Raw genomic sequence first — 71,864 nt, 5'->3', positions numbered from 1 at the left:
GACTTGTGTTCTTCCATATGATTTTCAAGGCTAGACTGTGATTGTTATATTGATATAGCAAAATATGTATTAGGATTTGACCAGATCTACAGAAGGTCTAGGTGAATATATATCCCAAGTCAGGTGGTGTTAAAAATTCTGTACTACACTACTTATAAACTGTACTACATTGATTCTCATAGAAATCCTGTGACACTCTAATAATAAATCCTGTGCTACACTAACCATAGTATTCTTTTGAGAAAAAAAACCCTTTAATTGTATCATTCTGATAAGGATACCCAAAAATAACCTGTCTGTCCCCCCAGTGTAGGGTGACAGAAGAATGTTGCAAATGCAATAAGAGAACCCAAGTCACTGATTTGCAGAGTTGGACTACTTCTTACCCTTCCATTTTTACAGATATAATCAAACAGTTCTCCTCCTGAAACATATTCCATCACCATGAAAATGTCAGTGGGTGTACTGATGACCTGGTACCTGATAAGAGAAGGTATCTATTAGTCTACACATTCAGTCAAACACTAGTTACATTTAGTTAAAACCGAAGTTGTACAAATAATCAGATAAAAAATATACTTTAAAATAGTTACCAATCTACAGCTACTGGAACGACAGTATTTTTCAGAAGCTTTCTCCTCTCTTTTCACTGTGTGATGCCACCATTGCCAAGACTAGTAGGAAATTTGTAATCCCCATCAGGAATATCAGTCCTTGTTCTTTCAGAGGTAGAAGTGATTTCTGTAAAACTATTTACAGTGCTGCCCCACCAACAGCTTGGTGTATTGAAAAAGGACTTCAAAAGGACTTTGCTAGTATTGCAATAATACATGCTTTTCAACATTAATATGCAAAAAAATTCACTTGCCATAAATAAAAAATTGTACTTTCAGACTAGGAAAAAATTCCTCTTAATAATAATGAATATTAGCATTTAGGAGTATTGATCTCTGGTTATTATATTTTTATCGTTCTATTTCAATTAAATTAAAAAAAAAACTAACTTTGAAGCTTTGAAATAACAAGTTTAGGGACAAACTCACAATTTAAGAGATTTTGATTTTTTTACCTAAATTTTTTTTAATTTGTTCCCTTTACAGCAAAAGAAAAAATTCTCCCCATAATTCCCTGAGAAAGAAACTGTCATCCGAAATCTGCTAAACTGTCTTCAGTTTAGCAACACCACAAGCACACATTGCTCTTTCATCCTGGTATGTCACTTGGTGCACTGACACTTTCTATTCTGTTCTGGCTATAGGTATGCCCTTTGAACTCATTCATAGATTAACTGGAAGCACCAGCAATTTTGCTGACAAATCAGCTCAACAGTCTTACGAAGACTAAACCACTGAAAAAGTGCATGAGTTGATCTCACACAATGTAATTTAGATTCAGTGTAACAGCTGTTGCTAAATTAAAGGGAGTGCATAGACATGGCATCTGCCAGTGGCAAGGGGGTCTTAAGACAAGATTCTACCAATAAAAAAACCCACATCATGACTAAGACAGTGGAAGTCACCCACACTTTGGAGGTGAAGGTTATCTTAATAGGAAATTAGAGTCAAAAGAAAATCAATGTTACTTATAATTTATTACCACAGATGAGACATGAGGGGTCTACTCTGGGACATAGTTAGTTGTACTCTGAAATCTACTGATGAACTATTGATCAACTAAGAGATGTAATCAGGCACATTTTAAATACCACATTTAGACAAAGGGTAGCCGCTATATTGAAGATTCCTGACATAGCAATCACATTTATCAAACTGTACCTCCTTAATTCTGAAAATCTTGCAGAGCACCACCTACACTGAAAAAACATGTATCACTGCCCAATACAGCACTAAAAACATTGAGAAAACACAATAAACTTACTACAGAAATTACCTCTACACTCTTGTTCTTAGTAACTCATTTTCTAAGCAGGAAAAAAAAGATCAAATATAAACAGAGAAAGAAAAATGAAGCAGGCAATAAACGCAGAGATAACTGCCACCAGAAATACCTGTCCAAACAATGTCTAAGCAAAGATCTAATGGAAGCTCTCCAGTGAAGATCAGCTTTGTGAAAACACATTACAGAGGGCACAGCTGCATATTTTGAAGCTGGTCACTTTTCTGATGAGATACTGTTTGTAGTATTGCCCTTTAAATGTACTTCAGATCAGTGAGAGCAAAAAGAGATTACTGCCCAAGTAAATTTGATTATAGTAAGCAAAACTTACAGCTTAATTATATGAGGATGCCTGAAGAGCTTGAGGTTCTGAATTTCCCTGCGGATTTTTCCTACAACATCAAGGCTGCGAATCTTCTGTCGATTCAGGATCTTCACGGCAACTTTATGCCCAGTTAACTCATGTTTTCCAACTGCAAGAAACAAGAAGTATTTAGTCAGGGCTCTCAATTGCTCAGTAAAGACATTGTTTCTCCTTTCTGAATGTAGCCAAGTTAAGACACTAGCATTCCACATACCCCCATTATCTTTTGGGGAGGCTGAAAACCGGATGGTATGGAATTTCTCCAGCCCTACTCCAATTTGTCCCACAATTCTACCATTAGAATATGTATATATGTAAGAAACATCTTAAACCTAAGCCACAGAAGTCTTGCAGCATGACATTTTTTGCAACATTGGTTTTAAAAAAAAAAAAAAAAAAAAAAAAAGCAAAGCATATCCCAAACACTGCCATCCTTGCTCATTAGAGAGAGCATTTTCTCTCCCTGTGTAAGTCACTTCAAGCTTTTGGCTTACATAGCAACCCAGTCAAACATGTTTTCCTGTATCTCTTCTACTTTATCTGAAAGGATCACTCTTACTGAGGAAATCACTCCTATCCCTCCCTCAAGAAGCCTGTTCCAGCAATTGCTCTGAATTACCAGTATAAGTACCTGATCAGTTTACTTATAAAACATAGCTGTCCTTGAAGCTGACAGCTCCACAGTCTGTGCAGTTAACACCAGAGTTTTAATCTATTTAAATAAGTGGCAAATGCTACCGGAAATGCACAAAAAATAGAATAGAAACTACAAAAAACAACGCAAACATGCAACCTAGTGCATTCCTAGAAGTGGAAAAGAAACTGAGGACAGTTTCACTGTTCTTTAAACAGAGGAACTAAAAGTGTAAACTATTTCACAGTCAGCTACCCTTCTTAAAGTCCTTACCTTTGCAAGTGCTTTTGGGGAGTAGTCACAAAAAAAGTTCATCAGAATATTTTTCTTAAACCCAAAATAGGATCACAGATGGAACACCAAGAAGCTACGTATCTCTTTTACTAGAAGGCTTCACTATCTGCCTGGCTGCTGCATGCAGTGATGATAACAATACCATTCCTTTGCCATTTCTGGCATTCCTACCTTCTGAAGATAAACCAGATCCTCGAGACACCCACAGGGTTCATCCTCATCCACATGAGCAGACATTTGTAACACAACTGTGCTGAACACAATACTCACTGATTTGGGTGCCTACCTTCACTCGAGAATTTAAATAAGCCCTGAGCTTCAACCTTTGTTAAAATATATCCATGGGAAACTATGATTAAACAGCAGTGACCCACAAAAATCTTTCTGTGTTCAACAGATAATCTGGATAGAATAAACAAACATCCATCAATCTGTAAATCTCATTCCAGCACAAAAGACCTTCCTCTTGCCTCTGTATCGAGCTAAAAACCAACGCAAGTGAAAAGAAGTTCTTAGCAGAGAGACGAAGATAACTATAAGCATCTGAATGATTATTCTTACAAGAAGACAGCCACCTGTAAAATGAAGCAGACTAAAATTCCTGAAGGGAACTGAACAGTGGATTACCCAAGACACCGAACCATCACAATGCTGCACTGATATATGTCTAGTACCTGAAAAAACAGAAGAGCTCTGACTAGGATGAAAAGACCTCCTCTCATTCAAAGGGGCCATTACCTAACAATGACCACAATAAACAGAGTGCTGGGCAGGCATATTTGCACTACTGAGGAATGCAGGACAAAGCTCACATCCATAGCAAGTTCTAGAGAGACCACAAAGCAGTGACAGGTGAGTGCCCAGAAATGCAAGAGACTTATTTGCTTTGAACCAGATCTACAATTAAAGTCATCACATTCCCTTTGCTTTCTACAAATGTGATTGAACTTTTAAAAGAACCAAACAAATTATATCACCTGTATTCAAACCCTTGGGAGTAAAGAATCATCATAAAAAATAAAAAAAATTCGAAAAGCAACTATTTTGATTGAAAAGTCTTTACCTATCCATAATGGGAACTGAAGTAATCCAGCAGTATTTGAAAAAAAAAAAAAAAAAACCACCAAGCTTTAATCAGTAAGTTAAAAAGTAACTTTTTTTCTGTTATCAAGAAACAGCTTCTTAGAAACCAAGCAAAAATCGGTTAAGACACATGAATCAGCATCCTCTTTTGCTGTACAGAGTACATTTAAGAAGGTGTTTAATACAGTAAATAACATATTTATTTGACCAAGTCTACAGCTTAGCATATAAATACACAGTTCTGATAAGCACTGGGTTATAAAATATCATTTTTAAGCCACTTTGTTTCATTTCTGATTTGCCAGTCTACCTTAAACTAGGATTAACTTAGCACTCAGGAAAACATTAGAAAGTAATTCATTAGCTACAATCTGTGTTCAGTATGCAAGACACATAAGAAAAGAGCTGTTCAAAACAAATTTTTCATTCAAAGTAATTAAACAGTAACATTTGCAGTTGACTGAAACAAATTCTAGCTGTCACAGCCTTCAACGCTCTGAGCCTCAAGCCTTAATTTTATTCACTGACTGGAAGAAAACAAGATTTTCTGTTTCTTCAACTCTACCAGCTTTGAATAAACTATTGTAATGAAAACATACTGTGGTTCAGTGCAGGTGCAGAAAGATCCCAAAAAGCGTATTCTCTTGCTTAAGACATTTCAAATTCAATCTCTATTTTTGCATTCCTTTACTTCAATTTGAAATTATAACAAACCTAGCCTTTTAAGATACAAGTTTCCTGGATACAGTTCAAGGTATCTGTTACCAGTAAAACAGCAGATACTAACTGGTAACAGGCTGCTGACACTTTTGAATTCAACATTAGGGCAGAAATGAAAGCGTCACCCTCGATGATAACATCATGTAGAAACGTAAGCAGCTAGTGTTATCTTTCTGAAAACTACTTTGCATTACAGCTTGACAGAAGTTTCACCTATAAAAGGGAATGCACCCTCATCTTCAACTAGCCACCAGCCCTTCAAAAAAAGTACTGCAAAAAAAAAGAAATTCGTTTAACAGACCTAGTACATCCCTATATTTATTTTCTGGTAATACCAACTGCCTTCAGGCTTCACTGTGGCTTTGCATAGCACCAAGATTTTCATGACAATGGCAGAATCTCAAAGCAGCAGCAACTTATTTTTAACTGTAGATGCAGAGGAACAGTCTCTAACCTTGTTCGACAGTTCTTCAATTGGAAAAAAACCTGATTATGAGGCCATGTAGCCAAATACAGCATTATCATGAAATACAGGTACCAGTCATTAAGTTTGTAGGAGGAAAAAAATCTGAAGAAGGCTATGTTGCATTTAATGAAACAATTCTGCAGGAGGTCAAAAAGCCAAGCCAAAGTGTTGGGGAAGATGAAACAGGAAAGCCTTATAAATATGATTGCCTGACAAAAGATTTTGGGAATATGAAAACTACAGGCAACATTGAAATGAAAGCCACTTTTGAAATACCAAGTCTTAGTTACTGAACAACTGGAAAACAATGGTATGGCCAACTGAAGATAATCCCCTCTTGATGGAACAATACCCTCTGCTTGCAGGCAGGTCCAAGGGTCAGAGCAGACCCTACTAGCTCAGCAGAAGGGGTCCAAAGAGTAGTTTTTAGAAGTTAAGATGTAACACTCTATGGTAATATAAGAACTCTTATAGGCTGTATGTAAATGCTATAGGATTTGTATCTTGTATTAGATTGGTTAATGACAATTAGAATATTCAGTACAGAAGATGATTTATTGTATTGTAACCAGGACTTCAGACATTCCTTTCCTTACTTCCATTCCACTCTTACTCTTGCTCTTACACTCTCTCTCTCTCTCCCGTTTACTCTCTTGCTCTCTTGGGCCTGCTCAGAGCTGAGTCTGGCAGCTCTGAGCAGTGCCCCTATACCCACGCCCCTTTGCAATAAACCGAGTGTGTCCCAAGACCTGCCTATAGAGATCTCTCGTCTCCGTCACCCTCCGTCTCCGTCCCGACCGAACCCGCCCATAACCTACACCAAAGCTCAGAGGAAAGAAGTCTTTAAGAGTATGAGCTAAACAAATGTAAAAATAAAACCCAAACAACAATAGCTCATGCTGTGCAAAGCCATATTGGTGCACAACATCAGATACCATACTGCACTGTTCATTTCCAGGTCTCCTACTGCTCCCTTGGCCCAGACCACCTGGTTTGCAGTCTATATAGACCAGTGTTGATTACCTAGATCTTGAGAGATGGAACAACTATTGTATATCTAGAGTCTTAAGTAATATCCCTCATATTCTCAGTATGGACCACTGAAAGACTGAGAACTCTTCCTTTTATGAAAGATAACTTTAAAACAAAAATACCTGGAAATAAAAGTTTGCATCTGGTTTCACAAGAAAACACCAGCAGTGTTTAAATAAAATTGACAAAAATAGGGATAGATGTTGTACACTGACTCATGCTGAAGTCTGAATATGAATCTGTCTCATACAATTGGTTAAGATTCAGTATTCTTCCACCTCAGCTTTTCACTTTGGTGGCATTTTAGCTTTGCCTAGATGCTGGCTAGGAACAGCCATCTCTGTGACTGCCCATGGGAGGCACAGTCAGATGAACCAAGTCCCTCAGAATTAATTCAGAGTGGCACAGCCAGGTGAACAGATAAACTGGACAGAATCACACCAGTGAGAACTACCAGCAGCTGAATTCATCTGACAGCTACAGGAGAAGACCTTTCACAATTACCAAGCACTGATTTTCCAGTTCAATTTTTTCAGGCTGCAACCACCACTGTTAAAATTAAACACTGAATATCAAGAAGCCATATGCCTGACCCCCCACATCACACAAGTTCAATGTAAATCCTAAATGAACTTTAAGAAGTGAACATATTTATTACAGTTTTTCACTTTACGTCAATTAATGAAACCACATCACCAGAGAAGGAAATGATGAAAACAGGAAAACAATTGCACATCTGGTATGAAATGAAGAAAATGTGTGCTTAAGAGGAAAACCAGTGCATCATAGATAAAATGTTCTTTATTAAGCACAGCTGAAGCAAGAAAAAAGTAACACAGTACAACATATGGGGACAAGAAAAGTAGTACTGCAACAGTGCTCTCCTAAATTTAGGATCATACTACAACATTGATGGTATGACAATCTTAAGTCTTCTGCAGCGTGCTGGGTAAAAGACCACTAAACAAACACATCTTTGACCCCTCCCCTCAACCAGGTAGTCCCTCCACGAGGAAAGAGAACCTAATGCCTGTCTGCTACATTACCTTTTTTTCTCTCTATTCAAGGAAGTTCTAAGTTCCCACAGAAAAGAATAGTACCCCAGCAGCCAGCTGCAGGGTCACTGCTCCCAAGTGACTGGGGCTGTCCCTTTATAAACTTGACTTGAAAAAGAGACTCGAAGAGCTCTGCTCTCAAAATATTTTTTACTGCTTTCCTAGAACAAAACATCATCTGATTTCCTACACATTAGAAATTTATTCAGAACATAAAAGAGCTTGTGCAGAGGACAGACAATAGATTATCTACACTGAAAAAAAAAAAAAAGCTGGGTTTTTTATACACCTATTAAGTTAACAAAAAAAAAAAAAAAAAAAAACAAAAAAACCAAAAAAAACCCCTGAAGAATACAGCCTGAGCCTAACTCTACTCATTTGAGAAAGGATGTTTTTGATTTGTTTGCCCCAATATTTGAAGTTCTCAAGAAAAACACGGCAGGAACGGTGTAAACTAATGTACAGTCCTTCCACCTGTGGTGAATGGCACCATGGGGAAGTTCAACTTCTATTTTATTTCTACTAGCTTTCAAATAAGCAGTACGGCATCCACAGCCCTACACTGTAAAGTTTTAAAAATCTGAATTGAAAAAAAGTTTTGCTAACCCCTGGTTAAGCAGATCAAGCATAAAGTTTTTTCCGTATCTGTACATCAGCTATGTTACCAATTAATCCAACAATCCCAGACTCATCTTTTTACGCTTATTTCTATTTGCAGAGAGAGAAATCTTGCCTTCCTTGCAAGGACATCGAGAGTTCGTACATGAGCATCAAAACGCAATATGAAACAGCTCGGGAGTTTAGACTCCCTACTTTCGCTACACGCCCAGTGCTGTTCTAAGCAAACGCAGCATTTAGCTTCCAGCGGTTATTTCCGCAAGCACAGACGAGGAAGCGTCTCTGCCCCAGCCACCGCTTCCCGCCGCGGGACCGCAAGTCCCACCCCGGCAACTCAGCCCAGGCAAGTCCCCGCTCCGAGAGGCGCTCCCGGACGGCCCGCCAAATGCCCCGCGGCCCTGCTCCCGCCGCTCACCCTTGACCTTCCCGAAGGTGCCGACACCCAGCGTGTCCCCCAGGATGTAATGCCCAATCTTCACCCGCCCGTGCTCGTGCTTCTGTTTATCCCCCACAGCCGCCATCTTGAGGCAAGGGCCGAGCCTGCGCATAGCGCCCGCCCGCGCCGCGCCCGAGCACCGGCAGGGAGGAGCAACCACAGAGCGCCCGCCCGCACCCGGAAGCGAACCGCCCGCTGACCGCCCTCCCGCCCGGCCCCAGGACGAACCACTGCGGCTCTCGGGGGAGGCCGGGCCGGCCCACAGGCGCCCGGGGGGGAGCGAGGCCTGCTGGGCTCCAGAGTGGGGTCGTGGCGGCGCGTACGGGGCTGCTTTCCTGGAGTGGCAGCGTTGCAGCGAGGCCGCCCTCATAAAATAGACCTCCGAAGTCTATATATTCCAATAAACTTGTAAATTAAATTTTTTTTTTCTCCTGAGTTCCTCCTCCCAAATTCAGACCCTATTACGGGAATACGAAGAAAAGAAGGAGTCTCTTAACTCCAGCTACCTTGACCACGTAACCTGCCCTCTGGCTTGTCTTGCCTGCCATTCACGCCACGCATTCACATTGCATTCAAGGCAGTAACCTGCCTTCCATTCCATGCATTGGATATTTTTTACATACCGAGGACCATACTTGTTCTATTGTTGACTATAACTGGATTAACTTTTTTAATTGCACTCCAACCTTGCATTGAAAGAAACCCATAAACCTGTAGAAAGAGTGACTATTGGATGGGTATTTTCAAAGGGAGAGATCATCAACTGAAAAGGAAGGTTACGGGCAACTCCCATGCCTTCCTTTCCCCACTACGCCAGACTAAGTGAATGATTCAACCTAAAACGGTTTCTCTTGCCTACCCTACACACAGCTCCTGAATGTGTTTGCAAATAGATAAATACATTAGACAGCAAGAAATGAAAATTTTACTCTAGGAATAATCCTAAATCTGATCCAGAGAGCCTTCAGTATTACTTATATTACAGTCATTAATTTAACAGTTGGAAAGCAGTCTATGGAAAAATTGTGTATTTTAAGAAATTCCTCTATGCTAGTTGCACAAAAAATTTCATAGGGAGGCAACCTTGAGGGGTGTTCCCAACTCGTGGCAGAAATCTTTATACACTCACTCTGGAAAGGGAAGGGATGTATCTGAAATGTGTCCAAACTGAGCCCTTGTAGTATATAAATCACACATAAAAAGTGATTGTCAGATGTTTCTAGGTGAGCTGTGTCAGCTCAGCAGCCTTTAGCTCAGCAGCTTTACTTAAGTTATTAGCACTGTCATTTGTGGGTTCCTTTCTCAGGAACTTCGCCACATCCTCACCAGTGCCAATTTCTGTCAGGAAACATTGTTCTTCACATCCTCAGGATGTTTTAACTTTGAATTGTTGAGTCAGGCTGGTCTCAGCATTCTTCAACACCAAAAGGCAGCATGACCCCCCTCCTCCATCCACCTCTGGTAACTTTTGCAAACAGGACCAAGTTTGAGCTGTTCTGCTCCACTTAGAGCACTCTGCTACACTGCATTAGTAACAGTACACTACATTACAATAGAATTGCACAAGTTTTGAAGTGTAACTATAAAAATTATTTGGCCTGGTGTTAGATCTTTGGCTCTAAAAATCTTGTACATCACAAGTAGGAAACACAAGTCAGAATATACAAACTAGCATAGCTCATGATCTGAGATTTAAGGGAAAAATATTTATTGTCAGGCTATCAAATTTCAGGGTGGGATTGGAGAGTAATCTAACATCAGGAAAAGAAAAAATGGCAAGGTCTCTTTGAAGCGATGCAAAAAGCATTACTTTAACGTTTTGGAAACATTAATTGCAGTATGAGGAGAAAATTATGTACTGAATATCACACTGCGAAAAAAATAATGGATTAGGCCATAGCTACCTGAAGAGGGAAAAATTGTATTTGGAATGTCTGTACAGCTCATAAGTATCTTGATATCAAATGATTAAAAGCTATTTTTGGCTTTAACTCAAGCTGTTGTCCTGATCATGACAACACAATGAGAAATCAAAAAGTTCTACAGGTCTACACTAGAAAATGGTATCATTTCATGAATTACTAAGTAATCTCTTAATCTGTTAGATACCAGAGTGTTATAAACAAAGCTTGGACTTTTTTTGGGTGGAATAAAAGTCTGCTTGTTTATTAAAAAGAAAACTAGGAGCAGAGACTCGAGGTAAGCCCAAATTCCACTTGACAACCCAGAAAAATAAACTGTGCAACGCACAGGGTGTTCCCTTGGACTCAGGTTCCTCAGGAAGACAGGGGGGCTGAGCCCCAGAACAGCTTTTATAGGCTCTTTTGATGCTGTGATTGGTGCAGCTCAGATCCTCCCTCTGATGGCTCGTTGCTCGGGTCCTCATTGGTACTCAGTTCCGTCAGTCTCTGGGGCGTTGAGTGATTGGTTGGCCCCTTGACCAATAATCCCCCGAAGTGTTTACATCATGATTATTAGGTTATCTTAAGAACATTCTAGAACATTCTCCTCCTTGCTGTAGACCCACTACTTTTCCCCTATTAGTGTCCCCATCTAGTGGGCACATAGCAACATTACACCCCTACAATCGCAGTAACAGTTCACTGATTAACTGCATACCCCCCACTCTTCTAACAAGCAACTTTTAACTTCTTCTCAACCAAAAAAAGAGAACTTTTTAACCATTTATTACAAGAGCATTTTAGAAAATGAAAATAAATGAGCTGTTAAAGTCAGATGGGAACTAGACTATAGAAGCTATTCATTACTTTTATATTTCCAGCCAAAACTGAGTATTACCAAAATAGTTGGTCCATTTGTATAGCAACTTTTATGCTTATATCACTGCATTCAGTTTTACTCAAAGCTCTTTGTCACACCTTGAGCATTAAGTTGCTTTAAAAAAAAAAAAAAGCATAGAACCTACAATAGGTAGTCTCCCAGGCTGAGTCAAATCAAGCATAATCTAGGCCAAGCCTTATAGTAAGAACACAATGGATTAATAGTTTAATATTTGATGCTTATGTACAAGACATATGAATCTACACATCTACTTGAACTTTATTCAGCATGAAAGGTAATGAGAAACACTTTACTAATCAGCAGCAATGCTTCCTCCCTCATCTTTTGCATGTAAGAGTCATTGTCAGGTTTTTGCGTGCTAGCTCAAGGACAGGCCGGAGGTCCAGCCGCACCCGACTGCCCTGCAGCAGGCACACACACACAGAAGCGCAGGCAGACGAGGGTGCGCTCCTCACCCAAGGGAGCCTTCCCTGAACAGGGTGTGAAGGCACGCAGGCAGAGACAAAAAACAAAAGAGAGAGGGGACTCTCCGTGTAATTTCTGCGCAGAAGGTTCATTGAAGGGACACAGTGGGGGGGAGGAGATGGAGAGCCAAGGATCTGAAAAGGGTCCAGGGATTTTATAGTGGGGATTGGAAAGGCGGGGGATAAGGGATACGGCAAATGGGATACTTGACAGGAGGCAGGGCTGTGTGCAAGGGAACCAATGGAAATAACACAAAGGAGGGATTTAGGGAAGGAACCAATGGGGCACAGAGGAACAAAGAACTTTCTAGAACTGATACATATTAAACTTGGAAAATGAATATACACAACCTCATACATAAAGCAAGAAGGGAAAAACATTAACCAATCAGGGGAAAACATGGAAACAGCAGAACAAAGGAATCATGGGTTTTCAGCATGACTGCAAAGTTACATGCTAAACTTGGGTAGCTGACTACCACAGCTGGTTGTCTGAGGTCTTCTCAGGAGACAGAGAAGCTGGAGTCAGCAGTACTGCCCCAAGTCATATTAGAAGATTGAGCATTTTTTTTTGGCCCGCAGTGCAACATGGAGTAATGTATTATATGGGGGTGGGGTGCAGGTTGTCCTGTTAGAGTAGCTGCAGGAACAAGACATAGCAGAGGAATAACTCCATGAGTCTTTTAAGCTGACTTGCTTTCTGATTACCTTTCCATTACATCATTTGTCTTGAAAAGCCCATGCACTACTTTAAAACCACTTTTTCTCTTTGTTTATTCACACTGGGCATGCCTCTACTTTTAAGACAGAATTTTAAAACAAAAAATGAACTCAAAGCTGACTTAAAGATTTCTATCAGTTATCTCCATAATCTTATTTTGAGACAGAAAATTGCTGTTAAATTCCCCTTGTAGAGTTTATTTCTTTAAAATGTAAATTTTTTCTATATTTTCAATAATTTATTCCCATATGTGGGAAGACTCGGGGCACCCTGGTGTAAATAGAGCTGCTGTTCTGTGGAAACACCCCCAGCCTGGTGTTACCTGGGGTGTTACAAGTGCCACCTGTGTGGAGCCCCAGCATGCATGCCCTTTGTGACACACAGGGAGCCAGTGCTGTGGTTCAGGGACACAGCAAGGCTTTCCTAACTCATCTGCCCAGACACTGCAATGCCATCAGGCCACTGTACAGTTCAGGACCAGCAAGGAGACCAGAAGTAGTAATGGATCTCATTATTAGACGGTATAAGAAAACAAAGGATTGAAGACAAAAGGAAAAACATTCTCAGGTTTACTAACAATATTAAAGGGGGAATGTTAATTTGGATTGTTTCTGCTAGCTGGCATTAAGACTTCCTTGGCATCATTGGTGCAATTTGCAAATAGGCACCCTCTTTTTGATTTCTCATTCTACATTACCGCTGAATGTACAGCATGTTTCTTCTGCAAGCACCAGGTACTATTTCCACTTTCCCTCTCCTCCCCCTAAAAACATATGTTTTGCCCAGCTCCAGGCTTGTATCTCTTCTGCTGTTTCTAGCTTCTAAGTTGAAGACACTGCAGAAATCACAGAATCACAGAATGGTTTGGGTTGGAAGGCACCTGTAAATACCCTCTAATCCAACCCACCCTGCAATCAGCCAGGACATCTTCAACTAGACCAGGCTGCTCAGAGCACAGTCCAATCTCTCCTGAAACACTCCCAGGGTTTGGACATCTTACAGCTTCTCTGGGCATCCTGTTCCATTATCTCAGCAGCCTCATTGTAAAAAATTTCTTCCTTTTACATAGCGTGCATCTACTCTCCTCCAGTTTAAAACCATTACCCTTTGTCCTATCACTGCAGGCCCTGCTAACAGGTCTGTCCCCATCTTTCTTCCAAGTCTCCTACAAGTATTGAATGGCTTCCTGGGAACCTTCTGTTTTCCAGGCTGGACAATCCCAACTCTCTGGGTTCATAGGAGAGGTGCTGCAGCCGTCTGATCTTCTTTGTGGCCCTTCTCAGGACATGGTCCAACAGAACCATGTCTTTCCTGTTCTGGGGATCCCAAAACTGGATGCAGTGCTTAGAGTGAAGTCTCTCTGTAGAGGGAAGAACAGAGGGCAGAATCACCTCCCTTGACCTGCTGGCCATGCTGCTCTGGATGCAGCCCTGGTTGGCTTTATGGTTTCCAGGCTGCAAGTGCACACTGCTGGTTCATGTCCAGCTTTTCAAGAACCATTACCTTCAGCCCTCTGTTGTAGAGCCTTTGTCAGTCCCTTCATCTCTCAGCTGGGATTTGCCTTGACCTAATGCAGGACCTTACACTTGACCTTGCCAAGCATATTTAAATTCACATGAACCCACTTGATCTTGTCCATGTCCTTCTGGATGGCATCCTGTCCCTTGAACATGTCAACTGCACCACTCAGGTGTCACCTGCAAATTCTCTGAGGGTGCACTCAATCCTACTACGTCACTGATGTCATGTTGATTGTGGGGGAAGTAACTCTTTGACCTTCCCTTTTATGGCTCACATGCCTACAGAAGCCCTTCTTCTTCTTTGCGTCCTTTGCCAGGTTCAGCTTTAGCCACATCTTGGCCTTCCCAGCCCTATCCTGTCACAACTGAGCAATGTCCCCATGCTCTTTCCAGGATACCACTTCCTGCTTCCCTGCCTGTGTATTTCCTTCTTGTCCTTCAGCTTGGCGAGCAGGTCTTGACTCAGCCATGTTGTTGCCTTTCCTTTCCTGGTTTCTTACAGACGGGAATTGAGAGCTCTTGCACTCTGTGGAATGCACATTTTAAGATCTGCCAGCTCTGTTCCATTCCCACTCTGAGGGCAGTGGGTCCCATTGACTAGCTCCTTCAATCTGAGAATTGCTGAACTCTGAGAGGTGTTCCTCCTAGAGGGAGATGCTCATGCAGCCTGCTGTTGCGAGGGGGAGCTCAAAGGGCCTCACTTAGGACCACTGTTTATAGGGTTGCAAGATGACTGACTTCAGTCCTCAGCCAGTATCCCTCGTGGCCGCAATCTAAGACAGTAATTACTGGAAATTTTCAAAAGTCCATAACCATAATATTGTCCCATTCAGGCTGTTCCAGGCAAGTAACGTTCCTAGGCTGTCAGGGGATGACTTCCTATCTCTGTCGCCCTCCTTGGTTAGGCAACAAAGGTCCTGGTATGGACAGTCTTTCCAATAAGTTCAAGGACTGTTTCAGTGGGGGAGAGGAGGCAGGGGGAGGTGTTTGGGGAGGTAATACCTCACCACCCAAGGATCATTTACCAAAGGCAATCAATCTTTCACCACCAGAGTCACTTCAACACCTCTCTGCCTTTAAGAAAAACTTTCCTCAGATACACTTCTGTCTAAAAAGTGAGACTTGTACACTGAATTATATGAAATGTAATTTCTCATATAATTTGGACTACATCTCATCTAACTGTGATGTATCTATCAGACTGAAGGAGGCAAAAATCACACATTACAGACTGGGTATGACAATACTTCTGTACACTTAAAGGGGCTGACCTAAACTGCCAGTGAGCATTATGCAGAGGTACAATTGATAACCCTTGAGTTAAAATGCTTAATCAAGATCTTAACAAAAGATTATGTACTTATCAACCACCAAGGCAGCTGTTGTCATTATTGAAAGCAGCCTAGCTTTCAATACTTAATAACACACTGCAAAGAACAGAAGCGCATCAAAATCTATTTCCTGTACAGTGCAAATATAACTGATACATGAATTACACAATCTTTTCTGAATAGGACTAAAAAACCACAAAAAACTGATTTCATGCCCCTCACAAAGAATTTAAAAACAACTGAAAATGCAATGGCTGTGAAAATTCTTGCCCATAATATTAATTCCTACTGCAGGTAAAATTCCTCCTGAAATAAAGGGTTTCAGTTACTCCAAGTCATTGAAAGTTTCAATCACTGTTACCACGGTGTGTTGCGTATTATACAAATGTTCATTTTTCAGGAGCAGAATTCATGATAAGCTAATAGGTAACAGCAGGAAGTGGCTGAGCACTTGCCCTTGTAGTGTTTTCTCATGTTTGCAGGCCAAACAGGCTGTCCAGAGCAAAATCCCACACTACAGAAAGATCACCTCAGACTTGGCAAGCAGAGGCCTTCACTCCCACCCATAGTCAGAATACCAGCCATACCACAGTCCAACTGTACCGTTGCTTAAAAAGCCCTTCCTTAGAATCCTGCTGACCTGTTTTTACAATGGTCTGGAGTTTATTCTCAAAGAATAAGGACACATTTATGATTGCTTCCTTCTACATCCAATTGTTTCCCAAACCACCAAAAAACACATTTCAGGGACACTCCTTAGCCCTGGAAATACATGGCCAGTAGTGTGCACAGTGTATTTTCAGAGCATCAGTACCACTTACATTCCAATGTTCTCAAATGGACCAGTTGAATCTAGTGAGTACAGTCTGTTACATACTAGAGAACAGCAGCGAATGACTTTTTAGTTTAGAAACAGCCCAAGTTGATACAATGAAGTATCCAAAAGCTCTAACTCCGCTTCATTTAAAATGTAAGAAAGTGCAGTTGGGTACTCCAATTTCACACCTGAAAATGTCTTCTGTGATTTTGCAAAAGGTGATACATTAACTGCTCATCATTCACAAAGCAGTATGGTGCTTCTGGAAGTTCATGACAAAACTAAAGAGCAGTAGGAACAGCCTCAGAAGCTTAAAGCATTTTGTCAGTTTCTAGTTTTGTCTCTGCAAGGCACTAAGTCTTCTAAACCCTCACAGTGATTACTGTGATTGCCCCAACTTTCATAGCATCATCTTATGATCACTTTCTTAAAAGTGTGTTTGAATGCCAGTAATGAACAAGGTAGGTACAAATTCATAAGGCATCAATCTGTAATTTTTATGTAACTTCAAGTGATTTACTACTGTCTGGTATTACACACCCAGCAGAGTTAACTCAGATCTGTGTCAGCTTTCCACACCAACCCCACCAGGCCACTCAGGCAATTTTGTCCCACCTACAGCGAGTCTCCAACCCCTCTGTACTTGCAGTACACATGCTCCAACCTTCAGACTTTCTTTTTGCCCAGGAAGCAATGACCCACACAGTAAGTAGTATCTTTGCAGGCTTTTCAGTAGCCCAGAGCAGTGAAAAATGAACAGTACTGGAAATCCCTCTTTCACTAACACCTTCCAAGACAGCTACTATCTTTAAAAAAAATTCTTGCTTTCTGTGCTAGGGCATACTGAGATTCAGAGGGACACAGGGCAAATCCATAGTACCAATATTCCACTTCTCTGGCAGGGGAGTTGAGTAATACATACAAGCCTTTTTTTCAGTTCAGTGCAGAGATTATGGTCCTCTTCAAGACAGAAGTACTATCAAATGGAAAGTAAATTAAAGGATTGTTTGAAATTAACCAGTTCAGAATTTGTGGTTTTAAGTATTTATGTATTTTCAGGAACACTACATTTCAATGAAATAAAGTATGTAAAAAAAGGTGACAGATTTTCTGGATAAGACCATTTATTTTAGCAAATAGATGAGTCTTTAAGATGAACTGGAGGCTGCAACAGCTGCTCTCTTGGGCTTCGGTGTGGTTCCCTCACGGAATCCATTCCTGCAAGTAGAAATATGGTTACCACTTTTCAGAGAGTTGATTTGTGCTCCAGGTTATTTTTTTTTATTCTGTTTTAGATGAAGCTCACTAGCTTTTTTCAATTTATCTCAGAAATTCACTGAAATCACTACAGAAATCACACATTTACACCTTTTTACAAAGAAACACATTATTAACAAATGTCTTGAATAAGCAGTATGGTTTTCACTCTTCTGCTGAAGTAAATTTGACTTCTTGGAACGAGATGATTTCATTACCTGAGTGAACACTGCAAGACTACACCAAATACAGCACACCTGCTGAAAGCAGATCCTAGTTCATGTTTTTTCTAAGCAATCAGACTAAAGAGATCCTGTTTATGAAGCCTAAGTCTATATCTTACAAAAATCCTCTCTGCCTCCAACCACTCTTCAGCCCCAAGCTTGCTTTTGGATACAACATTTCTACTTGAACAACCCTCAGTGGAAAGCAAGCTACAGATGTACACTGGAAGGTGCTTTACAGCTGCCACTGGAGAAGAATGAACTAACCAAAACAAATTAATTGATCCCTCAACCACACCCAGGACCGCTACTTAAAATCTCCTACCTTCTGCTAATAAAGCCAATCTACATTTTTATGACAACACTCCTGAATTACGTGGTATTTTTCATACAGCTTCCTTGTGTAGTAGACCAGAAGCTATAGAGTTCCAAGGGAGTCATACAAAATGAGTGTAACCTTACAACACCCTAACCACTACCTCCTAAGTACAACTCAAAAGCTTTGTAACAAGTCTTAGAAACCTGCAACTCAGGATCTGATGTAATACCTACTTAATTCTAACTGAACTCTTAAGAGAGGGACCAGAAGTTATTCCCATCCTGAACTTTTTTCTGAGTAAGCAAATGGGGATTGGAGTGCATTTTGAGACTAATCTCTATGAAACGCTTCACTTTAATCATCTATTTAACTGAATCACAAATAGAGGCAATACCACAAAAAGCATTTTTAGATGTAGGCATCTTATTACAATAACCTCTGTGTTCTGTACTACCTTCATTTAGTAGAAACATCAGAACATTTTATACACCCTTTGTCTTACCAGTAAGGATTTTTTTATCCTCAAAGGAATATGCAGCCAACTATACAAAGTATCACTTATTTCATGATGTATTTCAGAAGATTAAGTGGTACTAAAAAAATTGAAATGTTAACTTTGAATGGTAAATTTTATCATTAAGTAGTGTCTATGCAGGATTTCACACCCTGCTAGTCTGTAATAAAATGTTATACCTGAATCGACGGTAGACCTTTTTCAGGTGCCTCATGCGACCAGTACCAGTGGTGTTGCGTCGTTTAGCCTTGGCACTCCAGTTATCTAAAATATATAGGCTACTGTTACTCATCTGAGCCAAATATTTCAAGTTGCATGTTACATTTGTATGGTACAATTATTCAAGCCGACAAAAAAAAAAAATTAACTACAATTTAAGTCAGTTTCTATGCAGTAATACTGCATATTACCTAACATATAGTTTAATCACCATTAATTTAAACAAAGCTCCAAAATGCAAAATGATAAAACTGCAAAATGACACAGCATTCCTCGACTGGAAAAGAAGTCAAACTGCTGAAAGAAAAGAAACACTTTTTTTTAAACTAAAGTCAGTTAAAAGTTTGCTACTTACACTTTCTCTTACGCTTAGCAGGATAACCACATTTCCCACAGGTCGATTTTTGCAGATGGTATGCCTTGGACCCACATCGACGACACAGGGTGTGTGTCTTATTTCGTCGCTTACCAAACGACGATGTACCCTTCGTCTGGAAAGCATTTCAAGATACAGAACGTTAGAAATATCTAACAATAACTAACACTTCGAAGTCACAAAACTAAAAGAAGCCCTAAAAAACCAGTTGCAAACCGAATCGTATAAACACGTCAGAGGCACATTTAACTCTGACGCTCAGTTTCAACTACACGTAGCGTCCATTTTCAGGACTCACTGACGCCACTCCTTATGTGCCCCGGCGCTGAACTAAAACCGAGCCACGGCGCGTTTTTTCGGCTCCCCTTTCCTTCCCCACACCCATCACCCTCAAGCAGCAAACTGCTCTCTCCTGACGAAAAGTGACTCGCTTCACACACAGCAGCCGCACACTCACCCTTGGCGACCGAACCCTCTCTTGCTACGTTACCGCCCAGCTGCTCGGCCACGGCGGCAGCAGGTACGAAGCAGGAGTCTCCGGAGCGCCCAGGGCCCCGCGCCGCACCACGGCCTCCCCGCCCGGCCCGGCGCGGCAGCCGCTCCCACCGCCGGCCCCAGCCCCGCCGCCAAGCCCGGCCGTGGAACAGCGCGGGGCCTCCTCCCCGCGGCCCGGCCGAGCCCCGCGGCGCCCCCGGCCCGGCGCGGCAGCGTATGGCAGCGGATGGCGGCGGATGGCGGCGGATGCCCCACGAGCAAGCCCGACACTCACCATCTTCGCCGGCCGCCAGCACCAAAGAGGCCGCGCCCCGCCCCGCTTCCGGCACGGCCCCGCGAGCGCTTCCGGGGGCGGCCGCTCGGGCGGGCGCGGGCCCGGGCCGTGTGTGAGGGCGGGCTCGGCGGACACTGAGCGCCGCCCGGGCACCGCCCGCAGCCCCGCACAGCGCGCGGCACCCCGGGGCTGCCTCAGCTCCAGGTCCTGACCCTGCTCCCACCGACAGTCGAAGTTACTTTGATAGAATCACAGAATCGTGAATTTTGGAAGAGACCTACTAGACCATCCAGTCCACCCGTCCGCCCAGCAGTACCCCTGTAACCCCTGAACCACATCACCCATTGTCATACCCAGACGCCTGTTGAACACCTCCAGGGATAGCGAGCCCACCACAGGGTAACCAATTTCTGGCCACCCGAACAGTGACAAAATTTTTAATGTGAATGTCCCGTCTCTCAGTTTAAAGCCATTTTCTGTTGTCTTCTCTGTAGACACAGTAGAAGAGACTGGGCCCCACCTCACTACACCTTCCTTTCAGGTAGTTGTAGAGAGCAATGAGGTCTAATGGGTGAGTTTAAATGAGTGAAATTCAGGGACAGGATACTCCTGCCCGTAATGCATAACTGTCAAAGTAAGCTGCCTTGAACAACAGGCTGTCCTGTGCTCTCTGTCTGTCCATGTCCTCTCCCATACCCCTCCATGGCACTAGACAGTCTGCCTGGAGTCAAAAGCATTGCCATGGACATTATGGGGGCACAAAAAAGGGAAGTGTTCACAGCACCAAGCCTGAGTCCGAGAAACATTTGGACAATGCTCTAGACACATGGTGTGATTCTTGAGGCTGTCTTGTGCAGGGACAAGAGATGGTTCATGATCCCTGTGTGTCCCTTCCAACTCAGCATATTGTGTGATTCTGTGAAAATCTCCTATTTAAATTCTCACATGCCTGCCTACTGTGCATCCTCAGTAGGCTCACAATCTATATACAATTTTATCTTGACAGAGTTCATTTCAGAGGAAATAACATGTACAGAGAGAAATTGGAGAAATTTGTGTGTATCTTATTACCAGATCATTACCTTGTCATCCCAAACAAAGCCAGAAATCGACACTATAGCCAGTTTATTTATCTTTGATTGTAGAATTATGTAATTTATCTTACAGTACTCGATGAAAGCATGTCTTTATCTGGCAGGCTAGATTCCTGGTTTACTGACTAAAAATGAAGCTTTTCAAAAGTAAACTATCTGGGCCCACTAGAAGCCAACAAACTGTGTGGAACCCTCCCACTATGCATGGGTTGAAACCCTGTGACACAGAGCTCATTGATCAGAAGAAGGTGTAGCCCCATGGCACAGTCCCCAGATTAGTGAAGGTGTGTCTGACCTGCTGCATTTTCACTCCTGGACAAACCATGTTCATATGATTGTCTCAATATTGATTTATCCTCACTTATTTCGAAATGCAGCCTCTTGTTGAATTCTTTCAGTGCCAATTTATGTGCTGGGAGACTTTTGACCTTTGCTAAGGTTGAAGGATGGGGCAAAAAGCCATTTTGACTTCAGCAGCACTGCTTCCAGACCCAGAAAGGTGTGGCTCACACTGTTTGCTCAGTTCTCTCATTTTGGGTGGCAGTTTCTGTTTCTGAAATAACAGAAGTCTTTGCCTGTATTCATTTTACCTCACATGAAATCCAGACATTTACTCCATCCATGGTCCTGCAGTAGTTAAAAAGGAGAGATTGGTTCCAAATGGTAAATCATCCCATCTTAAATTAGGTGTCTAAAGTGGGGTAAAAAAATGATCTCTGGGAGGAACCTTCTTCCATGAATTCTGAGAGAAGCCTAGGCAGGCCCCTTAGAAGCACATAGGTGGCTGAAATGAAGTAAAATTAATTGTACCCTGACTTGATTCAATGAAGATATTTTATAGGAATTCTGTTTTCCTTACCAGAAATCAAAAGAGAAGTCGCAGTGTCCTATGGATGAAGTGCTATTAAGAAAAAAACCCAAAACACTTAAACGGTGTGAATACATCCTAAAGGCTGAACTGGAGTCATGTTTGTCCCAGCAACCTTGCTGCGTGCCTTTTATCTAGTGCTTCCTTTGCTCTTTCTATCTCACTAGATCTCAGAAATCTGGAAGATGACATGGGCATTGGACAGGTGCCATGGCAACAGCCTCCAAAGGAAGTCTGTTGGTTTGGCTGCCTGCAAGAATATGCAGGAATTATTCCTGTCTCCTTTGTGGGATAAAAATAATCTTCTTCATTTACATGTCTTCAAATCTGTTCAGAAAGTAAGATTTTTGCTATCATCATGCACTTGTCTTTAGTATTCAGGAACACTTTTAGGGTAAAGAATGGGCAGAGCTGTGGCTGACCCAGTACCATTCCAGAAGCTCTTAGCCTGTGTAAGCTCTCAGGGCAGAACAAAGTTCACTGCCCATTGCTCGGAACCCACAGGCTCCTATACTGGTAGCTGCTGAATGGCGCCCGTCTAAATTCAGCACTGACTAATTCACACTGCTTCTTTGTTGCCTAGAAAGTAATCCAAAATTTGGAAGGTGACATGTCTGGATTTCAGAACTGTCTTTTTGATGTAGGAAACAGCAGTCTGTCACTGCAGCTGGTATCACGTCACAGCTTCTGCACAGCAATTTTGGTCCAGCCAGGTTTGTTGATGGAAAAAACCTTTTGTGGTGCCAGCAAACAGTGATCCTATTAATCTTCTAGGTTAAGGTTTATTGAATACTGTGTTCTGCACTGTGTTCTGCAGCCTGGCTGATCTGGTTGGGGTTAAAACACTGAAGTAAAAAATAGATATGCCTTTAGAAATAAGCCTTAGAGACAAGTCTATCACAGGGACAAGGAGACCAGAATCAGGGCTGGCTAGGCATTAGGGAGGAAGGGGGGTGTGACCAACAGATAACCTCAGTGGCGTTTGTTTTGCTGAGGTTTGATGTCATGCTACTACATCACACCATCACTGGTGTGCAGTACAGCCAGGCACACTCTGTGGTGTGACTTGATTGAAAAAACTGAGGAGTAGAACTGGTTTTACAGAGACTGAGCTGCTGAAAGGACTAGCGTGTGTCAAACACACAACTGATATCCAAGCAAGTTCTGCCTAATGTCATCATATGGTATCACTCATTTGTGCACATGTGTAGCACCCTTAGCGCCAGCAGGGATGAGTTAAAAGGATGGGAATAGTGACAATTCAATCTTCATACATAAACATTTGATAATACTTAATATTATCTTCAATTATCTTCTGTGCTGCAGACAAACTGAAGTCTTTATTTCTTATTGTGATCTCTTAGATCAAAGGAATGCCTTTTAGTATCCTCTTGAATATTGAACACTTTGACATAGATAACATCATCTCAGGAATGCTGCAGGAAAACTGAGGAATTCAAGGACAACATTTTCATGAGGGCTGATTTGGATGCCTTTGTTTCTGGGTATCATCTTGATTTGCAGAGGTAGATATCTCGGCTGGAATTATTGGGGAAGACACTGATTATTTTTTACTGAGCAGGCAGAAGGAGTGTAACTTCATTTGTATAATATCCAGATTCTTCAGTTTGAAAACTATTGTATGTGAGTTTGAGCCAGAAACGGTCACAAGATGACAGTAGAGTTCAAGTAAAACCTTTCTACTAAACAACTCAGTAAGAACTCTCAAACAGTAAAAGTAAGTTAGGTTAATAAATTGAAGTATTCATATTATCTGTACAGTTCTTACATCTCTATGACAATAACAGAAAATTTTGGCAAACAACAGTGCTTATGAATAAGCCTGTTATATCCTGCTAAGAAACTAATAAGCATAATAGAAAAGTCTTTCTATTTGTTTAAGATGAAAATGAATAGAAGAAAATTAAACAGCTGACACTAACGTCTGAAATTGCTTATTAAAATACAGTGAAAGTGATAAAATAATTATAACAACTCGATATTTTTTATTACTATTTTATGGCAGCCTTCCAGTACCTAAAGGGTGCTTACAAGTAGGATGGAGACTTTTTACAGGGGCATGTAGTGATAGGACAAGGGGCAATGGCCTTAAACTGAAGAAAGGCAGGTTTAGATTAGGTATTAGGAAGAAATTCTTTACTGCCAGGGCAGTGATGCACTTGCACAGGTTGCCCAGAGAAGCTGTGGGTGCCCCATCCCTGTAAGTGTTTAAGACTAGGCTGGATGGTGCTGAGTAACCTGGTCTAGTAGAAGGTGTCCCTGCCTACGGCAAGGGGGTTGGAACAAGATGATCTTTAAGGTCCCTTCCAACCCAAACCATTCTATCCATTCTAATATTCTATTGCCACTCCTTAACATCAGAGAGAGAGAGACTAGATAATAACCTTCAGTCCACCTTGGGGGTAGCACTAATACTTGTAGATCATGGCAGAAGCATGACTACCATCACAAACATAGCAGGAAGAAGAGCTCCCCACCCATTTCCTTAGCTGCCTTGAACCTTTATCTTAGAGTAGTTGTGGGGGGGATCCTGGTTTCCTCTCCACTAGAAACCACACTAGAATCTTCCTTGTTCCATTTGGCTAGGGGAACAGGGAGAGTGTCTCTCTGCACAGCAGAAGTAGGAACAAGCCTGGGACACATTTGCTACATAGTGCAACAGAATTCAGAAAATTCAGAATTTTAAAATGTCCCTAGTTTTTGTTCGTTTGGTTTTTGCTTTGGTTCTGTTTTTGTTTAGTTTTGATTATTTTTTGTTTTCTTTTTAGTGCTTATGCTTAGACACATTACAGGTTTGTGGGGCTTTGTTGCACCAAAGTAATTCTCAGAGGGGGTTTCACTGATTGCAGAGTGGTTGCATGGCAGTTTGGGCTGAGCATCAAACAGGGTACATAGGAGAAAGCCACAAGTTCCTTTACAAGGTGACAGCCACTTACTTCTCAGTTGTATAACAACACAATATTCTTGTCTTGTTAGTATTATTTTGATAAAAAACCACCTTTATTGATCTGGTATTGTTTGATACTGTTGTCTTACAACTTTGTTGCATTATTCATGTACAAATGTGTGCACACACAAGCCTAGAGCAAACTTTTCACTGGGGAGGAACAAAAAGCATTTGTGCTGCCACCATCTGGTATTGTAGTGTGAATCATATTCTAACCACATTCCTCTTCATTGCAGCAGGAAATATTTTAGTGAGTTGTGAGGAAAATGTTTTTATCAGTACAGACTACAAAGTACTGGACTTAGTTTTCCTTCAGATGGATCTGGAATTTTTGAGAAAAGGCTAGTCAAATGTTTGTCTGAAATGGCATAGGTGTGGTGGATCCTCTGTGGAAAGGCAAATAAGCTGGATAACCTTCTGAGGTTCCTCCCACCTGTACTTTTGTCGTACTGTGATTTTATAAAAGGCCTCTAACTGTAGAGACATAACTGTATCTCTAATCTCTCAGGCTGTCATTTTCTCAGAAAAATGCATCTGACCAATTTTATACTTGGAAAAGAAAGGTCAGATCTTCATGAATTCTGCTTTCAAGTTTTGTCTGCTTTTCCTGTTGTGGTGGCTGGCTGAATAAGTGCTATGGCCCCTTTCTTACAAACCTACTGACAGGCCTGCATTTTAAACATTTGTCTTTCCCCAAGGTTGTGTAAGTCTCTGACTTGCATTTTTGGAGTTATTGTAAAGCACATTAAATCCAAAAGATTCATTATTGGAAATAATTGTGTAAATGAAAAGGAAATGTTACCTAGTCACGAACTTGAGATCAGCTCAGTAGGTCAGAGCATGGTGCTACGAATACCAAGGTTTTGGTTTTGATCCCTCTGTGGGCCATTCACTTAAGAGCTGGGCTCAGTCATCCTTGTGGGTCCCTTCCAACTCAGAATATTCTGTGATACATGTGTATATCTTTTTGTGCAGACACATACACAGATGGTACACACTTAGCTGTACTAAAAATGTTTTCTTTCCTTTCTTTTGTTCTAAAAAAACATCGAAAGCTTGTCTCACTTACAGCTAGACACAGTGTATACCTAAGCCCAGGCATTATGGTTGAAATTTGCTAACTTGGAAACCGAGTGTCTAAACATAACTTACAATGTCAATTATTTTATAGTTCCAAATGTTCTGTATGAATGACAGATGGGTATAATCTTTGGAAAAGAAGTACAGTATCAACTGGTTGGAGAAAAAAACAACTCTTTTCTGAAGGAATGTTGGGTATAAAAGTGTTTGCCAGAAGCTCAGTAAAGGAAGCCAGCTTAAATTTAAAGCTGGATTCAAGCAGTTAGCTATCTTACCCTCTCAATTTTCTCACTTTTTATGTGGAATTACATACTTGCCTAGTTATGTCTCTGTCATCACATTCCCTCCTTGTGTTCCTCAGCTATGCTTTAAGTGCATATGTGAATGATTTAATCTTTCATAAAAGTATGGTTTTACTAAATGTGAATGATTTTACTTCTCACCAGCCATTCCTTAGAACTCGGCATGATATTCTCCTCCTGGAAATGCTGGAGAAATGCAGATGCGTGCCTTTTTACACTGCCTTTGCTCTCCCAAGGTAAGCAGGTAATTCAGTTTTACAAAACCTATCCAGGTTTGGCACCTGTTAGTGTTAAAAGAACTGGTACAGCATATACATGGTACAGTAAATTTTCAAATTTTTCATGTATGTTCAATTAGAAGTATTCAAGTCTGTGAGTAAACGCAATGCTGTGCACAAAATGTAAGGTATCTGGTTTTCTTTTAGAAATATGCATTTCTCACAAACATTTATTGTTTATAAGCTTCAAGTTTTACTTTAGATCTGCCGTTCAGGAAGAAAGATATGTCTCTGCACTAAAGTGGAAGGTCAAAGAAAGGGGCATTGAAGAAAATTGGGGCATTCATGTTTGATGTGAAAACTGGCAAAATGAGCCTAACATATTAGTTGTTTGCATATTTATTTATTTTATCTCACATCTCACTTCAGGAGTCCTGTAGAATTTACATTTTTCTTGCTCTGGGACTACTGCAAGTGATTGCTTTCCCTGGACACCCGGTCCCTTCTCTAGAAATAAAATTATAAGCTACTTTAAAGTAGAAAAACCTGTCACTTGCATAGCACTCTTTATCCTGTATGGATTTGTGGGGTTTGACTTTAATTTTTGGATGTGAGACACGAGCTGTAAGAAAAAAAAAAAGGCTTTGCAGTGGAACAGACAAATGCAAGTTCTATGTTTACTGAAGATAAAGGCTTATTCCCTAGGTAAAATAAGTTCACTTTCCTTCATCAAAATCACTGTTGCATTTTATTATTTTCACTGGCTGAGAACCTTCCTGAAGTACAAATGAATTGCTAACAAAGGTCAGCTCAACTTTGCAGTTACAAATGCTATCTTCTGTTTATTCTGGAATATGTTTTCCCTGTATCAGGCATTTTCAGCTTTGCATTTACTGGAACTGAGGCATGCTGGCTCCATCAGGGAATTCCCCTAAAACCCATGCACAATTTCACTCTTACACTACTTCACTTTTACAAAAATAGAGGACAAAATAGTGGCTAACCTTATTAGTGTGTGCAAAGAGGACACAGAGAAGAAATTGAGCTTTTTGAAGTTCTTCTTATTTGATCACAAAGTGGAACTCACAGTCCTGTGGCCACAAGACGTGTATTAGACTAACACACACAGCAGGGACAGTCTTCCAGATGATGCAGGGCAAACTCAGTTTCTCTGACAGGCGGTGGAGAATATGCCAGTGTGTACAGTTTTAGATTGGGGTTATCCTTTTAGTTAGTCCTTGTTAACTAATTGTGCAGTTTTCAGCAGAGCTTGAACAAGTATTAGGAGGAGATGTAGCCTAAAAAGTGTTTGCTCAAGAAGGGAAAAATGTCTGAGAGGAAGTTGCACTGTGAAGAAGTCACAAAACTGTGACAAGTCCAAGCCTACTTACTCTTACTGTATTTTAACAGCAGAATAAAATATGGTAGCCCTCCCAGAGACAATATCCGTAATTTACTTTCTCTGTTCTGTCTCTCGACCAGTTTACAAGTTTGTAGTTGACCTCAGTGCAAAACTGACCATCAGCCTTTCGCAGGATACCTTTCTCATGGTTGAGGCGTGCTTTTACATGGAAGCATTTCCCTGTCCTGCTGTCCTGGCTTAAAGCCCAGCTGGCAACTAAGCCCCATGCAGCTGCTTACTCACCCCACAACAGTGGGATTGAGGAGAGAATTGGAAGGGTAAATGCCTGAAATCTCGTGGGCTGAGATAAAGAGGGTTTAATAGGGAAAGCAAAATCTGTACAGACAAGCAAAGCAAAGGAAGGAATTCTTTCACTGCTGCACATGATCAGGCAGGTGTTCAGCCATCTCCAGGAGAGCAGGGCCCCATCACACAGAACAGTTACTTGTGAAGACGAACATCATCACTCCAAGTGTCCCCCACTACCACCTTCTTCTCCCCACTTTATGAACAGAGCATGATGTCATATGGTTTGGAATATCCCTTTGGTCAGCTGGGGTCGGCTGTCCCATCTGTGCCTGTTCCCAACCTCCCATGAGCCCCCAGCTTCCTTGCCGGCATGGCAGTAGGAAAAGCAGAAAAGGCCTTGGCTCTGTGCAATCCCTGCTCAGCAATAGTAAAAACATCTCTATATTATCAACCCTGTGTTCAGCTCAAATCCAAAACATAGCCCTGTACTAGCCACTGTGAAAAAAATTAACTCTACCTCAGCAAAAACCAGCACACCTGCTTTCATTACTGTTTCAGAAGACCAAATGTGTATTCACCAATAAATGATCAGAATTGTATACTTCTCTTGCCATGAGGCCCTACAAAGGAAGAAACAGGAGGCTTCCTTGTCTGTTGTTACCACAAACCTTATGTTTTACATTCTCTCTTTGGAATTATTAGTGTTTATCTTTTTTTTTTTCTCTCTCTCTCTTTTTTTTTTAATGATTTATAAAAATCTCAAAGTTATTTGCTAGTTCTAAAAAGTCTGGACATTACTGTTTGTGGAATACTTTTTTTGAGCTATTAAAAGTTCTACAGAATGCCTATTTCAGAAACACCATACTTTTGATTACTTTCATTATGGTCTTTCAACCAAATAAGCACAGAATGGGATGTCTTTTCAGGCTAAGTGAGGACAAGTCCAATCTCCAGAAATTAAGATTCTTAGTGTTTAGTGATATGGTCTCTACTATCAGATAAAGCATTTCCTATTTATATAACTCCAAGTAATCCAAACTGTTGCATAAAATTAATTGGATGGCTGGATAGGAAGAAATTTTCTGAGAATTTTGTATCTGGAAATAAAAAAGTACATCATTAGTATGGTCACAGTGACCCTGTGCTTCAGTCCTGCTCCTTTTAACTGAGCAGCAAGTACAGGCAGAAGCCAGAATAATTCACTAAGCTTATAAGCTTGTTGCGGAATAATAGCAAATGTTGAGCACATCTAAACTTCTCTGGGCTCAGGTGAATCTCTGCAACTGCATTATCCCTTTCTCATTTCTGGTACATGTTTTCAATTATCGCAGTCTGATGGTGGTTGTATGCATAGCCAGTCCAGAATGAGGGAGAGGCAGAGTCAAGGCTGTGTCATTTCTGTTTCTGCACAATGTGCTGCATCTCTGTTGCCTCTATGAAAGTTTACAAAACCTTACTTTATTTGTTGAACTTTGTTTCCAGATGGAACATATCCACAAAAGCTTATTCCAGGAAGTTTCACAGTAGCAGTTAGGGTTAATTACTGACTTCTCAAGTAAGCTGACAAAATTTAAATGAATTCCAGATGGTCCTAAAAATGTTGTAGTTCAAAAAGATATCCTAATAAGATCTGTTTCTTTGAAGTCCTGCCTTCATTTTGTTCCCTAACTATCCTTTATAGGAAAGGAGACTTTGTTCTGTTTATTGGAAAACATTTTTAAGGTTTTAATTTTAAGATACTTGGAAATTTTCAGAGGGAGACTAATGGACTTTAATGAAAGATTTTGTTCAAGGTTTGGTGCTTGAAGCATTTTAGCTTTTCAGCTAGTTAGAATAAGTCTTGAATATATTCACTGATTCAGAAAGAACCAGAAATATAAAAGCATGGGCAAGGTTGCTAATAGTTGATATTTGACATTCTATTCACTCTACAGAGAAATCAGAAAGAGATGATATTTTAAAAGGCACCAGGACCTCAGGCCAAAAGAGATCTGGATTATCAATGTGAGATACTGCTCTCTTAGGCAGTCATATAAAGCTCCTCATGAATTTGTTAAAATGTAGGAATTAAACTTAGAGTAAACAATGTAGAAAAACACAAGAAAAAAATCAGCAAAAACTTAAATCATTGGATGCTTGTGAAAAATTGTCTTTGTTTGGGTCTGAAGATTAATTGCAGAGAACAGGCTCTGCAATCCTCCCTGTAGTTTGACCTCTGATACATGCCTTTATATACTGTGTGTGGTTTTGTGTCACTATTAATACAGATGGAATAATACTTCCTCTCTAGCCTGTTTCATGTGACTCTTTTTGTGTTGGCATATTTAAAGTGCTAAAATCTTGATACCACCCCTCTGGTTCATGAAATTCACCTATTTTATGTATGTATGAGCCCCTCTGTTGCTGGACACATGAGAGCATATAGTTCTGTTGTAGACACAGTACCTCTGCTTCTGCACACAGCTGGCAGGCGAGCTCTCAGAAGAGCTTTTGCAGAAGCCCTTGACCCCTGTGAGCTCTGTGGGCAAAATTTTCAGGTTGAGGACTTGAAGTGGATCTTGGTTGCCCCCAACCCTTGATGATGAAGACCACTGAAAATGCCTCTCATATTTACTAGCCATACTTTGTTTGCTGTCGTCTCACCAGACAGATGGTCTGAATCTGAGATTTTTGTCAGCTTGAAGGAAGAATGTCTCAGGAAGGCAAGGATCAGCAACAGTAGCAATGAAAAATAAGTATTCACCTTTAGTGAACAGCTAAATCAGGCCTGTCTAGGCAACTAATCTCTAGAGAGTATGGTGCATTTGGATGCCACAGACCTGTCCAGGGGAGTCCTTTGAAGCAGTGAGCAGTATCTGCTAGTCTGGGATGAGCAGATGAAGAATTTGTGCAAGGTGGTGGTTCACTGGCACTTGAGCAGATGCTGTGGCTGGCTGCATCTGCAAAGAGAAGGTTCTCCTCTTGCCCTCCTTCTTTTCCCACTTCCCACCTCTTTTGTCCCATCTCTCTTCTCTGTGACTGTGTATGTTTTTACCTTCTCCATGGGCCTGTGGCGCACCAGCCCTTTCTGAGAGATGATCTGACTCATAAAAACAGCTCAAACCCACCCAGATTTCTTTTTTTTCTGGATTTATTTTCTGCTATTGTGATAGATTAAACTGGCTCAGAAGGGAATGAAGTGTGCCAAAGCCAGCATCAGATGTGCAGAAGAAGCAAGCACGTGGTGGCAATTGGGAGTAAAAGCAGGCAAAGATGTGAAAAAAAACAGAACAGTAACTCATCTTTGGGCAGATTCAAGCTGCTGAGTTTGTTCACCATGTATTTTGTTTTAAGATCAGAACGTAACTCTAAAGAGTAGTAATTATTTGTTTGCCTAGTGATGACCTTTGTGTATGTACAGAATGTCTGTGCTCTGGACAAGTCTGATGTATTGCCAATATACCACGGAAGCTCTTTGAATTTTGAATCCTAATAACTTGAGCTCTTTTGTTCTAACCCATTTCTTTCAAACCAGAACCAGCCCTTGTTTGTTTGGCATAGCTTCTGCCGCATACAAATTCCAGTATCTAAGGCAGTATCCCTCTACAAGGTCCCCTGAGAGAGAATCATTTGCATTAAAGTTAGCACAGCAGTAATGCTATTTGACATATTTCACGGAGACACATCCCAAGGCATTGTCATTAATCTTTGAAATGAAGCAAATACATTAAAAGCAAAACAGGCAATTAAAAAGCTTAAAACAAAACAAAACAAAAAAAAGGGAGATGGCCTTAGCATACAAAAACAAATACAAAAACTGTGCAAATCAATTTCACAATTCAAAACCATGATAACAGGATGTTCTTTCTCCACTCAGTTGTCACTGGAACCTTGGCATTTGCAGCAGTCACAGAGCACAGACTGTCTTTAGGGCTGTAATACATAATGAACTTGGACAATGAAGACACGAGACTATTTAAAGCTTGGTAAACGATTGAGTAACCTTAGCATCAATCCTATAAAAGGCCGGAAGCCTACAGGGAAATATCATTGATATAATTATATTCTGGCTGACCTTAGTGTGAAGTAGAATACAGACAATACCTTTTCAGGCTGTCTCTAGACCAGGCAGGATATCATTAGCCCAGCAAAAGAAGCATTGCATTAATCACTCCTGTGCTAGGACTGTCATTTGATGCAAGACAAAAAGTGCCCTGCCTTATGGCTAACCCTTTGTATCTCTCAGATGACTCCACTTTTAATCCCCTAAACCATCGGTTTTAGTTCTAAAGATGGTTTATTTATGAATACACAGTAGAAATGTTTAGCAAGAACAAAAAGTTGCTATGATGAAACAGTGAAATGGTTACCAGATTGTTGCAATTTTCATAAACAGTAAGGGAAAATCAGCCTCCACTTCTCTGTAAGTTGCACTTTGCCCTTTGCTACTGTTCCATCAGGGGAGGTCCCCAGTCAGGCCTTTTATTGTATCTGATGGTATTGTAGAACTGCATGTCAGTCAACCTGAGACTGTACTAGGTGTTGCACAGTCACAAAATTCAAGTGTAAATAGATTTTTATGCTACTTAAACATAAAAATGCTTATTGCCTTAAGTGTCAATAACACACACAAAAAAGTAGGAAACTATATAAGTTGTTCAGAACTTAGATGCTAAGTAGAAAAAATCTGCTGTAAGTACCCTATGAAATGAAATAAGAATTAGCCATTCCCAGTCCCACTGTTCTAGAGGAGAACACCCATCCACTACAAACGAGTGAAGTGCCATGGGGCCTCTGGACTTGCAGTCCTAGGAGCAGCACAAGTTCAGCTCTAATCATCTTGGTTCAGTTTCTTTGCTTTTGTTACCCTGAAGCAAGGATCAATGAAAAAGCAGGGTCCTATTTCCAAATAAAAGAAGATAAAATCGTTAGGTTGAAGTACCTGAAAATGTGTACTAAAAGATCTATTGTACTCCATCTGCCAGTGCAACATTTTTGTCTTGCTGAAGTACTTTTTGCAGGAAAACATTCTATCAGTATAAAGTCATTTGAATATGATACCCATTACTATTAATGATTTGACTACCTATTAACTAAGACCTGACCCCTGCCAACACACACACTTCCTTTTCTATCTCTACTTGTCCTCTTTTATATTTATTTGCATATTTTGTTTGGGACCAAATTACAGTATATCTTGATCTTGAGGGTTATTATAGCTAATTATATACTTACAGAAAGTGAAATTGCTATCTAAGCCATTGAAACAGCTGACTGAAAAATCAAGACATATGTCTGGATAGATAAAATATTTTTGCAGTTCCTGTATTCTGGGACAGGTATTAAAGGTCTTAACTCTGTTCTAATAATTTCCCTTAAAGGCATATGACCACTGTCAATGTTACACAAATTGGTCATAAATTAAATAGGTGCATGAGGATTTTGATGAAAAGCAATCAAGTATGTACAGAAGTGTTGAAAGTCTGTGAATTACATTATCAAAGATATTCATAGTTGCTAAACCTGAAAAGTTCCAAAGACAGGCTCATCTAAATTGGCTCTGAGGAGTGGCCATAGGTATCCTCCACATGAATGGAGTAGTGTGACCCAAGATCTAGGCATCTCCTTAAGGAAAGCCGACCATGCCAACAGAGTGCAGGGCTTAGAACTCACCATGTTGTGATGCTATGACATGAAGCTTTTAGCTTTCTGAGGACTATGTAAGCAGTTCAAAATTGGTGTAGTATCTGAGATCTAGTATATGAGGAGCCCTCACATAGAGGTGCTACTTTTCCATGAGGGGTTTATCTGGGGTACTCTAGGATAAATGAAGGTAAATTTCCCCAGCGGTGGTATTTTTATGCTGTTACTGCAATGGATCAGCTCTGAAAAGTGAAAAAAAAAAAAAAATCAAAACTAAAAATAAGAGGACATGGCAGGGTGAGGAAAGAGAAAATTAAGTGTTCTTACTTTTGTGTGAGTATTTCCACAAAAAGCATGCAGAACCAGGCTAGAATTGACCAAAACTTGCATTCAGATCCATAAGCTGATTTTCATGTGAAATCCGATACACAAAAATCAGCATGACTGCAGAAGTGGAGAATGAAGATCTGTGCTTATAATGAAACCTTAGCAACATCAGCTTTATTCTAGAGCACCTCTTCCTGCTGCAGCTGTGAATTCAGCTGTGGTGTAGTGTATGTGGCCTGGGATTTCTCAAAAGTCTTGTTCAGGGGAAAGAAACTATGAGAGAGAAGATAAGGAAAAGATGATTCTTCTTTCAGTAAGTGCTCACAATTTTCTGCCAGCCCTAGTTAATATATCCAAACCTTGATTTATATGTCTTAAAAATACTGAGCAGCTCCCAAAGCAGGCTGCGTCCCTAGAGAGGACTAGATGGGTTAAGGTTAAAATTCCTTGGCAATATTCACCCCTTTTAAGGAAAGAACAGCAGAATAGCAAGGCAGAGCGAGAAGAGATGAACAGCAACAGACAGACTGACTGACTCCTTTGGCATCCAAATTGAAAATGCTGGAAGTGCATTTTCCCTGGTAATTGCTGTATATCTGAGTATTTTGTCTAACATGAAGGTAAGACAATTGCTTACTTAATTTGTACTGATGAAGTGAATATGGAAAGTGCAGTGAAATATTAATTTATATGGAGAAATAGCTGAAAAAAGTAATTGGACAGCATTGCAAGAAAGAAGAAAAATAAAAAATGAGAACTTGCACAACAAAGCTGAGAAAATCAGTGTGACATTCTCCTTTTGTTTCTTAAGCTGACTAGTGTATAGATTGCAGAAACCTTGAACAACTGCATGAGCTTAAAAAGGGACGAAAAAGCAGAAAAGCAAAGTAAATTTGCTTTTACTTCTTTTCAGGTGCTGGGGATTTTTCTGTTGCTGGAAGTTTCAGGATTCTTTCCCATTTTTTCCAGGTGAAAATTTATTTAATAAATTACATGCTGAAGGTTAAGCATGTATAATTGTGGTGCGTGATGTGGGACAGAGCTTCAAGGGGTCATCAAGTATATTTCCTGGGAGAAATACACATTGTTCGGTGTCAGCTCTGCCACTGCCACCAGTGGGGACAGCAGTGGGACATTATGTTGTCCTTTAACTTCTACCCAGAGGACTCAGCCAGCCCTGGGGAAGAGAGCGCACAGTGGTGGTGTGAGGCACAGCAACCCATGTCTGTGAAACAGCCCAGCTTACCCCAAGCCAGCCCCAGTCCCAGGGACAGGTCGAACCCCCGATGCCTCCCATGGAAACTGGCAGTTCTTTTGGTGCTGATCTTTAGGCCAGCTGTATGTGTCTAGTTTCTTCTTTTTGATGGCCAGAAAGCCCAAGCTGGGACTGATTTCATTCTTGCACAAGAAAAGCTAATACAAGTGGCTTTAAACCTGGTCATACCTCTAATTATTATTGAAGGTCTGCTTTGCCTTTTAGGAAAGTTTTGCACTCATGGTTATGGATGGCAATCCCTGATGATCTTCCTTTCTCTTTTCCTTTGGATTTTTTTGTTTTTGTTTGTTTTTGTTTGTTTCTGTTTGTTTCTGTTTGTTTGGGTTTTTTTGTTTCGTTTTTGGTTTTGGGTTTTTTTGCAATGCAAAAACCAATACTGGAGCAGCCCTTCATCTCCCGTCCATTGCCGCTGGAATTCTTTTGGCCCTTGGTCGGAGTGCAATGGCTGTACTCAAAAACAGGTATAGATGGACACATCTTTTCTGTATTCATAACCTCATAAGCATATACTTTTTTCTCCAGTAATTAACAAGCCACTCTATCATTAAAACCCCAAATCAGGTGTCAGACAAAAGCCCCAGCAGAACAAGAAGGCTGAAGACCAAAGAACTAAGAAGATAAATCCTCCAGTCTGTCCCAATATGTTTCCTTTCAAAGCTATGATGCTCATGTTTTAAAATAATTTGTGCTCTCTTTATTTTGGTGATAGTTTCAAAAAGCTCAGCTGAACTGTCTGGTAAACACAGATATTCCTTCACTGATGCTGGTTTGTGCCAATTTCACTGATTTTTCATTAGTGGCATCATGTCACAAGGGAAGAAAACTTGGTTGCAAAGTATTACCTTCAATGAAAAGAAGTTGGTGATTTTTACACTGCAACTTTATTGATGTGCAAGATGCTTTTGATTTTCCTTCTCATTTACTTTGATGTTATATCAATTAAGGAGGGATTAGTCAAAATTAAAGATGTTCCATGAGACAGTGCTTACTTTTTTTAGAAACAAGATCTAGCCCACTTGATGTAAGATTTTATCATCCTCCTTAATGACACTGTTTACTTTGAAGAACTTAAGTTCATATCAGGCATGGTTAGTCCTATTAAAAATGCAAAAAACCCCACCTAAATTTCTTAGCAGCTTTCTCTTGCCTTCAATTACATATTAGATTTTTGAACAAACCAAGACAAGCTCATGAACCAGTTTAAAGACCTTGTAGATAAAAGACTTGTCTTTCTATTAACTTGAGAGTTTGCTACCATATGATGGTAATACCAGGTGTGGTTGTTCTTAGAAAAAATAGTGAATGTCTAGAGTAGTAGCATTGTCTTCACAGTAGCAAACTATTCTGGCTTTGCATCAGGATTTTCTAAGATCTCCTTTGATTTGCATTCAGATTAGGAGACGGACAGTGGCAGTTTATGGCCAGTATGGAGGAAACCCGTGCTCTGGGGATGCCTTTGAAACAAGACCATGCACCCCCAGAAGGGGATGCCCAACAGAAGATGGCTGTGGTGATCGGTTCAGGTGTTTCTCAGGTACCACCCAAGACCAGTTTCAATATTTTCTGGTCATGAAGTTAAGAAAATAACCTTGTTATCTTTCAACTTTAGTAAATGGGCAATGTATTTGCAGAATTCTTGATCTACAGATGAATTTGACTTAGGTGAATGTTTCCTTTGTTTCCAGCCTCGATTATGCATATTTTTAATTTCATCTGGAGTATTGAAGAGCATTGAAGATAATATGCTGTAGCCCTGGTACCCTCTCTAACTCATTCTGCCTTACTCGTTTGCCCCAGCAAAGAGGTTTTTTCATTATAAGAAGGTAGTTAAGGAATGCAACCTTAGATTGATGTCTCAAAGCTGTTCTAGGTTATTTCCAAACATGAAATGACCTGGATTATGGAAACTAATGCTCCATAAAATGCATCCAAGCGGCTCCCATTACCTTCACAGAAGAGCATATTATCTCGTAGATAGGCATTTATCACAAAGGACCATGATGAACATGTTTTGGTGCTACTAGAGAGACAATCATAGTTAATCACAAGTGATTGGGTCAAAGGGTGAAAGCTTAGGAAGTAGATCTAGAAGTCAACTGTTTCACTGATATATCATAAGTCTTGAATGGCTATGGCTCTCTTGAGTGTGCTGTGCACTATTTCTTTATGTCCACATTTAATGTTCCACAAGGCCTCGTGGGCACAGGCTGTTCATCATGGGAGTGAATATGCTAATTAATGTAGTAGATTAATAGGACCTCTGCTTTGATTTTAGGTGATCTATTTTTAAACTAACAAACACTTCTTTCCTGATGCATGTTTGTTCTGATTTAGGTCAGTGCATTAGCAGATCCCTAGTGTGCAATGGCGATCAGGACTGTGAGGAGGATGGTGCAGATGAAGATCGATGTGAAGAGAAGAGAACTGTATGTGATATTGACAAAACGCCTCTGAATTCAGAACTCACAGGAGCAGGGTAATGCACTGTGCTGGGCTCAGTAGTACCAAAAGCACTTATATTTTGATGTGTTTGCAAGTTCTGGGTGTACAGGTAGATTTCCTGGGCTTATGGTAAAACATCCCATATGCAAGTGTTCAGTACAACTGCTTCCACCAAGCCAGTGGTTCAGTGCAGGATGAACAGGTCCTTTGACTTGAAGCACAGAATAAAGCTTTCAGTCTTTTGTTCCTGCTGTTGAAAGACAGCTATTAAGATATGAAATCAAGTTTCAACTAGTAACACGATCTTCAGCATGGAAAAAATGAGCCAGCAATGCTCATTCTTTTTGTTCATTGCTGTTGCATTTAGCACTCTAGATTCACATGGATTTCTGTTTATAAATCCCAACTGCAACCTGGCAAAATAATTAAGTTTCTGTGGTGTTGCTTTATCACTTGTTATGTAATATACTTCCGATATAATAAAACCCCCCACATTTTGAAACACATGCCCTGTTTTTTCTGTGTGGCAGCAGTTGTTCAAGCAGTAAAACTTAAAATCACTTGAGATAGATATGAATGTCTTAATCTATAGAGATAACGACGTGTTAATTTTTGTTGACAAATAAGACCAACATTTCACTTTCAATGTTGTAACATGCTGTGCATACTGCAGTTCTGCATGTATAGAAATCTATCAGGTGATAACCCCTTGGTTAAATCAGCCTGTGATCATGATTTGCAGATGCAGCACTCAGTTATAATGGCTCTGTCATCTTTGTCTTAATGGCATATTTTTTCTTCTTGTAGCTTTGATATTATTATTGGTGAGACTAAAGGAAGAGTCATTCATACAAAAAGCTTTGGAGGGCAATGCAGAAAAGTCTTTAGCGGCGATAGGAGAGAATACTACAGGCTGAGTGAAAGTGTTCTCGCTTACAATTTTCAGGTATGTTTCCATTAAGCATAGCTTTGTATTTACGTCAGGATTCAAACTGGGAGAATGATACAAAGCTTACAGGGGCCCTTGGCAGGTACACTTCCCTAAACACAGCTCACTGACACCTGTACCTTCTCTGCAGTTGCTTATTATTTTGAAATACAAATTGGTGTATATCTTGCTGAAATAAAAAGTAAAAAAAAGATTAATTCCTTAGATGTGATTTCTAAATCTCTCAGTTAGACTGAATGTAAAGCTAATCTCCTTAGCATAAGCAGTGGCCTGAAGCACCCTAAGAAATGCTTTGGGGGTGAAATACAGGGCTTTGACTTGCTTTGTGTAGATGTTCCAGAGATGTTTTGTTTGAAGTCACTGTCTCAGTGATTTGGTTTTTCTCACATTTATCAAAAGCATGCCAAACAATCCATAATGTACTTTACTTCATAGCATAAATACTTGAGAGATATATATATGTATATATCTATGAATGAATGCATTTCCAAGTTTTTCTGAAAGCGTGCAGTGCTTTTTATGAAATCTAAAATGGATTCAGCCTGAAAAACCTATCAACTTATTTTGCATCAGTAAGGCCTTGCTCTACTCTGTAAGTTATCATTTTTAAATCCTACACAAAGCTCTTCATACAGACGTCTATCTTTCACCTTCTAGGTTAAAGTTCAGAATGATTTCAGTTATGAGTTTTTCAACAGCACCTGGTCTTATATGAAACGCATAGATAGGTATGAAAATTCAAACAGATACGAACACACACAGAATGAAAATCTGCAAAAGGTATGTATAACTTGTCACTATAGCTTAATATTTTGCATAAATATTTTCATCATTTTTTTAATGTATTTTTGTAGTGAGATGAAAATGTTTATTTTATAAAGACATTTTTGGCACAAAGTACATGACAGTAAATATCCCATAAAACCTTTAAAAAGAGATCACTGGTTTGTTTATCAATCCAGAAGAGTTGGCTGCTGTTTCTTCTTCCTCTGCCTTACCTATTTAGTAGTAATTTATTTATTTACTATCTGTTTTTCTCCCTATTTAAGGGAGAAATCATTGGCTTCTTGTCATAATTGATTCATCTTTTTTTTTTTTTTTCAAGTGGTTTATTGTCCCCCTTTTTTTTTCTGCTACCTTTTGGTCAGTATCTTGGAGCAAAAAGATTGAAATAATTCTGTGGTTAAAATTAACTTATTTTATAATGCATTTTCCATTAGTAGAACTCCATTAAGAGAGATACCTGGTGTCTTTAACAGCCAGGATGTCACAGTGGTTATGCCTTTAACTTATTTTAAAAGGAACATTAGATGAATAATTTGAGAGTAATTTTCTATTATGAAGTACAACCTCTATCTTACAGCAAATAAAATCAAGTAAAAAATGTATGCATTTTATGCCACCCAAGCAGACACTAACAATGACATATTTTGAGACTCAGCATAACCAAGTTCAAAAGCACCTTTGAGAGTCAGAAGTGAACAGTATTGTATAGGGATATCCGATTTTATAATTAAGCAGCATCCTCAAAATGGCTAGAGCCCATTACAGCAAAAGGCTTACCTAGACAAAACAGTGCAAAGACCAAGTGTACTGCCTGTGGTTTTCTTTCCGTCAAAGCTTGTTAACCTTCTTCTGCCAGGCTTCTGATTCTGAAAGCCACCATTAGCTTTGAAGAGTGATATTCTCCTTTCTACCTTGTCTTTATGCTGGTTTTTAAGTACACAGGAGGAAAAGAAAGATGTTGCAGCAATTATAAATAAAGGTCCAACCATATTTCATGACTTCAGGGTGTTCTTTTTGCATTTACTGTGTTGCTTAGACATATCTAACAGCTCTGTAAAGCTGTTGGTTAGTTGCCAACAGAATGTGTGTGCCATCTGGCTATTAGGAGCCATTCAGATAGTGACATGGAGCATGACTGATGGCTTTTCCTTCCCCCAGAGTAAGCAGCTGATGGTTGTTGAGAACAGTGTGGAAGTTGCTCAGTTTATTAACAACCGCCCAGACTTTCTCACTCTTGCGGAGCCTTTCTGGAAGGAGCTGTTCAACCTTCCAGTTGTCTACGAGTACAGCGTCTACCGAAGACTTATTGAACACTTTGGGACACACTTCTTACAGTCTGGGTCTCTGGGAGGACATTACAAAGTTATTTTTTATATGGATACTGACAAAATGAAAGCAGAAGGTAGAGTACTAGACTATTTGTTGCAGAAAGCAAAGTCAGTAATCAAGAATAAAGATTTATATGCATGTTTTTCCAGCTAATGTCTAAAATCAAGTAACAGACTTATAGAAGTTACCACATTCTCTTCATGGGCAAAAGAAAGAAGACTATAAAACGTGCTGAAACCATGGCATTTAATTCTAGATCCATGTTTGTGACCTGCAGTGCTCTGGGTAGCAAAAATTTGATAGTCAGTTTAGGACCTTCTCAGGCTAAACTTGAATATAAATCTCAAACAGTAATAAAGCTTAAAGGTTACATGGAGATGAAGGTTGGGTAAAAAACTGTGTAAACCAGAAGAAATTCCAAACAGAACAAACATCAGAGTGGTGCTTATAATGGCAATCAGTTGGAGCAGTGCTGTAAGGGACTGCTGAGAAAATAAATGATGCTGTAAACTGTTCCCAAATACACCTCACACCTCTGTGCCTTCATCCATAAGCTTCAGCAATGTGTGGATCTTCCCACAGCACACAAATCCTAGTTAGTTACCTTCTAATTTAAGTGTAGTACTTCATGACCTCTCTAGCCAGAGGGAAACTTGGAAATGAATCCAACAAACTTTCTGTGTACAGTATTGTTAATGGATGGATGGATTATCTGCAGGTGTCAGCATAACAGATTTGTACAAGTGTACCTCATCAGGCTGGAATGCACTCATTGTGAGAAAGAAGAAAAAGGAATGCACCAAACTAGATGAACTTCTACTGACTTCTTCAGGTAAATGTTCAAAAGCGACTCACACAGTTGTCATGTATCCATCTGTCATCTCATCCTAAATAGCTGTCAAAATGAGGAGCAGGTGCTGATAACTTTGTAGAATTCTGTCCTAACATGCTGAACCCAGACATCAAGTGTCTGGCTTAAAAGGCTCTCCAGCAGTTGTCAATTATTGCTAATGCTTTCCCACTAAATAGCACTTTCCTGGACACCCTAAGTTAGAGCTGCCAAGACACCTGCAAAAACAGATACCTCCTATATATGACCAGTGCAGGAGCTCTTGATCCAGGCACAGGGGCTTGGTTGAACTGTACCAGTGAGTTCTTTCACTACTTGCTAACAGAGTTTTTGTGTGTACTGTTTCTATTTCCATTTGTAAACATAGCAATGCCTATACTTTGTGTATTTCCTATCCTGAATCTGCAGGAAGCAGTGGTAATAAAATTAAAGGAGACCCTTATATTGAAGGAGGAAGCCCAGGTGCTGTTGCTGGCCTTAGTTATCTAGACCTGGATAATCCTGCTGGGAACAGTCGGATGTACACCTTGTGGGCTGCATCAGTGACAGACTATCCCAGAGTAATTAAAAAAAAGGTAAGGCTATTTTCCTGAAGCAGAGGTGAGCAGATGGGATCACCTCAAGGGGAAAAATTACTAAGCTACAGCTGGTGATTAGTCATACCATGGTCTACACTCATTTTGTTTTCATATCATTTTGTAAAAAAGGAAAATACTCAGGAAGAAAGTGCTGCAAAGCCAGTACGATCAGGTGCATCAGAAATCTAAGTCCATTGACAGGTCAATACCAGCCGTCAGTGAATTTAGTGGAGTTCTGGTTAGGAATAGAGGGTCACATTAGCATTGGAGAAAGACCAGATTTGAGGTAGCCCCTTTCCTGAAACGCATATGGGCATGTCTGTGTGGCTTCCACTTCACTTGCCAACTTCTGCATATCCCTTTTATCTCTCCACCTCCACTCTGCACCCAGAAGATTAACATAACTGGAGATTCTCCAGCTCAGACACTTCAGAGCTGGGCATGGCTCTATTCACTGCTACCTTGTCTATGTCCCTTTTGGGAACTGCCCACATAAACAAGAATGGTATAAATCCCAAATATTTCTATTAGGAAGTTTTCAGCTAAATGTAAAAGCATACAATATCATGAAATAGTCAATTTAAAGGCAAAATATTTTCAATTTTTGTTACCTTTGATCACTGTTCAGTTAAATGCCATAGTGGGCTCTTTAAATGTCCTTTTTTTTATGCTGGGAACAGCTGGGTGAGAATTCAGGTTACTGTACATTAGAGGTCTGTGTTGTACTTTTATGTCAACTGTATTCTCATAGCTCAAATATGTTTAAACATGACTGATATACCAGTAGCTTTAAAGGATGCTTTTAAGCAGAACTGCCTTTTCATAAAAAGGCTAATATTAAATACTAACATAAGATTTTAGCTAATTAGCAAATTACAGCAACTAATGTGCTAACTCCCATGTGCAGAAGCATATGTCACAAATTATTTTGCGATTGTGATGAAATGTGCTTATAAACTCTTATATTCCAATCATAACTATTTAATATGCTTGTTTCCCTACTCTGTGTAGCTAACACCGTTGTATGAGCTGGTAAAGGAAGTGCCCTGTTCCTCAGTCAAAAAGCATTACCTAAAACAAGCCATTGAAGAATATATGGCTGAAAATGATCCCTGCAAATGTCAGCCTTGCCAGAACGGTGGTGAGACGGCTGTGGAAGGAACACAGTGTGTGTGTTACTGCAAGCCTTACACCTTTGGAGCAGCTTGTGAGCTGGGAGCTCTCGTGCAAGATCAGCCAGGTCAGCACTCTTTAAAGCTGGGAGTTTAGAAGTGGCAAAATGTTCTCTCCTGCTTCCAGAGTCTGTCTGTCACACTGCATACCCGTGCAGTGGCTGCTAGGGTGAGATATCACTGCAAACAAACATCATGGGGTGGGTCATGCCAAGCCTGAGTCTTTGTTTAGCATGTCTAAACAGTCCTTAGCAAAGGGCTCATTTTATTATCGGTGTTAAATACAGTGGACAATACTAACAGCTTAATGCAACCATCTGTAAGTAAGTACATATCCTAAATTAATTGTCAATGATTTCAAAAATTTTACTTTTTAATTTTGTAGTTAGTAGTAGGTGATAGCTGGTTTTATGTTCTCTCATGATCTGATAATATATAGCCTCTGTTAAACTGTGTAAAAGTTGGGGGAAGATGGAAGATTAGATTATTGCAATCTGGAATTTTCTGTAAGGGCACAGTTGGGGTCATCACTAACTTTGAACAGCCTGTGCCTTTAAACCACTCAAAGAAAATGGTTTAAAGAGAGAGTGGTTTAAGGAGAGTGGTTTTCGCATTAAACCAAATATTCCCAAATGTTGCACAGGTGTTGTTGATGGACAGTGGAGCTGCTGGTCTTCCTGGAGTCCTTGTTCAGCAGGAAGGAAATCTAGGAGTCGAACCTGCAACAACCCATCCCCGCGTGGTGGTGGGAAGGCCTGCCTGGGAGAGCAGCATGAAAGCAGAGCATGCGAAGATGAAGAGTTGCAGCATCTTCGGTAAGCAATAAAAAACACTTGGGGCACAACTGCTGAAAGATTTAAAATTTTTTTTCAGAGGGGTGCATAAACTATCGAATTCAAGGAGATCACTTACTGAGCTTTAATATTTAAGTTGAAAGAAAATGAAATTCAGAAGCTGCGAATGTCATACAAGATAAGGCTAGAAAATGAGGTAGAAGCCAGTAAACTTGACAGCATTCTATTTACTGCTCTCTTGGATAAGCTAGCAGTGCCTGATTTCAATATAATCATGATGTAAATGTATGCATAATAGTCTTGAAAATGGGCTTCACTGAGAGGTGTATCATTTTGAAAGGAAAGAAGACTAAATTCAAACTAAACTGTACTTTTGTTTGCTTCATAGCTTGATTGAACCACACTGTTTTGATTTATCCATAAATCCTACAGAATTTTGTTCACTTCCTCCTCTCTTAGAAAATGGATTTGTTCAAGTAAGTTATTTCTATTGCTCTGTTATCTGTTCTATCCCTACCTGCAATGTCTTTCGTATTGTTAATATAGATGTTCACTTGCAAATTTGTATTTCTCTTGGTAAGCTTACTATATAGCAGCTCTTGCAGCATTTTTCACTGTACATGACAGTATCCAAAACTTGATACTAAAAATTGGATAAAACCAAAAAAGCCCCACCTCCAAAACCAGAAAAAACTCTTTGCTTTTCTGGACCATGGTACCTACAGAGAAAAGTCATCTACTTTTCCTTTATTCCATATATGTATTAAAAATTTGCTGAGCCACATGGATTACATATAAAATCACAGCAAACTAGAGAGAAAAAATGCTCAGTCATCCAGGAAGTCCATAACAAAATTATAAACAGATTTTAGGAATCTTCTCTCTGTAACTCACTATTCTACTTTCTTGTTCCCTGGTGAAACGAAGTCCTGGTAACATACTTGGGTCACCACAGCTTAGGCCTATTTAACAAGGGGAACTAAATTCCTCCCTTGGAGGAATGGATTATGCCTTCTTCATGTTATCAGGCTGTCATAAGTCTCTTTGCTCAATAAATAGATAAAAGGATTAGTTAAAAATCCATTAGTTGCCTCTGCACAACTGCAACCTGAGGAAAAATCCAAAATTTTGCCCTTCCTCTTTTGCTAGTGATTTTTTTTTTTTTTGGTAATGAGTAGTTGTCTCCTATATTGATACTTTTGGTTCACAGACCAAAGGTAATCCTGAAATTCATGGAGTAGTCTTAATTTTTCATAAGATCTCTCCTTAGAAGACAGTAGGATATAAAATGAGAAAAACCTGTGTTTTCAAGTCCATCATGTTAACTTTTAGAAATCTGATAACATGCCGTCCTAAATATTGGCAAAGCCATATACTCTCCACTGCTCTCCCCACAGCCCAAGGCTGTTCAAGATCTTATCCTGCCCTGCTAATGCTTGATAACAGCCATATTTGCAGTTTGTTTATACACCATCAAGAGAGCACTAACTAGAGTTTCATGCCCCTTTTGATCACATTTAGTGATTTTATAACCAGGATTGCCCCCAATATTCCAGACTCTCTGATCAGTGCATTGTAGAGTAGCAATAATACTTCTCACTCTCCTCAGCTACCGAGTTCTGGAATCCAAGGGAATTCAGTGCTGCTGGTAGTTCTTATATTTTATATCCAAAATTTCACCTGTTTATTGTCTTTCAGAATGCTGAAAACTCCTACCCTGTTGGGAAAAGCATTGTTTATGCATGCAAACATGGATATTCTCTTGTTGGTGAACCTGTTGCTAAGTGTGGCAGTAATTTACAGTGGCAAGTTGGAGAGAGATATTGCCAGGGTATGTCTAACTGATTCTTGTTTTGAAATACAATTCCACTGCTGAATTCCAGTGGACCATCTCAGAACATTTGCTTTTCAACTACAATGGGGCAAAAGACACACTTGTATTTCTTAGTTCCCTAGACATAATCAGGTCTAAATTTATTTTTATTGTGAATCCAGATGTTGTAATGCTGAAGTAGAAACACACCCATAAAGTCGAGTTTTAAGGAAGGCTGAAACTGAGGGAGACTAAATTCCATTCCAGGACTTACTTTCTGTGGAAACAAACATTGTTGCTTACTTCAGTGCTAGGGCTATATGCAAGAACCATGAGAATTTTCAGCACTGCAGTTCAACAGGATCCTTTCCTCCTTGCAGGCAGGACTGACTGCCCACAAATGCCACTCCACGCTGTTTAAAGGCCATCCCCTTGTGTACCAGAACATGGTCTCCCTGTATGGGAGACCCCTGTAGGGTTCCATATGTATGATGTCCCTCTACTAGGAAGCTATTGCCTAGTAGGGGACCCTGAACAGAAACATGAGTCCTAAGGACAGGAAAGCCCTCATACAGCTAGAGCTGCACCTGCAGGCAGTAGGAGAAGATACTGTGATGGTGTCCTTAGTTTTGCATGTTTGACTGGTGTGATGAGTTAATATCCTGACTGGTATGTTTCTGCAGGAATGTCAGCTAACCTCACCATTCCATTTGATAAGCAATTTTGGAAAAGATAAAATACATGACTGCTTTATGTAATCTACTGATTTACTGTAGCTATCTCAAATGCTTCAATCCATAGAAACTGCATGTCTCCTGCCTGACCTGGAGGGGGGTTTGCAAGGAGAGCCATGGAAACCTGTGTACGAGATCGGTGAGAGAATAGCTCTGTCTTGTCCACACAGCATGCACTTGGAAGGGGCACACTCCATTTTGTGTGAGCCCAGCCTCAAGTGGTCTCCTGATGTGAAGACTATCCAGTGCAAAAGACCAGGTAAGCCACTGCAGTCCTCAAGTACAATGCAGGAGTTTCTCTCCTGGAGATTCTTTCCAACTAAGCTTTATATAGTTTAGATATAGACAGAGCTATTGCTGAGACAGTGATAGAGAAGCCATACTCACATCACCAGCAAGAAGCACAGAAAACATGGGGGTGTGTTTTCTGTGGTCTGTTCAAACAAAATGCCTGAAGGCATTTCATTGAAGTTTTGTTAAGGCTTTTTGCTTCCCACTTCCCTATTGCTATCGAGTGTTGTCACTATTTTAAGAGATTGCCTGGGATTTATGCTGTCTATTCTGCCACCCGAATATGTTTCACTTTTCACATGTTGTATAACACCACCACCATATGAACTACACCTTAAGAGTTTTCTATCTAGAAACTGTTCAGTGCACCAGAGCCTCTTGTGACAGAGAAAGACAGGTCTGGGTGACTCCTTTTGCTGATCTGGCAGTCAGACAACTGATACGAAATAAATATCCAGGAACTGGAAGCAATGGGAAAATGCTGCTTTAAGTTCATGATGTTGGCTGTTTAAGCTCTGGTTTGATACGGGCAGGCAGTGGCAGAAAGGGAATGGGCTATAGCTTTGAGCAAGTCTGTCTAAGTCATCTTTTCCAACTGTGGAAGACAAACAAGAACTGCTCTTGAGCACTGCTGTGATGCTGATCAGTGACACAGAGGCACCCAAGCAGCTTGTACTTCAAGCCTGCTACATCTTCTCCTGAGGTCCCAGATGTTCTTGTACACCTGGGGGGACCCTTGACTGGGGACGACAGCCACTGCTGCGGGAGACTAGGCACATCTCCTGCATTTCTTGTCTGTCCTCTCCTTATCAGCCAATGCTGCTGACATTGCCTCACCTGCAGAAAGAGGAAGGTGACAGTCAGGCTTAGACTTTAAAAGGCAACAGTCCTGTGAGATTCCTGGTGTGAATCATCTGCTGTCATAAACACATCAACAGGAAGTGTAGTGATTTTGGAAGGAAGAGCATAGCTGTACATAAATGACTCGCTGCTGCTAAACTGCCAGAGTAGCAGTGCTGAACTGCTGTTAGCAGTTACTTAGGCTTAGCCTTAGTGACTGATTTTCATTTGGTTTTTTGGTTCTTTTGCTGACATCATGTTCTCAAATTCCAGCAATAATTGGGAAGTTTCAAATTCTCCCTTCAGAAAGAAAGAAACAGCTTGTGCTTGGCTGTATGGGAGCATTATATTAGTATAAACAATAAAAGGACAACATTTGGATTAGTAACAGTTAAACACTCGAGTATAAGATAAGAAGGGTAAAAATTATGAAGATAAGTATACACAGACACAGTGGCATACATATGTTTAGATGGGAGTATTTAGTGACTATGCAGCCAACTACTGAAGAGATGAAGAAAATGCAGTGATTTTTGGTGAAAATTTCCCCTCTGAATCTTTAAGGGAGATACTTTTTTAAGAAAGGCAACAATCTAGAGTACTAAATTTTCATGTTAGCAAACACAATCTAAAAAAAAAAAGAAATCAGGATTAAACCTCCTCAGAAATGGTGTCCATATGGATTTAGCAAAGTCTTGCTGTTAACATGCTACAAAAACCTACAGAGATGTTTAGCAAAATTTAGAGTACAACTCTCTGCTTAAAGAATGGTACATCTGCAAGGATGAAAATTTCCCAAGAATTACCATTATTTTCATTTTAAAGTTGTTACAAAGTGAGGATTGGTGATGGAACTCATAGTTTTCATTATCATCAGTGTAAAAAGATATTTGGGTTACATAGGGGTTTGGATCCTTAGCTTTTTTAGCGAAAGCAGTGAAGTCAATGACTCTGAAAGCTAATGACAAAACTGTTCCCAGCTATGATTCAGCAGTGCTAAATTTGGCAGAAACAAATAACTGCTTCAGAAATGAGATGAATGTTTAAGCTTTAACATAGTACCTGTCTCTTTCCATATGTCTGGTGACCCATGGATAAATTACTGAACAGTAACTTTGCAAAGGGTCATATCTTTTTAATACTGTTGATTACTTCCCTGTAACTTTTAATGACCATGTAGGATGTGACTTTATCATGACTGTGTAATTCAGTGCCTTTTAAACTCAACTGATAATTTCAGAGTAGACCCTTGTTTTTCTGATCCTTGATATCACTGTGTTCTTCTATTTCAGTGCCCAGTGTGAAACCAGAAGTGACAGAGCCTAAATGTCAGCCATGGGAGAAAGTACATCAGTCACAATGTGTGTGCAAAATGCCCTATGAGTGTGGGTAAGTGCAGGCTCAATTTGGCAATTAGATTCTCACTTTATTCAAGACCAATTATATTTCCTAAGTCTTCAGTCCATGACAGAGGAGAAAGCTTTACTTTTATGAGAAGGAGACGTTGTACTTGGTTTGCTTTACAGCTCAATCAGTGTCCTGTTCATCACTTACCTGCCCTGTCAGAACTGTCAGTGGGTTTTAGCAGTGATGGAATTTGTTGGATGACAGAAGGTGAAGGCATAATTTCACTTGATCTGTGAAGTAGATGGAAAAAAATAAAATTATATTTTCAAGATTTAGAGGACTGAGAAAAAGTTAAAACAGAGGCCCTTGGGACACAAACCATCAAAGCAATAAGCTAGTGAAATAAAGCAGATTTCTTTTTACTGCTGAGAGACGAGGGGTTATGAAAGGCACAGTAATCTAATTTCATCTCATATTTACACAGCAGTTTTCATAGATCAGTCACATCACTTTTCCTGGCCTCATAACTTGCAGATTAGAGTTTGCTATTTCCTGTTTTATCTAAGCCTCTATTCTGCAATAAGCAATGCAGAAGAAATAATGTAAAGAAATGAGTAAGTCTCTCAGTTCCTTGCGAAACACAAAAGTAAGAGAACCAAAACAGGAGTAACAGTGGAAGACACTTGAGACCAAATGGCACTGATGACCAGATGTGCCAAAGAGCTCAGCACTCCAGCATCTGGGCTGGTTTGCATAGACTGGATGACATCTCCTATCAAGTCACTCCTATTAAGTGGGTGTGAGCTCTAGATATGAAATCTGGCCAGGTTTATGTGACTGAGCTGAGTAGTTTGGAAGCTTCAGGATAACAGACCAAATTTGTCTTACCCATGTGTAGTAGGAGGAAGAAACTTTGATGTTGTCTCAAGTGATTTCAAGATAGCAGAACTTTCCATGGAGCATGTGTACTTTCCAGAAGGCACATAGACCAAGAGTGCTCTGATTTTAAGAGCATGGTGACTCTGATTTTAAGACAAAATTAGCACTCTTTGAACACCTCAAAATTAAAATTGGTGAGCTTAGTTCAGATGCAGATACACTGGGTAGCTCCCTAGGGTCTGAGGCCATTGTCTTGCATGCAAAGGTAAGTGCCAGGTTTGTAATAATTCTGCAATCTAAAATGATTCCTATCCTTAAACACCTAAATATTTTACATAGCCTGGTCCTGCTCTTTTTCTCTTGATACTGTACTGTATCTTACTCTTGATACTTACTCTTGATGGCTGTAAACCCAGTTCTGGTTTATGTATGTGTTGAGGTCAGTTACACAGAATACAAGGGGAGTCACAGAGCTAGGGAAGGCCTCGGGCAGAGTCACAATAACCTTGGAAGTTAAATGAACTACATTTAGTTACGCATTGAAGCTTCATTTGTAATTAATCTACTACTCCCGTGTTTCTATTTTCTATAATTATCTTCACAATGGCAAGAATATAGATAACCATCATTCCTTTTACCTGATGCCATTGTTTCACTGTTTTGAAATAATGCCTCTAATGATGGAAGGGTAAATCATAAGCTGTCAAAGCAGACTAATCTTCCAGCCTGTTAAGGCTATAGGAGTAAAGCATGTAAGCAGATCTTGGTCCGATCCCTCCTCAAAGAGCAGAATTAACTTGCTTTGTTGTGGCAGTGACTTTGAACAGCAGCCTCTTCTTTGAAGAGAGCTTGGAGCAAGAAGAGTTCATGTGGGAATTCAGGAACTCCATGGTTTCAGGCCTATCCTCCATCCTTTCACTTTCCAAGAGACTAGCAACAGAGACTGCCCAGAACAGCACAAGAACCCTAGAACTGGCTGGTAATTTGTCCCTCATGGATGCCTTAGGCTGCATCTGTCCTCATCAGTGACAGCAAGGGAATGATCCCCGGCACCAGAGCTGCTAAATTGCTATAGCAGTTCCTGGTAGACCTCTGACAAGGACCAATTCCTGGATAATTCCCAGGCACAGCTCAGGAGTGACTAAGATCAGAGACCATTCTAGTCTGATGCAGTCCCCATCTTCTGAGGAAAGAGGGACACCACTGATCTGTGTAAATTGTCCCCAGCACATGGAAGGGGCCAGAGTACAGTGTGTTAATACAGATGTAACCTCAGCCTCCGGTAGCTAAGAACTATCTCCACAGTGAAACATGAGATTTGATAATTTTTAAGTACTATCCCCTCTTTTTTTTCTCCAAATTTATTTGCATAGCATCTATGTCTCTCCTGAGAGTTCTTGGGCTGTGTTATATTAAAACTTCTCATCTCAAATATAGTTCCAGGAAGTTAAAATCATTCCTAGCATGATGGATTTTTCACTTCACCAGAAGTTTCCTACCTCTTATTGCAGGTGAAAGGGAGAGAAGGTATTTATGGACTTAACAGATATTAATTAATTTCTCAAAATATGTGCTTTAGTAAAATATTGTTCTTGTTCTTAACCTTATTTTTTCAGGTAAAAAGTATTGAATTTCTCACATTCACTTTACACAAGGATTATTCCTTGTCTCAAATAATTTTTATTGCACTGTTGGGATGTTGCCAGCCCTGGGAAATATACTTTCTCAGCAATGAGTGCAAATTATTAATTTCTCTTATGAGTGCAGATTCTCCATCCTTTTTCTTACGCATCTTAATATGTTGATTTCCACTGTCTTTCTTCTGCTGACCCAGCTATAGCAAATATGTAAACCACTCTCAAGATAGTATGAGGCATTGAACTCTAGTGAGAGTTTGGCAACATGGTCCATGAACTCCTGGGCTCAAACTTTGGCAGCTGGTTAAATTAGCTCCCTTTCCTCTATTGGGTGTTGCTAATGTGGTGCAAAGCAGACAGATTGTTGAAAAGGTCTGATCTTAATATTTTTAGGTAAATTAAGCTATCTTCTCCGCAAGATTTTGACCTTAAGACTCAGATATTGAGATTTGTCACCTAGGCAAGTAAAGAAGACATCTGAACAATTTTAAATATAATTTAGAAATTTAATTACAGATTAGTTGCTTTCCCCGGAACACACTTTGTTCTTTAAAATTCAAGATGATGTATAAACAGGGAGTTTTTCTTATACTTCTGTCTGTAAATATAACTTTCACATAAAAATCAGAGCTCCACTACTTAGGGGCTGTGCAGCCAGATGACCAAACAGTATAATGCATACAAGTGGACCTGTTTCCTTTATCAGGTGCCTGGTGGTATTTTGACCCAGCACAGCAGTTAAGGGACCTGTTGTGGTTGAGGATGCTAACTTAAGTGGGAGATATAATACAATTAATAAAAATATTTGGCACAGGTAGATACGCCAAACTTTTCAGGCTCAGCTAATGAAGTCCACACAGTATTTTAAATACCTTAAAGATGCACTATGTTACAGGTATCTTAAAATTTCAGTAAAGCCAGCTCTTTTAAATGGCTTCAAAATCATCTTTCTAAGAACCATTCCCAAAACTTGGAGAAGGCTCTTTTCCCTAGTGCCTTATTTATAGATCAAAACCCACTTCCTAATTCAAAGGGAAAAAAGAAAAAAAAGAAAACAAAAAAAGAAAAAAAAAAAAAAGGAAAGAAAAGTTACCTTAATGCTTCGACATTAAGTCAGCGAGGTTTGAGTTATGGCCTTCTTACTAGACTTCCATCTTCCAAATTCCTCTTCCCTTCTCCTACAGGGGTTACCCTCCCCTTCAGTCAGCCTCATGAAGCTCATTAGGGCCATTTGCCTCTACCTCATAAGCCTCTTCTCCCCACCAAACACCTCTTTAGCTGAGGTTGATTTTCAGAACTGGCCTATTAGACACCAAAAGTTTCAGTGTGAATGTTTGTGAGCTCAAAATGAGGTGCTGTGCTGAAAATTAGGCTAAGAGGCTGAATTTCAAAGCTCTTCATCACCTGGGAGCCTATCTCTGCTCTCTGGTACCCTATGAAGCCCCTTACCCATGTCTGTAAAGTGCATCCAGGAGAGCACAGGCATGCTCTGCTCCAGATAGTCACTCTTTTGTTCATTCCACACAAATGCTGCTGATTGCATTGAGAAAAAGTGGAGAAGCTAGGAGTTCGAGATTAAAACTCAGAAGTAATGGAAAGGGGTTTTTTTCTTCCCCTCTTACACTTGGAACATGAAACACAAATAATGACAACTTCCTGGAATTGAAGTAATGGAAGGGTTTTATTCCTCCCCTCCTACACTTTAGACCATGAAGCACAAATGATGGCAACTTCCTGGAACTGTCCCCAAAGCAAACACCATTTAAGGTTGTCCAAGAATTGTTATTACGAGTTTTAAAAGCTCATTTATGTGGGTGTTAAAGCTCTCTCCGTATTTCAAGAAATAAGCAATTTATCTGGGTAATTTTTTTTCATAAAATTTCTGTGGATATGTATGTGTGTTTCCAGAAATATCTTGGTTTCTGATGGTCAGTCATAAGGTATTATTTAGTAAAAGCTGAGCATTTTAAAGGACAGCAGAATAAAAATCTTAAAGTATATTTGAACACCTTAAAATTAAGAAATACTTATAAAATATTTTAATATATGTACATGTTTGTATATGTCATATATGTATAAGAAGTGCTTTCTGTATATGTACTTATATTCATGCATGTGTCATAAATTAGAGAATAATTGAGATCTGAAATATTTTTAACTAAAGTCTCTCTCACTGCTGCTGAGGACAATGGCAAAAAGACAGTAATATCCCTGTCCTTCAGATGGGACAGATCTTGACTCGGCTGAGGTGCAGCATCCTGTGGAAAAGGAAGAAGTCTGGACTGTCCACATGTCTATGTCTTGATTTCTTTGCTGCACTCAGGATGTACCTAAACAAACAGAGAAGTTGGAACTGGACTCTGAGTGTTTTCCACTCCCTCAGCTCTTTTTAAGAGTTACCAAGATAATGCACATTTAAATAGTGCAATTACTGCTTTTGTTTTCAGTCCTTCCCTGGACGCCTGTGCTACAGATCAAAGAACCAAGAGAAACATGCCTTTAACTGTTTGCAAGATGCATGCCTTGGAGTGCATGGGCAGAAAATACTCTCTGACTGATGCAGAAAACTGCAAAATACCCCAGGCAGCTGAAATACCGTGCGGATCGTGCCGTTCATGGGAAAAATGCAATGGTAAGAGATTCTTCACAATTGTAAGCAAAATTGTTCATATAACTAAAAGGAAATCTTTATCCTCAGTTACACATCAGCAGTTGGGCAATTGGTCTGTCCTGGTACGGCAGCTACAGTCCCTCCCAGAAGTACCAGGCACTGCTAAGCTGGCTCAAACCATCATCCAGTGTTTGGTGTCCAAACATGGCAGGAATCTTTAACCCTGGAAAAGAAAACCCTGCAGGATATTGTAACAAAATGTGCTATATGCAGGGAAAGCTTATTCCTAGTCCCTGTTAATCATCCTTTTGGTCCACTTTCTCCTTTGGCTGAAAACCCTGCCCTACTCTTTTTCACTGTATCTACCTGTTTAGATTCCTTAAAACAGCAATTGCAGGAATCCTTACTGCCTGCAGGAGTAAATAATCCTTTCCTGAAATTTGCCAAGCAGTCTCCGCAGCAGGATCCTGTGGTTACGAATTAAAAATCTTACTGTATGCTAGCTAGGAAAGCCACTTACTGTTGTACTTCACTGTCTATGCCCAGTTTCTCATATAATGATTAAAGGTGAGGTCTCTTCCCTCAGAGGAAATAATTCCTGTTTTTTGTAACCTGTCTGCAGTGGAAGTTTTCAAATTCCCTGATTTATTTTCCTTAAGTGTCTTACACTACATTGCATTTAATGGAGGGTTGCCAGGAATGGGAAGATGGAAGTAATAAATTCGGGTTTTAGAAGTGCCCAAGCTAGAGGCACAGTTACTGTCATAATTTGAAAATAAAAAGGATTACTAGATAGGAGTTCATCTGTTTTGTCTAGCTGGGTTGAACAGACAAAAATAATAACAACAACAACAAGAAAAAAATCAAAACTGCCTGGAGCTTTAGCAAAGACAAACACAGGCAAAAAAAAAAAAATGCATACAACACCAAAAAAAGACACAGTTATGAAAATTAAACATCAGGTGGAATCTTCTTACCTGATTGTCACTGATACATTTACACACATTATTTATAGGGGTAGATCCTTTGATCTTCATGAAACTGTCTTTATGAAAATATAGATACCACTTGTAAGGGTTTGCATGATCAGTTTGTTAGTGTTCAAAGACAGATTTCTCATCTTACAAGTTATCTGAGCTCTAGAGTAGTAGATACATGGACCAGTTCAAGCAGTAACATCAGAGAAGCCTTTGAGTACAGCATCTGAGGCACCTTAAACAAGTTTTTACCACAAGCACAATCAACCTCTCCAAGCAGAGGAAGCCCCAGCAGTGCATGATTTGTTTCCACTTCTAGTTTTTTCACTAGCCTGAATGTCAGCTAATGTTACTGAAAGAATTAGGGAATTAGGTTAGGGAAATAATGATAGAATTACAGAACTCTTTGGGTTGGAAGCGACCTGTAAAGATCCTCTAGTCCAACCCCCCTGCAATCACCCAGGGCATCTTCAACTAGACCAGGTTGCTCAGAGCCCCATCCAAGCTGGTCTTGAATGTTTCCAGGGATGGGGCATTCACCATCTCTCTGGCCAACCTGATCCTGTGTTTCACCACCTTCATCCTAACAAATTCTTCTTCATATCTAGTCCAAATATGGTCTCCTTTAGATTAAAACCATTACCCCTTGTCCTAGCATTGCAAGCCCTATTGAAATGTCTGTCCCTATTTTTCCTATAAGCCCGCTTTAGGTACTGGAAGGTGCTGTAAGGTCTCCCCAAAGCCTTCTCTTATCCAGGCTGAACAACCCCAACTCTCTCAGTCAGTATCTGTAGGAGAGGTGCTCCAGCCCTCTGATCATCTTTGTGTTTGCCTGAGATTCTGCTCCAACTGGTCCATGTCTTTCTTGTGAAAGCTGAGCACACTCCAGAAAATTGCTTTCAGTCTTATAGTTTTCCTGGAAACATTTTAGTCTGTGTGGGTTTTTTTTGACGACTTGGATGCTATCCTGAGTGTTTTTCCTCTGTGCTTTTGTTTAGTGGCATCCAGCATCTGTGTTTGTGATGAAGATGGGCTGTGTGAGGAGGGAGGTGTCCAGGTCTGTGTTGAAGTGAGTGGCTCTGGTGCTCGTCGGACCATGACCGAGTGCGAGGTTGGGCTGCTCAGGTGCCGCGGGGAGACTGTCACCCTTGTCAGCATCAGGCCCTGCGACACGCAGAGTAAATAAGATATGTTACACTTTAGTTTGCTTATTGCTGGGGGATATGTCAAAATGTGTCAGCTCTTGGGCAGGACATACTTTGAACCTTGCTCTGCCAAATATGAGCTCTGCTGTGAAATCCACTGCAGCTGATGAGACTGTGCATCTGGTCAGTTCTGAATCAAGGCCTGAGGCTCTTCATTAGACAGAGATGCACTTGCCACTACTGCTCACAGCAGAGCTCTTGCTTAGGCACCAGCCTTACCACCGGCAGATTTACTTCATATTTCCATCAGAATTAAAAAAATATTGCTGAAGTGCAATTGCCAAAATAGCTATTATAGTGATGGATTACCATGTCTGACATCATAAATATGTTTTTCTTAAAGCCACAGAAACATACGCTTACACTGAGTAGATTTAGATTAGCAAAACATACAGACTCAGCTTTACAGTGGAAGAGGTATGATTCTTCTCTTTTAATAAAACAGCTTCTTTCTACCATGCACTACTCAGTTGAGCAAACAGTCTGCACACAACTGAACCTGTTGTTGAGCCTGATGCACTTAAAGGTCAAAACAATGTGCATTAGTAGTAATGCGACATTAAAGCAATGAGAATACATCTATGCTTGCAGCTTCTCATATACAGAACCACTTCATGAAAAATCACCATTTTACATTGTCATTATTATTATTATTGTGAGCTACACTTGTAAGCACAGGTAACTCAGTTGCATTTGTCACATGTATTTATGTTTGTGCCAAGACTGGTTTCCTTAAAGGCCGTTGCACTAAGAGGGCTTCTGCCTTAGCAAAACTTTCTCAGAGGCAGCTATTAGGGAAAACACATCTTTACAGCAATGAAGACATTCTGCATGCAGTCCCCTTGGAGATACCATTGGATAATCTTCAAAGACTATTCCTGAATAAAAGAAGTCTCCTACACTCTTTCCTCACATAGCTAAGCATTCTCTCTGGCATAGCTGGGCAGTGACATCTTTGCTTACATATTGCAAGTCCATTCTGGTAGCCATGCTGGCAGTCCCATCCCTTCTGACTATTCTTGGATGCAAACAAGGGCAAAGGGCTGGATAGCAAGTGGGTGTTCAGCCAAGTGCAGTACTACCAGCATGTATGATATGTATGTATGCTTTTACAGCAACAGATTTTATTTCTGTCAGTAATATAGTAAGATTAAATATCTCTTTTGATTATCATGTTTCTACTAGTAGCGTTCTTGCATAAACCTTACCCTCAGGTGGAAAAGCTTTGCTTTCTGTGATGCTGGCAATAAGGAGTAAGCCAGAACAAGAGTGGCTTTCCTTGGAGTCTCTCTCTGTGGGGGTAGCCATGTTGGAGGGGAAGGTTGTCACACACTAACTGAAAGGATCTCCTGACATTTATGACCATTATGCTGTCTGGAAAATAGTGGTGGGTGGTGGGGTTTGGGTTTTTTTCCTTTTTGAGCAAATAATAAATTTTTGTGAATGGCACACAGATGAAAACAAGTAGAATAAAATCCAAATAAATTTATCAGCTATTTTCTCTTTATTATTTGCCCCGGAGTAGCAGGTAATACTTTGTAGAGCACCCAGATGTTTGTTTACTTGATTAGTCTTAAGTCTCTTGTCTACAATTTCTAACCTTTTTCTTGTGGCATTTGGCACAACATGTGATTGGACCATGAGTCCACTGGGTAACAATAGCTTCTATAGCTGCTGAAGGCAAGAAAAAAATCACCTGGAAATTTCCTGATAGATAGCACAGAAATAATAGTGACTTGGTGATTCATGTCTTCAAACATAGGGAAATGTGGAAAACCGGCACAGAGCCTCAAGAAATGTTGAGAATTCCTGTTCCAAGAAATAATAAAGTTACCTGATAATCATCTCAATACATCAGCAGGAACAGCTCTCTGTGTCCATAAAATAAATTAGTCTGAGATAAGGCAGCCAAAATATTAATGAAGGCTGCATTTCAGATGCTTCATTCAGTCCCTGACATCTCTATTTATCTGACCCATCTAAATCTTTGCAAAGATCCTTTTTGTCTCCTTTTTCTTTCTAAGTACCCACTCCATCTTTTCCCCTCCTACTTCTCAGCCCAGTCAGCTCCTTCTCTGTAGACTCCTCACAGACACATTCCCTCCTCCTGCCAGTCTGCAGGTGTCCAGCAAGGATCTGCTCCCCTTCCTGCTGTGATACCACACTCCTTTCCCTGCCTGACTTGTGAATTCCCTGCCCCATTAGGGGCGTTTCAGTTTCGTCACCCCTCCTGAAAACCTGAGTGTGTCTTACAGCATTTTAGAATAGACATTATGGGCTTTTTCGCTTTTGTATTTTTTTTAGCCAACCAGCTGACTGTCTAATGCTGCATGAGAGGAAATGTAAGGTGAATAGGTAGAAGTTTTCTTCAAAGCAATATGACTATTCATTGAAAGAAAAACAAGTTAATGTAGGATCAGTGTCTGGGATGACACTGTCCACTCACACAATCATTCCTGTAGTATGCAGGTCTGCTGGCCACACTTTGTCCCTTTCAGTACATAAGCATCTCCAGTCACTGTGGTCCACCACATTGATATTAAACTGACAAGAAAGTCTTGGTAAGAAAGCAAAATCAGATGAGTGTCAGATGAGAGGAACAACAGGGGGACCATGGTTCCATGAAATCAATAAGCTTAGCAAAATTACCTGGCAGAGAGTGATAAACCCCTTTGTTTTACCTGAATTAAATAACCATGTATTTGCCCTATGACCATTTATCAGGATACTTGGGAGGAGTTTGATATTAGATGACCTGAGCTTTGGGCAGCTGTGGCAGATAAATTTAACTCAGATGAAGGTAAGGTAAACAGATCTAGGTAGGGTAAGCTTGTTATCTGTACTGCTGAGATCATCTGAAGCCAGTGACTTGGAAGATACCACAAACTGCTCAGTAAAAAGGCCTGCCTGGTTCAGAGCAATAGGTACAAGAACAGAATGGAGGGACCTTTATGAATGCTGAAAAAATTCCTCCTAGTTAATGTTATTTGGTAAACAGTATCAGCATGTGGGGTGAAATTCAGCCTTTGCTGCTGCCTTCCAAAAAAGTGGTCTGCTGAGCAGCAGCACTATCAAAACCTGGTTTTCTAGGAATTTTTTTGTTGGTATAGATTCTCAGAGTAATAAGAAGTAAGTCTGCACTGTGTCCTTCCTCTTGGGGCAGATAAAGGAGAAATCTTTCTCTCCCCACCTGCATATTTTCCTGAAAGATAACAAAGAATCCATACCTTTCAGATCTAATCATCCATTGCATGTTTTTAAAAGATAGACAACAGGTTTGTATACTATTGAAGGGACAACAAAACTGGACTTATGCTCAAACAACCCTGTGACAGGGTCCCTTTGTGAAAAATGACAAGCTGGAAAAAGAAGAAGATGCCCTAGAAGTGAAGGCGGGAAGGATACAGCAGGACTATCCCAGAGCAGTAGTGCCCCCAGGTTAAGCATAAGATGTGGAATATCTCCAAACAGAACAGTCAAGTAACTAATAGAAACTTAGGAAGGATTAAAACTCTTCTGATGTATTTTTTCCTAATGTGGGAGCAGAAAATTAACATCTGCAGAGTGACAGAAAATTTGTCTGCTTATACAGTGACATGGGAGAAGCTTCCTAAGTTCCTGCCAGATGGGAGTCCACCTGCATAGAAAAGATTTGGGACCAGTGTATATCTGGAGACTAACTGAAGGATAGCAAGTTATGTCCACCAACCTAGTTGTTGAAGTACTAATAGTAGCACTAGTAGAGTGAGGTATCATTTGCAAATCTCTTTTTCATTGGAGACTATAATTCCCCAGTGTGCTTCTCATGGCTTCTTGAGCCCATCCCCTGACACCCATAGGCATCCTCTGCCTGCCAGGATGAGAGACACGTGAAGCAGGTTGCTGTGATTCCCAAAGCACTTCCTGATTTGCAGCCCTGGGCAAGACCCTCCCAGGTGATGTCAGATGAGCAGTTTAATGCCCTGCCAAAAGCAAAACATCATTAACCGAAAAAAATGTTTTGAAGTAGAACATGACTTGAAAACATTAAAAAGCTGTCAAAAATAACATTTACAAGATATATTTTTTCCCCACCACTGAGAAGTCCCTTTTCTCCCTGTTTTGTTAACGTTTTCTTTGGACAGCTTTGGCCAGTGCACTTCCACTATTCCATCTCTCTTCTTGCAGTGCTTAACTTGCTGTTTCCCCTCGCTTGCCAGACAGAACCTGATAAAACACCCTCGCAATTTCTTTACACCTGACGATTTTCCCAACTGCTTTGTCTGAGAGCTGTTGCATCACTTCTTTGTTCATTCTCTCTCCAGCTCAAATAGAATCTTATTCAATAACTTCCTGACCTGGTCTTGCTACCACCTAAAGCCATTGTATCGCCACATTCATAATGCTATTACAGATCAGCTCCATTTCCACCACACCGTGGCTCTGCCGCATTGCTCACTGTGATGAGCTGCCACGGTAAGTAACAGCAGAGCCATTACTGTGCATGACAGAGGGCACAGGAATATAAACTGCTATTGATTTTTTAGTCTCTCTGCTGTAAAACACAGAGGAGTTGTTTCTGACCAGCAGAAGGATGCTGCTGGCACACTGGATCTTCTGGCTTAACTCAGGAGACGTGCTAGTTGCTCAGAGCTCAGCCCCTGGGATCTGTTCTCCCGCATGTGTTCCTTAGGTGGCTGTTTTCACTTCTTGTGGTCAGGGGCCAGTGGGCAGAGCTCTATGCCACAGCATGCAAGAGAAAACTATCAACTTACTTTAGCACTTCTCTAAATGGATTTTTATTATACAGCCTCTAAGAACTGTATTAAGTGTGAATATGCAAAATAAACTTTAGCAAGAGATAAGCAGTGGCAAAGAGCTGCCTGCCAGCAGTGCTTTTGGGCAGTGATAGTTTAACCAGACTAGATCAGTAGCTTCTGGTAAACAAAGCCATGGATTTTATAACTTACTGTTGACATCAATTACACCAAGACTTTTAAAATTATTGTATTATTCACTTTCTGAATAATTATGCAATTTATGATGATTGCTGAACTTGCTCATGCTACAGGCCTTATTAATCCCAACAGGCAACCAACCAACACAAGGAATGTTCTTTTATTTTGGGAACTATTACTCAGGTTATCAAATCTTATGATGAGGAGAGCTATATAAGTACTGGGATATGCATAAAGCTGGATATAGCATTCTAGTTGTGCAATTAGTCCAGGCACATGTAGAAGCAGAGGCTGCTGCAAATCCTCTCCAAATAGAAAAAGACGCCAAAGCTGGCATTTCACAGTGAGAGTGAATTTATTTAGATCATCTCCCAGGACACATACATGTTGATACTGACCTGAAAACAGGATTGTCATCTTTATTCCAGTATATACCATTGCTCCCAGAACACACATACTGGATATAGTCTTTCTCAGTACGTGAAGCTCCCACCAAGATGCAATCAAACTTCTCCTGGTCCTTCTAACACTGGTTGAAGCAGGAGGAAAAGGTATGTGTCTCTGAGAAGGAAATTTTGGGAACATTATCTACAGAACAATTGAAGTTTGATTCTTTTCTTCTCTCGACATTGTTTCCTCTACCAGATTTTATGGAAACTCACCAATAAAGTCTCATTCTGAAACAGCTAAATCCCTGTGAATCCCAAAGATGGTCTTAGGCTATGTATACTGACTCTTCCTGCTCTTTAAGCTGTCTAGACACAAGATAGCCTGATCTGGAGACCATGTAGCTGCACTGGGGAAATACATTGGCTGGCTAATAAACACTGAGGAGGTTGGAATGGATTAGCATGAGCACAGGGCAGTGCTTTGAGACCAGTCATCTTTAAGGCTGTGAAGAGGTGGCACAAATAAAGAGCTGGGGCCAGCAGTGCCAGCCACACTGCAAGGACTAACAAGGACTGACTGCTCGTGCTGTTTTGATGCTGCACTCAAGGTTTTTCACAGGTTAATTTTAGAAACAAAGAAAATATATCATAAAGCTAAAAACTAAGCCAGGACACTAAGACATGTACTGGTGTTAGCCAGTGCTAAAGCCTTTTCAGTACCTCCAGTAAATGTATAGTTTTGCACCTATGTGCAAACACATACCTGCACACACCCCCAGGCACACCCATCAATCCAGTAATGAATGCAGCCACTACCCAGATGTTTCTTAGCAGGGCCCTGCATGCTGTGTCAGCCAAGAAAAAATTCACATTTACAGGAAAAATCACTGCTGGTCTCACCCTGTTACACAGCAAATAAAAGCATTGCACAACAAATGTTGGCACAGTAACTCTCAGAGGAATTTCACAGAAAAAACAACCATGTGTTCACAAATGCTAATGCAATAACCCAGGATTTCACATGTATTTATTAAGAAATTATTCCTTAGCAAACAAAACCAAAGATATGAGCTGATTATCATCTAATACCATCAGGTATTGTATCATGCAGATTTAACTTAAAAGAGCTTGAAGGCACATAGGGAATATTGCTTAAGGATTTGGTCAATACCAAGACAATATCTTGGTTTCTTAAAATTTCCCAGCCCCTTTTAGAGGTCTCAAGTGACTGAAACACTATGTCAAGTTTCATTTATACTCCAAAAACTGTAACATTTCTCTGGCCCTGAGCTCTGACCCTTTGGACTGTTGTTTGTCCCTGATGGATGGTTGTCTGTCCTTAATGTACGCTAGGGAGTTTCATAACAGACATGGGCCTGTGGATAAAGTAAACCAAGTCTAGGAGTTCCTGGGAAAGAGTAAATAACCAGTGATTGTAACTGGTTAATAAAACTAGACAGGCCTCATTTTGCAGTCCCAGAGGCAAAGGGGTGTAGGTCAGTTCACATCCAGCCAACAACCCCCACAAAAACAGTTGTCTTGATGGGAACAGTCCCTGGCCCATACGAGTGGTTCAGTTGAACCCAAATGCTCTTTTGGGGGAGAACCAGCAAGTACAGACTAAAATCACATTAAGTAATTCAACAGGAAGGAGAATCATGTCCACCTTTCTGGAGCCCATGGCCTGATCCTCTTTCATTTTAGCAGCACAGATACAACCAGGCTGCTTGACAGAGGACAAAAATGGCTGCAACGTGATGGTGATGCCTCTCTGCTGCTTCTGGGAACACAGAACAAAAATCACTTCTCTCTAAAAGTATCCTGAACTTACACAAGCAATGAAATCTTAAATGCAACTACTTTATAAAGTAACTGTTCTGAAATACTTCCAGGAAATTAGCCCGTTGCTAAAGTCCAACTCAGAAGTGCTATTTATTGCTAACTACTTTTTTTTCTCTTGGATGATCACTGGTAATAACAGTAGCTCCCAAAATGGTTCCATGAGAGGTACTTATTTGCCATGCTCATTTCTACCTTTCAAACCTTTGCAAATGAAATCAGCAGGTCATTACATGCAGTACAAAGCTTTGTAACCAGCAATCATAGAACTTTTGCTAATCCAAGGACTGGCCATCAAATTTAGCATTGAAAATGTGGACCTAAATCAAGGCATTTCCCAGTGGTAGCAGGTCTCTGTCCAATCCTCACAAAGACTTTATCTTTTCAATAGCCAATTCATGTCAATGTCACAATTAAGGGACCAAAATGGAGAAAGAGGGGTTGTGGGTCATTGAGACATTTTCAATCAAGTACTGGGCATGTGGCTTCATTCTCTTCTATTCTACACCCCTGACAAGGACACAAGTGTCTCCGGAGCTCAAAAAAAAAAAAAAAACCTTAAATGGAAAAAATCCTTACTCCCCAAATTTGACAGAAGACCAGCTTACTTTTGACTTCTGAAATCGAAAGAATGTCTGTTGAATCCAGCAGCGTGGCTGGTGTGTGTCATGGCTCTTTGTCCCTGTAGTCCTTGGACAAGTTGTTTTTTCCATAGATATTTTTCCAGGTAAACCAAGATCACCACCTTCCTGTAATATTATCTGGCTGTGCTGGGGAAAGCATCGATGGGCTTCAATGAGGTCAGGGCCTTCCTCAGTCCTGCAGCCCCCAGAGTGGCTGGTGGTGTGTTCAGTGACTCATTTTGGGAACGAGGCTTTGACAGTGACACATACACCACTTCCTTAATATAACCTGGATCTTCCTGATTAGATGTGCATCATAAACAACAATTGTTGAAATTGAGAAAAACAAAAAATTAAGTGCTTTCAACCAGTCATGCTTGATTCTGCTATAGGTTTCAATTGCCTCTAGCTGAGCTGATTTCCAGGAACAGATCTCATTTCTGCTTTACTCTTTATTGCAGCTCTCTCTTGGGACTGGTAATATGAAGCTACAGATCAGCTGCTTTACAGTGCCGTGTCAGAAAGCCTTCCTGAGATACACATAAACAGCCAGTGAACTGAGGATAGTCAGCTTTATTTTCTCCCTGAGTGGGTTTTAACACATGGGTCACAATGACCTTAATACATGGGCCTGAAATTCACACTTGGTCCCCAGTTACCCTCAATCAGTTGTGTGACAATTTTTTGTAGTTGATTTGTCTGAAAAGTAGGATATCACGTAAAAGCTAAAGCTCTTCTATCAGCTGCACAATTACACTATGCTCACAGAAGAATCTAATAAAAGAGAAAGACTGATTCTATTATTTAGCAAGGTCTCAGCAGCAGAGTACAGTAGAGGGAGAAAATCTCTGGTAACCAGGTTATGTGCCCAGTAAAGAAAATATCATTATAAGTTTGCACTTGCTGACATGTTTTTGATTTCCAGATAAGGATGCACTTCTTCACCTTCCTGCGTGCCATAGGGGCCAGGTCTCCCTATAGATCCCCAGGGCAGCAGGCAATACCTGGTAGCTCAAACCAATCATGAAATCATAAAATGCTTTGGGTAGGAAGGGACTTTAAAGATCTTCTAATCCAATCCCCATTCCATGGGCAAGGACACCTTCCACTAGACCAGGTTGCTCAAAGTTCCATCCAGCCTGAGGTATCCACAATTTCACTGGGCGACCTGTCCCAGTGCCCCAACACATTCACAGTAAAGAATTTCTTCCTAACATCTAATCTAAATCTTTCAGCTAATTTCCCCTTGTCCTATCACTACATGCTCTTGTAAAAAGTCCCTCTCCAGCTGTCTTGTGGGCCCCCTTTAGGTACTGAAAGGTGCTATAAGGTCTCTCAGCAGTCTTCTCCAGGTTGAACAGCCCCAGCTCTCCCAGTCTTTTCTCATAGGAGAGATGTTCCAGGCCCTGATCACCTTTGTGGCCTCCTCTGGGCTCATTCCAACAGGTCCACTCCTCACCCCACACCCAGAGAGCCAGGCAGCCCTAGCCCCAGGCACCTTGCAGGGGATGGGGACAGGCCAAGGCCGGCATGGTTTATTGGTCTATGGGCAGGGATCCCAACCAGTAAGGTCCATGACCAGGAGGGGCAAGGCCTGATGGCCTTGAGAGGCTGAAACAGTTTCCTGGGCCATGGATAGGTGGGGAATTCCCATGACAAGGTGGTCTGGGCCATAAGTGTGCCAGTACCCTTCATGCCCTGATGCTTGAGATACCATATGTGCCCAAGGTAAATGATTTCCCCAGACAAGGAAGATGCTGGGTGAAAGGCTCTGCTACCCCACAAGTTATGGAAGTAACAGCTTCCAAAGATAAAATGGGAATTTTAGCAACAAGGTTTAATTTAAGAATGAACAACAGTTGAGTTAATATCAAGTCCTGTCTTTTCTGGGTTTGGTTATTGCAGGTCCAAGAACAACTGGGCTCTCTGGGTAATTCGCAGGGCATGATGCACAACACCCACCCATCCCTGTTCTGCTGATGGCTGTGTCTCATACAGACACTCGTATCTTCCACCCACATGTAATAACTCTGCATGTTTTCTGGTTGACAGAACATGCAATGGGAAGGAGGCACAGGCACCTCGTTTGGTGCTCAGCACTCTTTCAGGAGACAGTCTTGAGTTACCACAGTGCTGAACCCTACAACAGCTTTGGTCTTTTGTGGATGGAGCCAGTTATTCCTGAAAAGAAGTGGCAATATAAATAGTGCTGATCTGGAAGACAAATCATTTGGTGCTGAAATTAAATGTAAGTTAAACTTAAATATCTTAAACATATTCTATTTTTAAAAACAGAAGTAGGAAAGTTTAATCCAGTTTTGGATATCTATAGCATAAATATTTGTGTTTGTCCTAGTCACCCCCTACCTTCCTTCAAAGTCAGCACAGGAAGACAGGCACCACCAGGGCACAACTCACCCAGCTTGCTTTGAGATGTCTATATAAGAAGACAGAAATTCTGTCTTCTAAGGGTCTGTTTCTCTCCTCAATTGAGTAAAAGCACAGCCAAAGATTATTATCTTGGATGCAGCCATACACCTTTAGGAGCATGTCATTTGCAGTAATCAAGGAATGAAGATCAGCTTGCCCAAATCTATCTGCATTGGAAACCTTCATGCCAACCCACATATGAACACACAGCCGTGGGAGCTGTTGAAAGACCTCCTTATAGCAAAATTGACATCTGTGAGCACAGGTTTCATTAATTTAGTTACGTTTTGGTTTTAAAAACATGTTATTTGTGGCATCCTTATCACATCACCCTCAATCAGTGAAACGGAGTTGTTTCTGTTACAGACACAGTTGAAGCCTCCCTTTTCTGAAAAAAATTGTCAAAGCCTGTTGCTCAAGGATGTCTGGGTGAGGAGAAATGTGATGGACTTCTCCCTCTGAATACACAACTGAATATGTTAAGCTGGAACTATCATGAATGTCACAATTTATACTGCTGCTAGAGATGCTTCCCTGCCCTTTCTGGAGCGCAAACTCAAGAGTGCACTGCACAGCAGTGGGCTCTGCCAGAACTTACGGGAAAAACACTGGCTAAGATGGTCTCTGTTTTATCACTCACTGGAAAGTGTTACTAGCAAAACCACTGGTAGCTATTTTCTACTGTGTTTACTGTGTCTAGCAATTTTGCATTTAGTAGTCTTATTTTGCACCAAAATCTTAAATCAAGAGATAATTACCACTCTCACAGCATCTGAAATATAAAGACACCAGGACTCAAACATTTAATACCAGATGTTTTCATATTTTTAAGAAGGAACAGTAATTGCTATTACTAAGCAGTGGCTCATCAGCAAAAGTTCGGCAGTTGATATTTAAATCTATATATCTGATTTACCTTCAAACCCCTGAAGAAAACTCTGGATTACCCCTTTCTGAGGTTGCATAAGGATAAACATTGTAACAGACACTATTCAGTTCTCTTCTATATTTCTCAAATTTTACATTCTACATTACAATAAGTATTTATACAGAAGCCATGTTGAGAAGCCCACATCAGCAGGTGCTAGTTATCCAGCCATTGAATCATGCCCCAGCTGTCTCTGTCTCTGGTAAGTGTACAGTATATACATTACACATACTCCTGTGCTAGTGAAAAGTTAGATATGTTGGAATTTGTATGGAAATTTGTGTGGAAAGGCTTGGTATACTTATTTTGTATGATGCTTCCTCTCTGATGTTAAGACCAAACAGATGGGGTTTTTTTCTGTGCGGTAGAAAAGGTGCATTACCGAGAAGGCTGTTCTTTGAGAACTAGGTGACCTAGGTTACCCTGACAGATTCACTTAATGTTTCCTGTATCTTCTCCAATTATAAGTTATGGCCCAAGGCAATGGTCCATCAAGCCAGGTATGTTACTCGGAGCTTACAATGGCAAAGGAGGGATGGCATTTCCTGCCCACAGTGAACAGGAAAACTATCGTTACCTAATATAAGTCATCACTTCTAAGAAAAAGACAGATGTTGCAGGAAATATTAAAGAACTTCAGTCCTTGATCTAAGAGTTGGGGACCCCTGTGACAGAGCACAGGAGCAAACCAAAAGTCCTTGCAAAGAGCAATCCAGACCCTACTGAAGCAACAGTAAAAATCCCACTGATTTCGGCATGCTGAAGATTTCCACTGGATTCAGTTTATGGCAGAATCACCACCTTATTAATGAGTGGCAGATGATGTCTCCATTCTGTGCTGTAATATTCAACTGCAAAACAGAAACTACAGAAATGATCCCCATCAGCAAGAGAGAATGAAACAAGTCTTACTGCGAGCACTTGCAGAGCCACTCTGAGACCAGAGATGCTGGAGAAATGGGGGCAGTCAGGGAGCACTTGGCTGCCTTCTGTTTACCAGGAAATAACTTCTTCTCGCAATTTATCATGGTGAAAAGTGTCAGGGATAAAAAATTCCCTTTATCGGAAGCTTTGCTAGACAGTTACACTGGAATCAGAGGCCTGTAATGAAAAGCTAGTATTAAGGTTAGAGGATCAGGATCAAGAAATCTTCATTGTTTGTTGACAGTGCAGAAAGCATACACAACCATCCTTCCCCCACAGAATGCAACCAGAAAGAAGAAACAACACTAAAAACAAATCTAAAACCAATCGAATCTGCAATTCACTCCTAGATCACCACTAGCATATTACTGTAGATCTTCAGTTGGAGGAAAGAGATATAGAATTACAAAAGAAAGCCTATCTCAGGCTTTTATAATAAATTTTACTATACATTTTAAGTAAGAAAGCATCCATTTATTGTATTTAGCAGCAGGATTAATTTCTTCTTTTTCTTGATCTCCATCAAGTTGAGACTAGCTGCTGTTCTAGGGAGCTTGACAACATCCCAAATATGTTTCTTTGTAGGGAAAGGTGGCCATTTCACATCCAGCCCACTCCCAGCTCCCAGGTGACTTTGCCCAGCCTCCAGCAAGGTGTGACATTTATACATAGGGCAGGTTGTTCAGTAATGGACGTTCCTCATGCATCATGCAATGGGTGAGCAACTGCCTGATGTTTCAGACATAAAGGGTTGCAGTGAATGGGGTGACATCAGACTGGCAACTCATCATGTGTGGAGTTCTGCAGGGCTCCATCATGGGCCCTGTGCATCTTCATAAATAACTTTGGATGCAGGACTGGAAAGCATACTACGTCTGCAGACAATACTGATTTGGGAGGAGCTGTTATCTCCCTCCAAGGCAGAGAGAACCTGCAGAGAGACACTTGATGAGAGGGCTGGGCAATCATCAACATTATGAAGTTCAACAAGGAAAAATGCTGGACTTTGCACCTGGAACAGGCCAATCCTGGATGTATGGACAGACTGAGAAATGAGATGCTGGAAAGCAGTGCCATGGAAAGGGACTTGTGGGTCGTGGTTGATGGCAAGTTGAACATGAGGCAGCAGTGCCCTGGCAGCCAGGAGGGCCAACCCTGTCCTGGGGGGCATCAGGCACAGCATCGCCAGTTGGGCAAGGGAGGGGATTGTCCTGCTCTGCTCTGAGCTGGGGCAGCCTCACCTCCAGTGCTGGGGCAGCTTTGGGTGCCAAAGGGAAAAAAGATATCAAGCTATTAGAGAGTGTCCAAAGTAGGGTCATGAGGATGGTGAAGGGTCTGGAGGGGAAGCAGTGCAAGGTCTGAGGTCACTTGGTCTGTTCAGCCTGGAGGAGACTGAGGAGAGAGCTCATTGCAGTTACAACTTCTTTGTGAGGAGAAAGTAGAGGGGCAGGCACTGATCTCTGCTCTGTGGTGACCAGTGACAGGACCCAAGGGAATGGCCTGAAGCTGAGTCAGGGGAGGTTTAGGTTGGATATTAGAAGAAGGTTTTTCATCCAGAGGGTGGTTGGGCACTGGAACAGGCTCCTGAAGGAAGTGGTCACAGCTCCAGCCTGACAGAGTCCAAGAAGCATTTGGACAATGCTCTCAGGAACATGGTGTGATTCTTGAGGTGTCCTGTTCAGGGCCAGGAGCTAGACTTTGATGATTTGTGTGGGTCCTTTCCAACTCAGCAAATTCAACAATTCTTTTCAATGATTCTATGGGGGTTTTTTCCTGATTGTCATTGTTCTGATGTCTGTTGGTTTAAAAAAAAAAAAAGTACTTTCAGTTTTCCCCTTCTTAAAAGGCAGGTTTATACTCCTCAGATTTGTAAAATTCTGAGTGCTGAAGGGAAAATTCTAGTTGCAACTGCTCAGATATGATGATTTGTGACCAAGAAATGCTGGGGGCATGGACCCATGGCTAAGCTGAGGTGCCCCATGCAATTGCTCTCAGGTTTGATGCTGGTGGAGGTGTATACAAGGAATCTGATTGTGATGTATTTCTGGAGACTCCAAGTCGAACCCCTCCAAGAAGAGACACATATTGCAGTAGGACTCTGCCCAGTGCATTGTTCATTAAACATTTCTTTTATATTTACGTACAAATGTAATTTCTTACTTAATTCACCTTGAGGGATATCATAAAAGTCCCTGACAGTGCCTAAAGATCAAACCCAGCAAACAAACACAGAAAGCAAACACCTCCTCTGTTCAGCCACTCCAATTAAAAATCACATCGTTTTGAAGACTTTGTTCGATCATTGCATAATTGTGGTTTTCAGTGTTTTATATTGCTCCTTCCATTTGTACCATGAGTGCAGGTAGCCTCTTGCTACCCATTTCCCGTTTGATGTCAGAAGTGGTGCTGAAGTGCCTGCTCTGCCTGCATGATGCAGCAGGTGAACTCAGCCAGTGAGACAAGAGTGCAGAGCAGTCACAAGCACAAAGACAAAGCAACAAATGGCTGAGGAAAGGAAAAGTCTCATCCAGCTTTAAGGGACACCAAAGGCAGTGCTTCTTTTTCTCCCTTCCCATTGTTCCCCTCCCTTCCTGTGCACATCTCCAGAGCTGCCAGCAAGACAACCCATCTGTATACCCCCCAAACCCAGGTCATTTTCAGACAGAAAAAGCCACTGCCACCCTTCTCCCAGAAAGCTGTTAAACAAGCTGTATTTTTTTTTTCCTCATCCTTTTGTTTTGATCCATTTATCCTTTCATTATAAACCAAGTTTTTCTGTGGGTGGCTCAGTCTGCGTTCGATGCGATGATCATGGTGTCTGCAGAGAGGCAATGGGTTATGGCAGGCAGCTCCCCTGCTCCAGCACCTTCAGTTTGATGCCAGCACACTTCATGGCTGCCAGCATGCAATGACTGACTGTTTTCCTCCTCCCTGTTGTCTCCATTTGGATGCAGTGAGGGCGGATCTCTTCTTTGGGGCACTGGTAAGGCATCAGGCAGGAGCACTGGGTCTGTGTCTCTGGGAATGAATGTGTGGAAATTTAGCAGCAAATGTGATGACTAAAACCAAATTTTATACTTTGATGACATTTCAAAGTACAACAGGGAAAAACACTCTTGGACGTTTGCAATATATTAGTTACAAAAAGCCTGTAGTGCATACACTAGATGGCTGGATATTAGGAATAGAGACACAATCAGCTTTAAATAACAGTTTTTGCAGC

General features: G+C 40.7%; 4 protein-coding genes across 4 annotated transcripts in view; 1 reads left to right on the top strand and 3 right to left on the bottom strand.

Annotated features, from left to right (window-relative positions):
• Window positions 1-8,981, bottom strand: part of PRKAA1 (protein kinase AMP-activated catalytic subunit alpha 1) — a 22,695-nt gene extending 13,714 nt beyond the window's left edge. Inside the window, exons 1-3 of the mRNA XM_042028436.1 lie at window positions 8,578-8,981; window positions 2,228-2,369; window positions 387-480 (exon numbers count right to left, since the gene is read on the bottom strand). Of these exons, the coding sequence (XP_041884370.1) occupies window positions 387-480; window positions 2,228-2,369; window positions 8,578-8,968 (627 nt within the window). The 5' untranslated portion in view covers window positions 8,969-8,981. The remainder of the gene's footprint in view (window positions 1-386; window positions 481-2,227; window positions 2,370-8,577) is intronic.
• An 8,300-nt stretch (window positions 8,982-17,281) lies between these two features.
• RPL37 (ribosomal protein L37) lies at window positions 17,282-20,024 on the bottom strand. The gene is made up of 4 exons (XM_042028437.1): window positions 19,932-20,024; window positions 19,142-19,277; window positions 18,747-18,831; window positions 17,282-17,471 (listed from the first exon to the last, which is right to left on the bottom strand). The coding sequence occupies exons 1-4, from the start codon at window positions 19,932-19,934 to the stop codon at window positions 17,402-17,404; spliced, it is 294 nt and encodes a 97-aa protein (XP_041884371.1). The 5' UTR covers window positions 19,935-20,024; the 3' UTR covers window positions 17,282-17,401.
• A 14,469-nt stretch (window positions 20,025-34,493) lies between these two features.
• Window positions 34,494-57,741, top strand: C7 (complement C7). Its single transcript, XM_042028434.1, has 18 exons — window positions 34,494-34,681; window positions 34,975-35,030; window positions 35,723-35,798; window positions 36,730-36,871; window positions 37,672-37,813; window positions 38,587-38,725; window positions 39,386-39,508; window positions 40,673-40,916; window positions 41,562-41,675; window positions 42,102-42,268; window positions 43,283-43,511; window positions 44,087-44,258; window positions 44,626-44,713; window positions 45,936-46,068; window positions 46,852-47,043; window positions 49,208-49,304; window positions 54,226-54,410; window positions 56,365-57,741. The coding sequence occupies exons 1-18, from the start codon at window positions 34,676-34,678 to the stop codon at window positions 56,550-56,552; spliced, it is 2,493 nt and encodes an 830-aa protein (XP_041884368.1). The 5' UTR covers window positions 34,494-34,675; the 3' UTR covers window positions 56,553-57,741.
• Window positions 57,742-70,747: 13,006 nt separating this feature from the next.
• Window positions 70,748-71,864, bottom strand: part of C6 (complement C6) — a 23,711-nt gene continuing 22,594 nt past the window's right edge. The window contains exon 18 of the mRNA XM_042028433.1: window positions 70,748-71,659. Within this exon, the coding sequence (XP_041884367.1) occupies window positions 71,478-71,659 (182 nt within the window). The 3' untranslated portion in view covers window positions 70,748-71,477. The remainder of the gene's footprint in view (window positions 71,660-71,864) is intronic.

Source organism: Corvus kubaryi, unplaced genomic scaffold, assembly GCF_017639235.1.
Source record: "Corvus kubaryi isolate FWS band 111438036 unplaced genomic scaffold, C.kubaryi_AGA036_p1.0 37308, whole genome shotgun sequence".
NCBI classification, from domain to species: Eukaryota; Metazoa; Chordata; class Aves; order Passeriformes; family Corvidae; genus Corvus; species Corvus kubaryi.
This window is presented reverse-complemented; position numbering and strand designations above follow the sequence as displayed.

Coding starts and splice junctions, on each gene's coding strand:
- C7 (XM_042028434.1), top strand. Junction 40,917..41,561: donor TGACAAAATGAAAGCAGAAG/GTAGAGTACTAG, acceptor GATTATCTGCAG/GTGTCAGCATAACAGATTTG. Junction 42,269..43,282: donor CCAGAGTAATTAAAAAAAAG/GTAAGGCTATTT, acceptor TACTCTGTGTAG/CTAACACCGTTGTATGAGCT.
- RPL37 (XM_042028437.1), bottom strand. Junction 18,832..19,141: donor TGCTAAGCGTAAGAGAAAGT/GTAAGTAGCAAA, acceptor TATATATTTTAG/ATAACTGGAGTGCCAAGGCT. Junction 17,472..18,746: donor AAGGTCTACCGTCGATTCAG/GTATAACATTTT, acceptor TTCTACTTGCAG/GAATGGATTCCGTGAGGGAA.